The sequence below is a fragment of the Gastrolobium bilobum genome, unplaced genomic scaffold, assembly GCF_033153095.1.
Source record: "Gastrolobium bilobum isolate Gb01-03AN ecotype WA unplaced genomic scaffold, APGP_CSIRO_Gbil_v1 utg46394, whole genome shotgun sequence".
Classification (NCBI taxonomy): domain Eukaryota; kingdom Viridiplantae; phylum Streptophyta; class Magnoliopsida; order Fabales; family Fabaceae; genus Gastrolobium; species Gastrolobium bilobum.
This window is the reverse complement of record NW_026895545.1, coordinates 951-64,935: the sequence shown is the minus strand read 5'-3', so window position 1 is coordinate 64,935 and position 63,985 is coordinate 951. Positions and strand designations below refer to the sequence as shown.

At 33.1% G+C, this 63,985-nt stretch overlaps 5 protein-coding genes across 6 annotated transcripts; 4 read left to right on the top strand and 1 right to left on the bottom strand.

Annotated features, from left to right (window-relative positions):
- Nucleotides 1-6,123: 6,123 nt before the first annotated feature.
- LOC133315941 (mitogen-activated protein kinase kinase 3) lies at nt 6,124-10,918 on the top strand. Of its 2 annotated transcripts, none has more exons than XM_061517639.1 (9): nt 6,124-6,386; nt 6,545-6,799; nt 7,208-7,426; nt 7,515-7,652; nt 7,797-7,964; nt 8,798-8,911; nt 9,233-9,340; nt 9,757-9,848; nt 10,509-10,918. In XM_061517639.1, the coding sequence occupies exons 1-9, from the start codon at nt 6,273-6,275 to the stop codon at nt 10,867-10,869; spliced, it is 1,569 nt and encodes a 522-aa protein (XP_061373623.1). In that variant the 5' UTR covers nt 6,124-6,272; the 3' UTR covers nt 10,870-10,918. The 2 variants fall into 2 exon arrangements, with proteins under 2 accessions (XP_061373623.1, XP_061373616.1); XM_061517632.1 differs by having other exon boundaries at nt 6,542-6,799.
- Nucleotides 10,919-15,305: 4,387 nt separating this feature from the next.
- Nucleotides 15,306-18,916, bottom strand: LOC133315965 (uncharacterized). The gene is made up of 16 exons (XM_061517656.1): nt 18,850-18,916; nt 18,625-18,737; nt 18,398-18,506; nt 18,204-18,268; nt 18,034-18,072; nt 17,567-17,663; nt 17,378-17,474; nt 17,198-17,261; nt 17,046-17,122; nt 16,882-16,954; nt 16,473-16,549; nt 16,288-16,372; nt 16,129-16,197; nt 15,973-16,040; nt 15,850-15,898; nt 15,306-15,677 (listed from the first exon to the last, which is right to left on the bottom strand). Exons 1-16 carry the CDS (start codon nt 18,914-18,916, stop codon nt 15,306-15,308), a joined length of 1,521 nt encoding a protein of 506 aa, XP_061373640.1.
- Nucleotides 18,917-20,344: 1,428 nt separating this feature from the next.
- On the top strand, nt 20,345-21,520 carry LOC133315861 (uncharacterized). Its single transcript, XM_061517542.1, has 3 exons — nt 20,345-20,866; nt 20,959-21,078; nt 21,380-21,520. Exons 1-3 carry the CDS (start codon nt 20,345-20,347, stop codon nt 21,518-21,520), a joined length of 783 nt encoding a protein of 260 aa, XP_061373526.1.
- A 7,064-nt stretch (nt 21,521-28,584) lies between these two features.
- LOC133315852 (cyclin-dependent protein kinase inhibitor SMR6-like) lies at nt 28,585-28,914 on the top strand. The gene has a single exon (XM_061517532.1). The coding sequence runs from the start codon at nt 28,585-28,587 to the stop codon at nt 28,912-28,914; it is 330 nt and encodes a 109-aa protein (XP_061373516.1).
- Nucleotides 28,915-61,325: 32,411 nt separating this feature from the next.
- On the top strand, nt 61,326-62,543 carry LOC133315840 (uncharacterized). The gene has a single exon (XM_061517520.1). The coding sequence runs from the start codon at nt 61,326-61,328 to the stop codon at nt 62,541-62,543; it is 1,218 nt and encodes a 405-aa protein (XP_061373504.1).
- Nucleotides 62,544-63,985: the final 1,442 nt, after the last annotated feature.

The following is a 63,985-nucleotide window of genomic DNA, read 5'->3' as shown; positions in this document are numbered from 1 at the left end:
GTTGATTGGCGAAAATCAACGGTTATAATATATGGTTGTAAGAGGTTGTAAAAAAAAACTGTAAGTATAACCTTCCTCTTGTATTAATACCATATTAAATTTGGATATGGATTTAAATGCTATGACAATCGGACATTGAATTTAAATATTAATTTTTTTACATTAAAATTACATAACTATACTTAAATTGCATCTAAGGAAAAAGTAGATATGGGCGAATCTATAAATTTAAAAGTGTCACGTTTTTATTTTCACATTACATTATTACACCGTGTTTATATATACTTTTCTTTTCTGGAAGAAAATAAAAACACAGATTTTGTTAGAATCTAATTTGTATTTTTCTTGATTTATTATCCAAAAAGAAGTGGTGTAAAACTTTTATAATTAATGAAATTGGTGTAGAAATTAAATATCATTTTTAATTAAATTGAAAAAGTACTTTTTCTGAATTCATTTTCATTCCATTTTTTGTTTCTTTCTTTCTCATTTTATTTAATTAGCCTTATTTCTTTCCTCCAACATGTCTCAAGTTCAATGAACCTAAGCAAAAAAAGTTGCTAGAAAGTAGCTACCACATGTAAATGCAAATTAACCTTGGCTATATATACTTGTTCAGTGCTTGATATTATTATATATAAAGGTTGTGTTATAGTCATTGTTGTCCTGCAACTAACTAGGGTTCAGAGGAAAGTTTTGTCGTTCCAGCTTGTAGTTTTATTAACTCTTTTGGGGTATGTAATACTGCCCAAGTTCAAAGGTGTCCCGAGATTCCTTAACCTTCAATGAAACTGATGTCCTCAACGAGGATGATGCTCGCACTAACAACAGAAAGTCGAAAACAAAGGTGAAGATTATGTGATTAGAAGGATATGATAATTCCCTGTCAAATATGCTATATAATTAATTTGATTTTATTTTGTATAAAATTGATCTTGGTTATTATTGGTCTCAAAAAGTTGTGGAATTGAATCCTGCCTGCCCAGTTGACAATATCTTTGATTATTATTGATATGTCGTGAATATATATATATATATATATTTTTTTTTTCATGTTTCATTTTTCTGATTTAAAAGGGAGCGAACCGGAGAAGTGGTAAAACTGTTCTTTCTTTCATGACTGAAAGGTCACGGTTCGAATTCAGAAAACAGCATCTTTACAATTATGTAAGGGTAAGTCTACGTACAAGGATTTCCTCCGCCCTATACTCGCTATTCGGGTTTAACTGGAATTGATTTTTCGGTGGTTTCATTTTTCTGATTTGTAAATCTGATAGTAGATGGTTTTTCATTTACCATGTTTCTCAGGATGCTAATGATAGAAAAAAAAGATGGCACAATGTCAAGTTCTCAAAGGAAGCGTAGAAGATCTTCTAATGTTAATGAGGATTGAGGAGGATAAAAGTGGTAAAACCTCAAGGCAGCTGAGGAAACAAGCAGCTCGCAAATTAACCTGCCAACAATCAGTGCATATTCCTTGTTGTGATATGATGACACTGAAAATATAAGAGAGCAAGAGTTGTTCACATAATTTAATTTAGGATCTTAACATGTTATCTCCAATCATATCAACATATTAAGGTATGAAAGTCATACGTGACAATTTCCAGCAAAAGAAATAGAGAACATGCAATAGTGCATTATCACCCTCAACTCACACTTTGAACTTACATTTGAGGGTCATTAACCGCTTTGTGCGCACACATATGTCCTCCCAATGTTTGTCCCGTGGGGAAGGATTTGTGGCAAGGAGAAATATTGGTGAGCCCTATCGGCATGGTGCTTGCTCTTGTGTGCTTTGCCCTTGTGACCCCCAAGTGCTTGGTGAGATGAAAAAGTCTTTTGAAAAATAGGGCATTTGTACTGGGTAGTAGTTCTACATGAAAGGACGATTGAAGAAAAATGTTCGTGATCTTGTCTCAGAAGACTTATCCTTCCATGTAGAATCATCTTTCCATGTAGAATCGTCTTTCCATGTAAAACTGCTACTCAGTACAAATGCCCTATTTTGTATCTCACCAAGCACTCGGGGGACACAAGGGCAAAGCACACATGAGCAAGCACGATGTCGATAGGGCTCACCAATGTTCTCTTTGCTAAAAATCCTCCCCCACGGGACAAGCCTTGGGAGGACATATGCATGCACACAAGGCGGTCAATGACCCTCAAATGTAAGTTCAAAGTGTGAATTGAGGGTGATAATGCACTATTGCATGTTCTCTATTTCTTTGCTGGAAATTGTCATGTATGATTTTCATACCTTAATATGTTGATATGATTGGAGATAACATTAAGATCCTAAATTAAATGATGTGAACAGCTCTTTTTCTTTTTTATTTCAGTGTCATCATATGTATTTTGTAAAATCCGCTTAAATAACTTTTCTTGAGGATGTGTACTTATTTTGAAGGTGTTTATGACTTAATAGCAATGTAAGAAAAGCCTTGAATTTATTGTTTTATTGATAATTCTAATGTGTGAGTGATGTACATGGAATGGGACAATAAGGAATTAGGAATTTATTGTTTTATTGCAATATGTTGTGGCCATTTTGTTATCTAGGGTTGGTGTTAGGAATTTTCAGCAAATGAATTATTTGGAAGTGGGTGGTATATTAACTGATAGACTTGTGGATATCCTTCCCACATTGTGTTCTCTCGAGTAATTCCATGCTTGGGCATTACCTTTTCCAATCCATCATTTTAATCATATGAATTTTATTAAAGTCTTGAGCTCCATTTCAAATTGAATTCGTTGAAATAGAACTCTGGTTTTTAAAAATTGGAGAAGGTTATATTTACAACTTATTTTCGTTTACAACCTCTTACAACTCATATCTGAACTGTTGATTTCCGTCAATCAACGGTTAAAATTTTCGTAAATAAAATTTATTAATTTATTATTAATTCGCAATAAATGATAACCGTTGATTGACAGAAATTAACGGTTAAGATATGATTATTGTTGGAAAATTCGTTCCCTCAAACTCCAATGTCAAGCGGGTCCAGGGGAAGCCCGTGGCGGGGGCCACCACCAATGAGCTAAGGCTACACCAACCGTAGCAAGTGAATCCGACACCATGTCTCAACCCAAAACCTTAAGGCATTGGGTTCATGGGTCCTTTCACTTATATACTCTTCACTTAACTCATTACCAACCAATGTGGGACTCATCACACTTGAATATTTCAACAATACTGTTGGGAATGGTACGGGGAGCCCAAAACTCATTGCAAGGGATACATCCATGGGCCAAGCGATAAACCACAATAAGTGGGCCGACACCACATTTTAACCCAAAACCTTAAGGCTGTAGGTTTATGGGTCTTTTTGCACTTATATAGTCATCACTTGGTCTAGGTCTAGCCAATGTGGTACTTCATTACAACTCATACTTGAATACTTCCAACATCTTCCCCTCAAGTATGAGACCCAACATCATGCTCCCCCTTAAGGGCAACTTCTGCGGAAGTCTTTGTTCTTTAAGTATTGGAGTCTTCAAACATTGTGAGTTATATTTCTGCATCTTAATTTTTCCCAACAGTGGTATCAGAGCCGGATTGGGTTCGAGGCTAGCCTAGTGATTGGCTAGGAGGCGGGTCGAGTACTTTGCGCTTCGGGTACTCGGTTGAGGGGGAGCATACCAATGATGGGTTTCACACTTGAGGGGGAGATTGTTGAGATATTCAAGTGTGATGAGTCTCACATTGGTTGGTAATGAGTTAAGTGAAGAGTATATAAGTGAAAGGACCCATGAACCCAATGCCTTAAAGTTTTGGGTTGAGACATGGTGTCGGATCCACTTGCTACGGTTGGTGTAGCCTTAGCTCATTGGTGGTGACCCCCGCCACGGGCTTCCCCTGGACCCGCTTGACATTGGAGTTTGAGGGAACGAATTTCCCAACAATTATAAGAGGTTGTAAACGAAAATAGGTTGTAAATATAATCTCTCCTCAAAAAATTTAGTAAAATTCGCAATATTATAATTGTGAAGCTGTAATGGACTATGGCCGTTGAGGTATTCCGGGGATACGTTGGACTCCACCATCGCTTAATGTCATAGTCTTTCAAATTCATATTCTCAAGGTTGACTTAAGAATTTGTTACTTCCTTTCATGTAAGGAAGATGAAAAATTAGGTCACTTTTTTAAAGCATCAGCTAGTATATAGTTGTATCTTTTTATAATAAAAGAAGGGCTTTATACCTCTTTATGGAAGAAAAAAAATTCTCTCGCTCTCACTTTGATTTTTGAGCTTTTTTTTTTTTCCAAACAAATAAGGCTCACATGTTTTTTTTGTTTCAGTAATGTTTAAAAGAAAGGTGAAAATTGAGAAGTCAGTTTCCTTCAGGATTTATTATTACTAAAGCGGGCATATGGCCCGTTTGTATTTACTTTAAAAAAAAGTCTTTTTTATGATTTCTTTATTTTAAAAGTACTTTTTATAAAAGTTATAGTTATTTAAATTTTAAAAAAAATATTTGATTTTTGAAAAAAATATTTGACTTTTGACTTCTGTTTTTTTTATAAGCTAAAATTTTTAACTTCCGAAAAAAAGTAAGTTTTTGACTTTTTTTATAACTACTGCTTTTTTTAAAAACAGGCATCCAAACGGACTTTTTTCGAGAAGTACTTTTTTTTTTCTTAAAAAAAGTAATTTTTGAAGAAAAAAAGCTCATCCAAAAAAGCTCGTAGAGATTAAAAGCATGTTCGGTTATGCAGATTGACTCATCCTTCATAACTGAATTAAAAATATCGACTGTGTTGCGTTTTATAGTCGATTAATCTATTTAAATAATAAAAATAAATCTTATGCTAGCTAGAGATATTTTATATTTTTTTTCTCATCCCTAATATAAAAATTATGGATTTTATTAATCTCTTTTTACATAAGATAGGTATCTTATGTTGTAGAGAGAAACTAGGTAGGTCCCACCATTACAAGAAAAAAGAAAAAGAAAAAAAAGTGAGGTGCGAAAATCGAAGTGAGAGAAAATGAGATAAGCTACCTCATGTAAAAGGAGACTAATATTTTCCAAAAATTATTTATATGGAGAAAATAATAAAATAAAATTCTCAAACAAGATGTCAAAATGTAAATAAGGCAGAGATTTTTTTTTTTTGAAAAAGATAGAAAAGAAAGTACAGAGGAAAGCCAATAGATGTGGATGAGTAGTGGGGGCGTTTGGTAGAGGAGACATTTTTTTACTAGGGAAATATAATTACCGAAGAAATAGGAGGAAAGTCAGCTTGATAGAAGAATTTAAAAAAAGATGTTTGGTTGACCGAAATATTATCGGAAAAATTTATTTAAATTTGCAAAATCTATATTCGGGAGGAACTTCACACCTCTTTTTTCACTTCCCCAGTTATCTCAAAATACTACATCTCAAGTGATATTTTGTATCAGTGACTTCTACCCAAAAAAATCAACACATCTCAAGTTGCCTAGTATTTATTTTCAAAAACTTGAACCAAACGTGATATTTTTCAATATCTACCATCACTTTCCCATCAAATCCAAAATAAAATTTGTACCAAACTTGTGCGAAATTATTGGTTGGAAGTTGGAACTTCAATGTCACTTTTAAACAAAAAATAAAATAAAAAGAGGAAACAAAATAATAATAAAATAAGAGTAGATAAAAATAGGGGTTTGTATTTGTCATTTAACATAACACAACAAACTTTCCTACACACACGATATTTTGTGGGACACACATTTTTTAAAGAAAAAAGGAAAAAAAGAAATTACGGCACGTAATACAATTTTCTATAACATTACACAATCACTTTTCCTACGACATAACTCTTTTAAAATCGATAAAAATATCAATACACTTGGCCTTTGGTGATTGGCGACAAGAAGAACAGTAAATATGAATAACCGCAACGCAAGAAAGGGAAAAATTTACCTGCTTCAGGAGTAAGAAAAATTCTCACTCCTCGAATAATCCCATCCTTTGAGTTAATCCACAACTACCGTAACTTCTACTTTGCTTTTCATCCGAGGTTACGTCAGAACAAAACCTTGAATTTCACGAACTCAATCTTTTCCTTTTTTTTCCCCTTACCACCCAAATAACAAAACACAGTCACAAAAAACCTTAAATTGCACGTTGAAATTTGAAATTGAATCAGCTTATCTTCTTGTTCTTCTTCTCTTGCTTTTCACCTTAAACTTGAAGCGGAGAAAGGATCTCTGATCTCCTGGTTTCATAACGCATCTGGGTTTTGTTTCTTTTTGACACCCCATTTCAATTTTTTCATGTAAATGCTCATAGCAATGGCTGGGTTGGAGGAATTGAGAAAAAAGCTTGCACCTTTGTTTGATGCTGAGAAGGGCTTCTCAACAAGTTCAACCTTGGACCCTTGTGATTCTTACACAGTAAGCATCTATTTCTCTCTTTCTTTCTCCTCTTTTATGTTTGAATTTTGAACTTTTAGGCATTGAAGACTGAAGAGTGTAACAAAATTGAAATGAGTATAAATGGTTTGTCTAATATGATATTTTTTTTTTGGTTTTTGATTGATTCAATTGAGAAGCTATCGGATGGTGGGACTGTAAACTTGTTGAGTAGATCATATGGTGTGTACAATATCAACGAGCTTGGTTTGCAAAAGTCCACATCTCGGTCTGTACATGAAACTGATCACAGTGAGAAAACATATAGATGTGGTTCTCATGAAATGAGAATATTTGGAGCAATAGGTAGTGGGGCCAGTAGTGTTGTGCAGAGAGCTATACATATACCAGCACATAGGATTCTTGCATTAAAGAAGATCAATATCTTTGAGAAGGTATTTCCTGCTCTTAATTCTTCTGGCATTTCTCTATAATCGCCATTTACAATTTCAATTTGGATCTCATGTAGCATAGAACTGTGCTTTTTTTGTGTTGCTTTTTGTTCTGTATCATCTTATTTATGATTGCCGTTAAACCATGCTATGTAGTATGCACGAGATATGTTATCTGGCTTTCTAAAATGTGGTTTTTTCTTGATGCTGGGTGATACAATTTTGATCTGTTCTGTTTTTAAAGTTTTGGAGTTGCTAGACACTTTTTTTTTATGTGGCTCTGTTGGTAATGTCTGCTTCTAAATGGAGAAAAGAGCAATATGGCAATACTGAATGATACCAGCCTCCCTTACCCTCAATACTGAATCATCAACTATTTCCTAACAGTAGTACTTTTTTTGTGCCAATTAGGAGAAAAGGCAGCAGCTCCTAACTGAGATAAGGACATTATGTGAAGCACCTTGTTATCAGGGTCTTGTGGAATTTCATGGGGCATTTTACACTCCAGACTCGGGACAGATAAGCATAGCTTTGGAGTACATGGACGGAGGATCACTTGCAGATATCTTGAAAAAGCGTAGAAGGATACCTGAACCGATTCTATCATCCATGTTTCAGAAGCTCCTACATGTAAGGAAAATGCTCTTGTATTTTCATTTTGAACTTTTCATCACAGAAAACACTGAGATATGCTACTTGGCCTTTTATCTTTTGGAAGGGTCTAAGCTATCTGCATGGAGTCAGACATTTAGTTCACAGAGACATAAAGCCTGCTAACTTACTTGTAAATCTCAAGGGGGAACCAAAAATTACTGATTTTGGTATTAGTGCTGGCTTAGAGAATTCAGTGGCAATGGTTAGTATACTCTATCAGTTTTAGTTTATTGTTTCTTATTGCTTCTGTGAAATTGTTTGCAAATGTCAATTTTATTGTTTGGTCATGTTTACATTACCAAGCTGTGCAGTTCATGATCATTCATCAACAAATGTAACTTTGCAGTGTGCTACATTTGTTGGAACTGTTACATACATGTCACCTGAGAGAATTCGAAATGAAAGCTATTCATATCCAGCCGATATTTGGAGCCTTGGTCTTGCACTCCTTGAGTGCGGGACAGGAGAATTCCCATATACAGCTAATGAAGGTCCTGTCAATCTTATGTTGCAGGTGTGTGCTAATGCATATTGATATTACTTGTTTCCTTTTGTTTTATTGAATGCTACATGTTGTCTAAGAAGAACATCCTTGCAGACCAATTTTTGTTTTTTTAAGCATCTTTTTCTTGTCACTTGTAGAAAAACTTGTCATCTGAAATAATAGCATTAGTCACACAAAATAAAACAAAGGATTATCTAATTTGGTGTTGCAATAATGCCATAAATTGCATTTGCAGCTAAATGAGATAATTCATATGATATGTAGAAAGGCATGTAATGCACTAAAAATAACTTCTCCCGTGTTTTTTTGACAATTTCCATTGATTACTCAGCAACGTCTAGGCTGAGATGAATATCAAAGTATCAACACCACACTGGCAAGTGGCAACATTGTCAATTATATGTCATCTTCATATAATCATTGAACTCTGGCATTTTGATCTAACCATAGCTAGTTATATATTGTAAAGTGATTAAGGCATATCCCTCGATTGATATGGGAAACTTCTTCCTGTTATGCAGGAACTTATGCACAGACGCACATATATAAACATAGAAGTTTCCTTTAAAATTACCTACAGTCATTGCAAAAACTGAAATTAGGCTAAAAATACAGTGTTTACATTGCTGTCATCATGTGAGACTTTTCACATATAACGTTTGTGTTCTTTGCCAGTAAATGGTAAATTAATGGAATCGCCTACTAGCTAACAGCACTTACTTTGATCAGTGATAGAGAAATATGTGTAACCCCAGTTACGGATGAATGGCTATTCCATTCTAGTAATCTGATTGTTCACATGTACTTCTGTCTGCAAATAACTATACTTAGTTTTGTGGCAGATCCTGGATGATCCATCGCCATCACCATCAAAGCACAAGCTTTCACCTGAGTTCTGCTCCTTTGTTGATGCTTGCTTACAGAAGGATCCAGATATTAGGCCAACAGCAGATCAGGTGAGAGAAATGAGATAAAACTTTATATGAAATGAGCATGGTGTCTAGCATCTGTGGTTTGCAATTTGGTGGCTGTTGAATGCTTTGTCCACCATGCTACCTAAAGCATAAATGTGTTAGTGTCCATGCATTTTTTTCCTTTATTTACTCTCTGTTATTTGCATTCATGCTTGTTAGAAAGTAGAATGTTTTCTTTACAATGTGTTGTTTCTGACTTCCAACCACTACTCCTAACCTGCCATGTCAATCTTGTCTTTAGACATTCCATTGGATATAGACATGATAGTTTGAACTTGATTATTTGGTGTTGCCCTGCTGCAGCTGCTTTTGCACCCCTTTATCACCAAGCATGAAACTGCCAAGGTAGATTTAGCAGGATTTGTTCGTAGCGTTTTTGATCCTACACAAAGAATGAAGGACTTGGCAGATGTAAGTAGCTGCCAGTTTTTATCTCTATATTATTTGAGCAGACATGCTTATTTTCTTAAGTTGTTGTGTAAATACAATACATAAAAGTAACGAGTGATTGTTAGTTAAGAGTGTTAACTTGCACTTTTCATGGGTTGGTTCAATGAGAATATGAGATAAACTTTATCATGCCCCTTTTAGGTCTTAAGTCTGCATTATATATTTTAAGTAAACTATGTCTAAATAATATGATAAGCTCTTTTTTTTTTCCCCAAGCATTCATTTGTGATAACAATGAAAAAAATTCGAATTTCATTCATTTGTTTCACATGGAATATTGGTTTTGAGATGTGGTTAGCTGCTTTATGTCAAGAGTTTACAGAGGTTTCAATTTATACTAATCAGAAAATGTTTTTACTTTGTATTGTTCTCTTCAGATGTTGACAATACATTATTACTTACTATTTGATGGACCTGATGATTTGTGGCAACATACAAAGAGCTTATATAACGAAAGCTCAATTTTCAGGTGTGTACTGTTTTATATGTTTTAATTCTGGCATCAAGAAAATTTATCATTGGTAACAGCTTACTCTCTTTTTGCAATGATAAATACAATAGAAATGATTCACTTGCAAGAAACTTGCTGCTATAGGGGTAACAATTGTAGTTCTTAATTAGCTGTGCTATGTATCTGAAAAGGAACTTATAGAGTAAAATTGATTTCTAGAATTCCCATTGTATCAAAGAGCTGGGTCAAAATGAGTAGATTATGATAATCAGTTTAGAATATCAAGAATGGATGAGGACTTTTTGTGAACTTCTGAAGCCTCTAATACGAACCTTGGGAGAGTCTCTCCCCAGAAGCTAGCTTGTAAGAAAGGAGAGTCCAAAGTTAATATAAATCTCACACCTGAACCTAATGTTTCTGATGTGGGACTCCAAAACCACTCTCCGTTAAACCCGACTAGCAAGTGTGGGGTGGAGGAAATCTTTGTACGCAGCCTTACCCTTGCATAATTGCAAATAGGCTATTTCCTGGATTCGAACCCATGACCTTTTAGTCATGAAGGAACCTGCTCCGGTTCGCCCCCATGTTTCTGATGTGGGACTCTAAGTCTCATACCTTACAACTGGACATGTAACATCTTATAGATCACACTAACATTATTCCTTTTATATTTTGCAGTTTTTCTGGGAAACAACATGGTGGTCCAAACAATATATTTACAACTCTATCAAGTATTAGAAGTACATTAGTTGGTGAATGGCCTCCTGATAAGTTGGTGCATGTGGTTGAGAAGCTTCAATGCCGTGCTCATGGTGAAGATGGAGTTGCAATCAGGGTGTCAGGGTCCTTCATAGTTGGGAATCAGTTCCTGATATGTGGAGATGGCATTCAAGTAGAAGGTTTGCCAACCTTTAAGGATCTTGAAATTGATATTTCTAGCAAGAGAATGGGTACATTTCATGAACAATTCATAGTTGAACCAACCAGCCTTATTGGATGCTATGCCATTGTTAAACAAGAACTGTACATTAACCAGTAATTTTCTATAATGTTACGGTGTCTATTAGGATTCAAAACACCATTACAACAAGTCTCTCATGATATTGAGATTGTATATTTATTCTTAGATTTGAATAATTAAGATTACGATATATTTTTTTAAATTAAGTGAAATGTGAATATATTTTTACTTGTTTATTTTGGAGATTAACTTTGTTTTAGAATTATTTTATTTTATTTTATCTTTTTACAAGATGTAAATATTTTATGTAACTGTTAAAATATAATTACATATCATGTAAATCTTAAATGTCAAATGGTAGCTGACGTTGTAGTTCAAGCCAATTGAACTAATTGGGTAATTAATGAAAAGGTGGAGAAATCCAATATATGTATATAAAGTTTGTCGGATGTAGTGACTGTATTTAAGAATTGGTGTAGTTATACTATGTATTACATGGTGTATAGTTAAATTTCTGAAGATAGAGAAAATACACAATGTACTACCATATAGTATAACTGCACCAAATCTTAGCTGCAATTACATTATAAATTATTTTGTCATATATATATATATATATATATCATATTTTTGAAAATAAATATGTAAGTAAAGAAAATCATTAACTTTAAAAATATAAATAGAGCCAATTTATTTTTCAACGGTCCTTTCCTTTCAATTGTGGGAAAGTATACGGTTAGGATTACCTATTATTACTATTTTGTGAGTGATCGTTTCATATCTTATTTAATATGATATGATCATATAGAAGAATTATAATCATACAAATAAAAATCAATGATGAAAAAAGAAAGTTTTGAAATAAATAATTACAAAATTATTATAAAACGTGAGAGAATGCATTTTTTACCATCTTACTTTGGCCATGTTTGACTGATGTTCCTTCATCCTTACTGGTGCTGCGGGAAAATATAGTTGCATAAAGTGCCGTACATCTCAAAATGGAGAAAAGCTAAGTACTCCCCCATCTTTATCAAAAAGAGAAAGTTTTTGAGATATAGTATAAAAAAAAAGGAAAAATATTTTTTTATGTTGAATGAGAATTCAATTCTTATGTTGTGACATTTCCATTTGCGTGCAAAGTTTTTTTTTTTTTTTTGGTATTTTTTTTTTTTAATAAATGTGGAACTCACTACTAGTTGAGTCACAACATAAGAATTTAATTCTTATGCAACATGAGAAAATCAAACCAAAAAAAAAAAAATGTGTTAAAGTGGACAAACAATTTCCTTATTAAATAAAAGGGAGTACCGAGTTATACAAAAAAAATTCCCTTAAAATGAGTGGAATGCATCCTCTCTTATTTAAATAAATGAAAAATCATATTTATATCTATATTAAATAAAGAAAGCATTATCAATATTTATAAATACCTATAAAAAAAATAAACACAAATTTACATAGGAATTTATTATTCTCCTTCAAAAGGATACAAGGCTTTTTCCAGCAGACTTAAAAATGATGTGGATCTATTCAAATTTTTTTCTATTCTTTTTTTAATGGAATCCACTGCTGATTTGTGTCTATTGCTGGAGATAAATAATTTCATGCTAAATGAGACAAATAAAGCCCATTTACATATACCTTTCTGTATGAAACTACCCATTCCCTAAAACAACGATACCATGTTTTAAAAAAAATCTATTTCTCTCATTTTATAATCGGAAATAAAGTTCTAGCACTCACAAAATAAAAGTAGATCCTATTTTTATTTTTTTTCTCTTTTATTATCTGTAAATCTCACTTATAATTTTTTTTCTTACACAGGGGGGAGGGGAAGAGAATGAAAGAAGAAAAATGAGCCGTGACAATTTAATAACCTTGATGGAAATATCATGTTAAAATTCTCCATAACCTTGTCCGGATGAAAATTGTGTCTATCTACGTGACCTTAAAGAGGGTGTATTGGATTAGGATTTTAAAAGACTTTTTTGAGATAAAAAATCTTACAGATTTTAAATGACATTTTAGAATTAGAGAGACTTTATAGACTTTTTTTAAAAGACTTTTTTTACAATTAAGATTTCATAGGATTGAATTGTAAAGGATTTTAATAGAATTCATAAGATTTGAAAGGACAATATGGATTTAGAAGATTTTAAAAAACCATATGAATTTTTAAAACATTCAAAATTACAAGATTCAATACAAAAGGGAAAGGTTATACTTACAACCTATTTTTGTTTACAATATTTACAACCATATCTTAAATGTTGATTTCTGTCAATCAACGGTTATCATTTATTGCAAATTAAATATTAATTAATAAGATTGAATTGCGAAAATAATAACCATTGATTGACGGAAATCAACGGTTAAGATATGATTGTAAAATGTTGTAGACAAAAATAGGTTGTAAGTATAATCTTTTCCATAAAAAAATAACAAAGAAATAAATAAAAAAAGTAAAACCAAATATAATTTTCTCAATCAGTAAAACATAATGGGGAAGGATATACTTACCACAAAAAAGTTACAACATTTACAACTAACTTAATCACCATTGATTTCCGTCAATCTAACGATTATAATTTATTGAAAATTATTAGGTCATATTTATTAATTCTCAATAAATTATAACTGTTAGATTGAAGGAAATCAATGGTGATTAGGTTAGTTGTAAAGGTGGTAAAAAAATTTGGTGGTAAGTATATCCTGCCCCAAACATTAATATAATTTTTAACAAACATTCAAAATTACTAAACAACAGCTTTTCACATATCTAATGGATTGAAAATCATCATCTTCATTTGGTATCAAAGCTATGCATATAAAAATAATTCTAAATTTGCATATGGAACCTAAAGTTCATGATAAAATTTCGTTTGGAATTTTTTGCAATTGATTTTGAAAACATTGGGATTATTGAAATTTTCTAACCATATATCATATACATATTTTCATTGAATATTAAGAAAATTTTAAATCTGAAATTTTGGATTTAATTACATTAAAGTTTAGAAAATTTCTCAAATTTTTTCAATCGATACATTGAAACTTTAAATTGCTTTTGGGGCTTTTGAGAAACAAGCTTTTAGTTATCTATTGACACAAAAATTGTTTGAAATCATTTTTTATAGTGAAGGAATTTCATTCATGAATGTATTGTTACGAAATATAGGGTTCATATTATGAAAGTTTCAATCTTTCTTTAAATTGATATTGTTTCATTGATGTAAAACGAAAATAATACGAAAGTCCCCTGTTATTAATTCACTGTTTTATGTTATTTTTAATACAAAAAACACATTTTTGTGCCAAGAAAAACCGTGACCCATAGATTGAAAAATCACTTTTTAAACTTCTCAAAAATGGCTCAAAAATATGTTATTTTTGAAATAGATTATATTAAAATCTCGTTGGTTTGTTGTTTCTGAGTTATTTTGTGATGAAAATCGCTCAAAAATATACTATTTGTTTTTAGTTTTGACGAAACTCTCATGGCGAAACCCAATTTCGAATAGTCAACCTACCAAAGGAAGAAGAAAACACTACAATAAAAGAATCTCAAAAAATCCTAAAGGTTGGAGTGAGATTGTGAAAAAAACATCCTATTTACATTTTTCACTAAAAAGTCTCACAAAGTCCACACCAATAGAAAATCCATTAAAATCATTAGATTTTTGAATACCACGAGATTGTGATTTCATTGTTTAAAATCCTGATTGAATACGAACAGATTTGGACGGATTCTAAAATTATCCTTTAAAATCCTAATCGAATATCACGTGACTTTTTTTCAATCTATTAAAATTCTAATCGAATACTAACAAAAAAATTTGTCCAAAAACAATCCATTAAAATCCTTTAAAATCTCAATCTAATACACCCTTTAAGTAAAACTTGTCATTATATATCTTACTAAACATTAACATTACAAAATTCGAAACAGACACAATTTTTAAAAGACAAGTCGATATTTCAAAATAAGGATCGACTAGTTGTTGCTCTGATCGCTTTTATCTACTAAGAAAAATATGCAACTGCAGCATATAAAATGATACTATTCCTACTCATGAAATGATAAGTGCCAACCCGTGCATCCAAAACTTTTTCAAAATCATAATAGTTTCATCTCTCTGTACATTGCACCTAAAAAGCATTCGAGTTCTCTGTACATTGCAGATTAGTCCAAACTTTATATGTTTTCACCCTCCCCAGCTTGACCTGAATTTAGGAGTAAAAAACTCAACACATGAATTGTTACTATAATGAACCCTTTTATGCGCTTGACATTTCAAATAACCTGCAGAAACCATAACAAATGCCTTACCACAAGTTTACAATTACAAATAAACAAAGCTTTTGTAAACATCAGGAAAAAGAACCTTACCCAATAACATGGTTGAAGAAAATTCCGAGCCCTCATGTCATTACTATAACAAGAGCACAATGTCCAACAACTTGTTACTTGAACAAAAGAATTTAGTTGGGGTTTAATAAGCCTACAAGATTCATGAAGATGCTAAAAAGTAGTCCCGGATAGTTCTTTTTATGGAGGATGGAGGGTTCAAAACTGTTGAGGGGCTCTTCAAAGCAGACTCTGGAGTTTTTTCAGAAGATGTGGTTTGATCAAATCCTGAGGAAAGCTTGTTCTTATGGCCTTCATATGTATTCATTTTAGGTGGTGTGATTGGAGTGGCTGATTTAATTGGGTGGTTCAGTGATTCATTGGATAAAAAAACATTGTCTCCTGACTTGGGGCACATTTCTTCATGATTTAAAAGCATTTTGCATTCTGTACTAGGCATAGCCATTACTCTTCTTCGGATGGTAGATGGAGTTTTTGTTCTGCAGATATAACTGCTTTTATTCCAAGTCCGAACCTAGAAATGGCAAATTGGGAAGACAGTTACAATGCTGAAAGAAACAATTTTGAGGCATGTTTATAAGAATGAGTTGATAGACAGTATTGAACTGAAATACATTGAAAATACTATGCAAGAATATCTGGTTTTGAACTCAACTAAGGTCTCAAGTTAAGTTAGTTTTGCTTACTGTGAAATCATCAGAACAAGTTGCTAATTTGCCAACCTCAGAGCAGCACCTGTCAAATTAATAATGTTAGAAAACCATATATTTTGAAGAGAGATCTAAAACCACGCTAGATTTCCAATTTACCAGTCAACTGATGTAACTTCCCCATCATGACTTTTCAAAATAATAGGTTCCTCTTGAGGCTTGTTAACCTGATTTTTGAAAGTTCAGTTAAATAATATCCCAACTGCAACATAAGCAACAAAATAAAAATAGCTCATTAAAATTAAGAAATGTAACCTGCCAAACATAGGCATTTCCATCACTAGAACCACTGACTATGTGAGATGCATCAGGGCTAATTGCAGACTGCAATTGCACACATCAGAGAGCAAAAAATTCAGGAGTCAGGACGAAAAGTGAATGCAGAAAATTTGGGGATACAGGTTCGATTCTCACCTTTACAAAAAATGAATCTATTTGACATCCAGAGAAAGACCTTAAAGGCCCATTTTCGAGTTGAAGGATGTTATACAGATAAATTCTGCAATAAGGATGAAAAAGTATATATTACGTTTTCTTTTACATCCCCTAAACCTTTGTTTGATTCACAATAGAACATATGCGCTATCAAATGAGGATACCGGTTATCTATGCAAGAGGCTGAAAGAAAAAGTCCACTGTCATCTTGGGACAAGCTAGATATACCATGTACTCTTCCCTGAAATGACAATGGAAAATACTGTCAAGAGACTCAAAACTATATCATTTCAAGCTTTCCAATATCTAATAAAAATCAGTTAGAAAATCAACACTGTCCAAACATACTGGTTTCATGAAAAACATAATACGGCTGACATTTTCTACCACATTTACATTTTAACTTTAAGGATGCTATAATGATCATTTTGAGACCATAAGTACTGCATATAAATATAAATACCTTGTCTGATAATCATTGTTCAATTTATCCAAGACCCTTGATTAGTAACTTTCTGACTGTATAAAGAAACACAAATAGACACTACCACTTTAACGCACAGTTCAACCAACCTTATCTGTTGACTGAGGATATGTCATCGTGACAAAACTTTTCAGATGTCTAGTATCCCAAAACTTCAAAACACTGAAAGAAAAAAAAATTGCACAGTAAAATCAATTAATTCAGCTAAAAGCTTCAGAAAAATCATTTTTGACAGATAATACTTCGGACTAACCTATCCACCGCCCCAGCAGTGGCTATGGAAACCTGATCCTTGAGACAAAGAACAGATGTAATGCTCATGGAAGCAGCCTGCAAGATTAAAATTATTGTAAGAAAGGTTTAGTTTGCAAAATGAGAAGAAATGGTAGACTATCAGCAACTAACCTTGCCCTTCCTAACTCGTTTTGCTAGAGACGAAACATGTGCTCCTTTGACGACAGCTGTTGAACTAGAGAAGCAAACAGATGATAAATTTTTTAAATAAAACACCAATAGAAGCTAATGATTAGCCGATCAAGAAAATGATTATTACATGAGTCTTGCAAATAAAAAACTGCAACTTACCATATGTTAAGTTCTCCATGTCTACTCTTAGACGTGGAGCTGCATCTCAAGTCCCAAAGACGAAAGGATCCATCCCTTGAACCGGAGACAACAATATCTGTAAATTTGGAGATAAAAGGAATATTAATTGTTAATATATCACTTTGCAGTTGGAGAAAATCCAGAGTTGCAGATAAATTCAAATATTACCATTATTAGTTGGATGAGAACATATGGATTTCACACTTCCATGGTGCCCCGCCAACACTCCAAGACACTTCTTTTCTTGAACATCCCATACCTTCATCTGTAAATGTGCAGCATAAGAACATTTAAAATAAAATTAGCCTGTAGGAAACTACTAATAAGATATACTATAACTAGTTAAAAGATTATGAAAACTTATTCAACTCAGATTCAATGACATGAAATTGGTATCTATTGACTTGATTTCAGATAAATCAGGCCTGCACGTTCTGCAATTTAAAAGCAAATAACTACTGTTGGGTGCCATGTAAATCGTATGCTAATAATCAACCAATGTTGTGTGAATAAAAATGCAGTGCTTTTGACTCAAAATCTAGCAAGACAGCTTCAGAGGAACAATGTACTAAAATCATTCAAATTATTGTTTAAGCTAGCCATAGTAAATTGATATCCATCATATAATTACTTACTGTTTGATCACCAGAAGCTGTGAGAATCTGGGTATCTTCCTGCAAAGAATTATAAATCATATTTAAGACAAAAGGAAATAAATAATTCAAATCAATGACAATTCATCAAAGGAATAATTTCAACGATATTAAAAAAAAAATATTGAATATATTACAAAACTGTGGCTTACCTTAATCCAACAAACATCAAAAACAGCATTACAATGAGAAACCCAATCGCAAATCTTTGCTTTCTCTGAGATTGAAAGATGGAAAAACTCCACGTAAGTAAATAACAACCCATGAAATTATGTGATCTCTATTTATTTCATAATTAAATTTAAAAAAATAGAAAAAATAGAAAAATAGAAAAACAAAAACAAACCTCCGTTTTGTTCAAAGGTTGCGGAATCTGGGAAGTTGATGCGAGTATCGAACAAGCTCAGGTATCCACCTTCATCAGATAAAGCTAGAATGTGAGAGAATTTGGAGGTCTGCAAGAAAAAATTTAACCCAAAAAAAAAAAATCAGGGTTTGCCCATGTAATGTTTTTGCGAGGAAAACAAAGGGGTGTGCTCAAAATCGAAGCTTGAGCAGGTTTGGTTTGAGTACCTTACAGAAGGAGAGAGAGAGGGGAACAGTGTCTTCGGCATTGTGTTGTACGGCCATAGCTCCGATTTCGCTGAAGCCAGAGACCAATCCATCCATGTAAGGCCTTTTCCTAACTGTAACAACGAACCACACCAAAAAAAAAAAAAAAAAACAGAGAAACACAGTTAGAAAACGAAGTTGTTCAGTAAAGTAAAGAGAGAGAGAGAGAGAGAGAGAGAGAGAAACCTCGATAGGCATTGAGCTCCCTGGAGGCAATGTGGTTGAAGAGGGATTGGGGTTTGGGAATGTCCATTGAGAGTTGAGAGAAACAGAAGAAGAAGATGAATGGAAATTAGGGATTTGACTTTGATACTGAAAAAAATGAATTTATATTTTGGAACGAAACGTTTGGCGCCATGAAATAAGTGGCGGGAAAATAATATCAATAAATTCGTGTAAGAAAATATAAATATATATACTTTTTTATTTGCTGATAGCGTCCCTGGTTTAGATTAATTTTTATAAAAAATACAATTTTTTTTTTTTTGTAAACAATAGTTGAAAAAAAAAAACCCAAAGAACAAACTCAAGTCAGAACAACCCTACGCAAATTACAGACCAAAGAAAAATCTGTCAAATACAATGGCAAAATATAAGAGGAGGGGAACTAAAATTACACAGATTATTCTCTACGACATAATTAAGTGGATATTCAGATAACCAATCTGCAGAGCTCATTAATCTTTGGGAGTGGATTCTCTCATGTGCTAATTAACATGACCATGTCATGTGAGACAATCATAACCATACATGGGTGAGTTAACGGTGATAAAGAGGAGAGAAAAAAAATATAAGGATAGGAAATTACACAATCATCATCGTTGATTTAATTATTAATGATTTAGATCTTTCCACATGACATAATCATGTTAAATTACACATGAGATGATCCATTTTCTTAATCTATTAACTTTTAAAAAAGGCACCCAATGCAACATGAACAAATTTTTTAACAGCTCTCAGCTTATTAATCTATTAACTTTTTTTTTACAAAAAATTCAAAAATTTCCCCTCCTATATTCTTTTCTTATTATTTATTTTTCTTATATTTTTTTTCATCCAAAATCACTTTTAATACGGTTAGTAATAAATTAATTTATTCATTTTATCCCTATTTTTTTATACATAATTTATCCTAATTTACTTGTATAAAAAATTGCTAATCTGACATATAATTTGGTTACCGACAACAAATTGCCTTTGATGATTTTGTGATTTTGGCCAAAATTTGAATGATATATTAGTGCTTTTGATGTTGATAAAACAAAGATAAAATGGGTAAGTTAATTCAATTACTAATGATATTAAATGTGGATTTGGATAAAAAAAAAATAATAGAAAAAACAAGTAATACGAAAAAAAAAACATGGGGGGTATTTTTGAATTTTTTTTACTATTTTTAAATTATTTACATTGAATGTTACGTCATAATTTTATAATATACATTACAATTAAACTTTTTTTCATTTCAAAAGTTTACTAGCCTAAACAAATGTGCAAAACAAAACAGTTTCATGCTGTGAATCTTTTTCTTTTTTCTTTTTTTCATTCTGCCACATTATGTGCCATGCATTTGAACAACATATAAAGCATTCTTTTCACTTTCACGTAATCACATTCAATCATTCATTCTCATAGAAACCAATCAGAAAAAGAAAAAGCTCAAGAAAACCTTTCAAGAATGGAAAATCAGAATCAAGAACAACAAGAGGAGCAACAACTCCAACAACACTCAATGAACCCCGCCACCAACCTCCTCTACCAACCACCGTTCACCACCCCTGTATGTTCTTCTTGCTTTAACAACAACATGAAGCGAAGATCACCCTCATCCTCTGCCATTGCCACGCTTGAAGACCCTTCTTATGGTGGTGGTGGTGCTGCCACCACAGAACACCGAGCAACCAAGAAGGTTTTCCGTGAGCAACAAGACCTCACCACCAACCTCAATGGTTTCTCTACCATTTTGTTCCCTCAGAACACAAAGCCATTATGCCATGCAGCCACCACGTTTCATTCCCCTGAGGACCATGCAAACGCTGTTACTAGAGCTTCTAGTTTGAGTCCTCTGCCTCCTCATAGTGTTAAAGGTTATGTTTGTGATCCTAATCCTAATTCACCTGCTAGAACCTTTTCCCCTTCCTCTCAATGGGGAACTAATAAGGGAATGATTTTGACCAAGGAAGAAGCTTCTGATTCAATGGTATATAAAAAAAGGTTTCTTGAGTTTGTTTAGCATGTGGTTTTTTGAAAATATATATAAATGGCTTCTTGTTCTTGTTTTGGTGGTTGCAGAGAATGAGAAGAATGAAGGAATGTATGAGAGAGATGAGAAAATGGTGGGATGAAGGAATGAGGCATGAGGATGAAGAAGATGAACCTGAAGGAGCTGAAGGTGATAAAGTCCTATCTAAGGTGTGAATTTCATCTTGATAAGATTTCTTTTTTTTAGCTTCTTGTTTGGTTTTCAAGAAATGAAAGGTCATGGGTTCGAATCCAGAGACACTTTGCAATTATGCAAGATTAAGGCTGCATCTAAAGATTTCTTCCACCCACACTCGCTAATCGGGTTTAACTGGGAGTGATTTGGTTTGGTTTTCAAGAAAATTTTATTACCACTCTTTCTTTCTTTTTTATGGATTTGTAGTTTCACTAAAAATTAAGCAAATTTTGGTGTATTTGGGTTTGGTTTAATGCAAATGTTATAATGTTTCAGGATAAGTGTGGAGGAGGTGAAGAAGAAGCTGTGAGTCTAGAATGGGCTGATAAGTGCCTAAGCATATGTTTCAAGTGTCCTTGTAGCAAAGGCTATCAGATTCTTCTATCTGGAAACAACTGTTACTACAAGCTTGTTTAATCTACAATTTAGTTTCTTGCTTCAAATCTTTTTAGTCCCTTATGTCATTCCCATTTTAGTTCAGATGATATTACTGTCATTTATGTGAGTAAAACATTTTCTTTACTCATTAGGGTCATATATTTTCTGTCACTTTTCATTGTAACTAGGAAGTGCCAGTAATATGAACAAAACATCATGTACTATCTTTGTATCCTTGTAAGGCATTGTGCTCTGTGAATAAAAGCGTGTTGATCTTTAAATTTTTTGGTAAATGAAATTACTGTGTATTATAATTGGGTTCTATTTCTCTCATGTTATTAAAGATAAGTATCTCACATCATAGATACATGATGTGGTGGAATCCACCACTCATTAAAAAAATAAAAAAAATGACACAATATTTTATATAAAAGTAGCATGAGATAGTTATCTCATGTAAAATGAGACAATAATTTTACATTATAGTTTGACCTCTAAATTGGATATTCTTGTGAGATGGAAGAATAAGATTGGAACTGATTATTATTTCTGGGTGTCAATGTTGTTGGGCTATGAATATTCTGAGATATCCATTCATTGGCAATGTTACTAAGACCATATGACAACTTGGCCCAAAAGAACGATTTTATGGCTGAATGGGTACTCAAATTGAAGGTCTTAACTCCTGAGGTTAACGTTATTGAAATTGGATAGTGTAGGATTAAATAAAACTAAGTATCCTGTTTATCGAAATTCTAATAAAAATGAAAAGAAAAATCTACTCAAGTCGCTTCATAATCACTAATTTGCAGATTTTTTTTATTGATGTATAATACATTTGGATTAATTGTGTTATTTTTAATGTATGAAATTGATAATAATTAAGTTATTTAGGATATTATAACTTTTCTTATTTGTAGGGATTTTATCTTTGATAAAATATTTAATTTTACAAAATATATATATATATATATATATATATTATGGGATTAATATTTTTCACGTTGTAGAATATAATTTTATCTTCTACGCACACTTAAAGTATGTAGGGCCTATTTTTTTTCCTCTATTCTCTTCACATGATCTTAGTTGGATCCCGCATATATCTATGCGTAGAAGATAATTTTACTCCTATAACATGGAAAACACTAATCTCATATCTTATTTCTTCATTGATTTATCAATTACGTAATTAATCTAATTCGAGTTGGACATTACTACAAGAACAATAAAATTCTCCTAACTAAATTTTTAACATAATTACTGAGTTGTTCTTTGTATTAGAGGACCACATGTATATCCCTCAATGGGTGGGTGAAGTATATCACTTTAGGGGTATACCCTTAACAACAATGGTTTGGACTAAGGCTATACAAAAGTTTTCCAAGTGCTACAAAGAAAGGGGGATGGTGTATAATGGTTACGATGGCTCTCTATACTAATTAAGTAACAACTCATATAATAAGTGGATAGTATGTGTGCGTCAATAGATGAAAAATGAGGTATTTATAGGCTGGGTCAAGCTCCTTAAGCTTGAGAGAGAGATGTAAGTCAACGGAAACAGAGCTAAGCCACTGTAGCCTAGCCTTGTTGGGGCATGGCATCCTGTAGCCATTGTCAACATGTAATGCCTAATGTGGAAGGGTCGTGTAATAAGACGTTATGCATCTTACATTGGGATATTTGTCTTACGTTGAGATACCCTCTTACGTTGGGATATTCTCGTATGTTGGGATACCCTTAGTGACAACACAATTATGGGCCGACGATACTTGATTTTTTATTTTTTATTTATAAACCACATGTATTTTTTATTGGAGGCAATCCTGTTTGGAGTGAGTCTAGAATTAAGGCTTTAAACTCTCCAAAGATGATACTGAAAAAAATCAAACACATACTCTCACTCTCATTTGCTCAACTCTCATACGCCAACTAAATTATCAATTATTTGGTGCCACATACTATACTAAATCACTATTCTTGGGCCAACTAACTGGATTGGCCACAATAATTACATACTCAAAAATCAATACAATTGATTAAATTGGAATAGTCAAAGATTCGTTTTTTTTATTAAAGTCATGTATTGATTCCAGTGTTATTAAACCCGAACCGATTCGCCCGGGTCGACCTGTGAATCGGTAAATCGGTCATATAACCAGTTCGGTTCAAGCAACGGACCGGCCATGCTTCAAAACCGGTGCGACCCGGTCCGACTCGGTCGGTTTTCATGAAAATCGGTGACCCGGTCGGTTAACCGGTGACCCGGCTCGGTCTAAAAAAAAAATCATAATGGACATATTTAATATATTTTTTGCTTATTGACTTACATAGTTTATGTACCTACAAGGCTACAACACTACTGTTATCTCAATTATGCACTATGCAAAAAAATTTCATTTGATTTATAATTAGAGATGTCATTTTCTGAACCTAAAGCCCCATATCACGATCATTATATTTTTGTTTGATCATTTATTGTATAATAATATGTGATTTATCATTTTTTATATTAAAATATTTGAATTTTTTGTCATTTTTGCTTAGATATTTGAATATGTTTATAATTTTTTAATATAAATTATAAAATTACATATAATTACCAGGTCATGCGGTTGAACCAGTGATCCAATAACCCAGTACCTCGACCGAGTCAATAACCGAGCCGGTTTTAATAACATTAATTGATTCACTACTATAAATTGTTAAGTCGTGGTTAGCTAGAGATGAAGTGCCATTGAAACTAGAGTTAGATGCTCATCTTCGAAATGCTTTGAGGCGCGACAGCTGTTCCAAAATAACTTGGTTTATCCTACATCATTGATTCTATCATATTATATACGAGCATATTTTTTTGGCACAACGTGAGTAGGTACTTCTTTATTAAAAAAAATAAAATTAATTATGAAAGGAAATAACTACATAATAGATAAAGGTAGTGAAAGAATGTACTATTAGTATCGCACAAATAACAAGGAATACCATTGTGTTGTACTATTCTTGACACATGCGTGTATACATACGTCCAAGGTCACCGCCAATATATCGGTGCACCAAGTCTATGTCTTATTGGACTCCAGGTAGAGCACCTAATTAAACCAATTATGTGGATTGTGGGGGATAGTTTATCAAAATATCAAACAGAGAATAAGAACTTTCAATTCGATTCATACTTATTTCCAAAAAAAATTCGATTCATACTAAAACATGTGGGGCTATTCACTTAGAATATTGAATGCTTGATCTTTGACCCAAAACCATGAAGGGATGTTGTGGTATAGTATTTCATGTTTTCAACTTTAACATGGGGTGTCTTTTTGAGCCTTTAATCACGATATATAGTAATCAGTGGACTTATATTTCCGCATTCATCTCCTCCTTCATTGTCTTTGGCACTGTTTATTTGAGAGGTTCTGCATCTTGAATTTGTAATGATGTGGAAAAAAAATATGACATGGTTACGTGAACAGATTATAATTATACAAATTAAAAATGAATTAACGGTTATAATTTTGTAATTATTTATTTTCAGCGGCGGAATAGGCTCCAATTACAGTCTGAGCCAAAAAAATTATATGTGTATTTATTTTTCTTAATTTTAATTAGTTCATATCATAATAAATTATATTAAATACAAAACACCTGAACAGACAGTATAAAAAAGAGTTATAATTTTATTCAATATTTTTTAATTTTATTAAATATATTTAAATTTTTTTATATAAGTGAAAATGAAACATATAACTTAGAGTTTTATAAGAGTTATGTTGTAGGAAAAGTGATTGTGTAATGTTATAGAGATTCGTTTTGCGTGCCTTAATTTTTTATTTATTTTTTTGTTTTAAAAAGTGTGGGCCCACAAAATGTTGTGAGTGTAGGAAAGTTTGTTGTGTTATGTTAAATGATTAAATGAAAACCCTATAACTTAATACAATTTACCCAAATATCTCACCAAATATATATATATTTTTTTTGATAGGGCCAAATTACAATTTTAGACTGGATCAAATTATAATTAATTATATAATTATACATGATAAGTACAATTTGTTAAAATTTAGCCCAAGCTGAGGTCACCCCAGGTAACATGTGGCTCTGCCACTGTCTATTTTAATTTATTTTTTCTCTTTTATTTAATATCATTGATCCACCTTTGTATAGTTATGAATTATAATTCCCGACATGACCATTTTATATATTTTTTAACATGAGAGTATCTAGATTCGTCTATGGTAGACTCTGGCTTAATCTAAGCACTATATGAAGTTTGTTGAAACGTGACCTTTATGAAGTACTTCAATTTTGTTTTGATTGTAGTTGAATAATGAACAACATGCTAATCATCTATATATTTGAGCTATTATTATGTTTTATCCCCTTCGACCTAAGGACATTTGTACACGTACCTAAATATATACATTACATGAGATATAACAACTATAAAATAGATTTGGATTATTTCATGTTTCTTTTCTCAATTTTGTCTCTCATGTCCTCAGAGAGGAAGACGCAGATAAAAGTTTATTGTACCTTACATAAATAATGACATAGGTCCTACTATAATTGTTTTTATATGTTTATCCCTCATCAACATACAAAGAATACAAAAAAATTCAAATGCCATATAATATAGACAAATTTCACGAAAAAATATTCTTTGTTGAACTCAAAATGTCCAAATTAATAATTATATGATGAAACTGTAAAAAGAATCTGTGATATTTTTATTATATATTTATATTATTTTTACATTAATTAATATTTCTATATCCACAGCTGAAACTGTATTAGTTTGTGGCTTTTATCAGTATGCTGTGGGAAAAATTGGGTCATAATATTCCCAAAGCCGAAAATCGAACATATATTATTTGACTTAGGATAATGATTATCCGCTTAATTTTCCATATAAAAAAGATTAAAATAACGAGTTAGTTTCTACATAAATTTTATTTATGATTAAAATTAGTCAGGAGAACAATTAAATATGTATATATACATTATGTACATGCTATGATTTTTCAATAAATAATTCAACTAGTATGATTTGATCCTCTTTCAGTTGATATTCTTTAGAACCCAATCCTTTCTCATAATACCAAAGATCCCATCCATATAAATGGGTTTTTAATTATTTTTTGATCCGTTGCTTGTACCTCAATGATGATTTTTTTATGGGGTTTGATTTTCTCATGTTGAATGAGAATTCAATTCTCATGTTGTAGAGATAAAAAGCATGTGGGACCCATGTGTTAGAAAAAATTATATGTAGGACCCATATCAGCACGGAAATCGAAGGGTGTGTAGGAAAATTTTAATTCTCATGTTGAATGAGAATTATAAAACCCTTTCTTTATATGTCAATGAAATTTGCATTTATCATTTCACATGACACAAGTAAGTTTTCTACACACACAATATTTTGTGGGACCTATATTTTTTGAAGCAAAAGAAAAAAAAACTACGACATACAAAATAAATCTCTATAACATTACATAATCACTTTTCCTATAACCGTAATTGTTATAAAACTCTATGTTAATTATACTTTAGTTGATTATCTTGGTGGAAGCATGTCTTGCCTCCTACCTTTCCTTGTTTTAAAAATTTCACAACAGTAAATATTAACTCCATCAATCACATTATAATTTTTTTTTTTTTACAAACTCTAAAAGCAGTAAAACATTTATGAATTCAAAATGGATTTAATATTTCTATTTTTTTATTGCAGAAAAAATTTATCTAGAATATTCATATAAAAAGTAAATAAGTTTTATTATAAGGTAGTGTTTGGTTCGGGAGAAATTTTTTTTTACTAGGGAAATGTAATTGATAGGAAAATGGTTGGAAAATGAGTTTGATAGGAAAATGTAAAAAAAATTGTTTGGTTGACCCAAATATTATCAGGAAAATTTATTTAAATATGCAAAATCTATGTTCGGGAGAAACTTTGCACCTGTTTTTTCACTTCCCCATTCATCTCAAAATACCACATCTCAAGTGGTATTCTGTAACACTGAATTTCATCCAAAAATCATTTTCCCATCTATCCTATTTGTCTGGTATTTCTTGAAAAAACCTGAACCAAACGTAATATTTTCTAATATTCACCTACACTTTTCCATCAATCTTAAAATAAACCTTCAACCAAACACTACCTAAAGAAAAGAGAAAGAAAAAACTAGTAAGATTCATTTATTTTTATATGATTGTAGCAGAAAATTTTTATCTGTAATAAAAATAATTTTTTTTTCGTTCAAATTTATTTTTTATTTTTACATGAGATTTTTTTAGTTGAATTTTGTGATTGATGAATCCCCTCGTTGAAAGGCACGTGTGTACGTACATTTCACTATTCAGTGATATTATTCAATTATTAATAAAGGGGACCCACCAGGGTGATGTTCAGATTTAAAAGGACACGTCATCAATTACCGAAACGACGTCGCATCGCATGACTCTCTGTCACGCCGGTCATCGTGCCCACACTGTCTGCACCAACATCACTCCCTAGAAATTATTTAATTAATAAATGAAAAATCAACAAGAAAGGGTAAAATCGGAATTTCAATGAATAAACCAAAGGCGGGAAAAAGAGCCGTTGCTTCCCAAACCAATGAAATTTTGGCGCCAAAATTCGCCTTCAATCCCTTTGGGCTGCCCGTAAAATCACGGGCACCCCTTTCTCTCTCTCTCTGTTTTTTCTTTCCTTCTTTCTTTCTCGGAAAATTGATTTCTATTTTCCCACGAAAACTCAAACTCAAAACAACTCCTTTTTATTTTTTCTCCTTCGTTCATTCCTTCATTCCTTCAAAGTTCAAACCTTTCCCTCCTCTCTCTCTCTCTCTCTCTCTCTCTCTCTCTAAGATAACCCTTTTCTCTTATTCCTCCTCATTCCTCTGATTCTCTCGCATCCATTTTTTCTTTCTTCTCATTTGTTCTGATTCTCACCACCCCAAAAACAAAAAACCACTCTTTTCAACTTCCCTTTGTGTCCCTTCATTCAAAAACTCGATCTTTTTCAATTCTGATCCACACCCACTTTCCCTCTCCGCTGTTTTGATCAACCCAGGAGCAAAAGCTTAAACCTTTCACTCGATTCCATCATGGGGTTTTCGAAGAAGACGCAAGCAGAGACTGGTTTGGAATCAGAATCAAAGAAATGGGTAATTGCTGGAATCGCGGTTCGGTCTCTGAAGCCGATAAAGACAAGGGCGAAAGATAACAACGACGACGGTGACTACGATGAAGAAGCACGTTCAACGACGCCGACGGCGAAAGAGTCTAGGATACCGGAAAAGTTGTCGTGCCCGGCGGCGCCGAGGAAGCGCCGACCTTCAAGGTGTAGTAACAACATGGTGGTTGGTGTTAGAGAGTTCTTCACACCTCCTGATTTGGAAACCGTGTTCAAGTGCCATGTTGAAAAAGCTATTTGATTCAACTAACAAAGAAGAAGATTTTAGAGAGTGAGAGAGGTTTTAAGTTAAACACCGAGGAACACAAAATGGAAGAAGATGTTGAGTTTGAAGGGTTTTTCTTCTGGGGTTTATTTATGTATTTGTACTTGGTTCTGAATTCTGATGATTCCTCTCTCTTGTTTCTTTTCTAGGTGAAGAAATGAGGACTTGTGTATAAATGAAAAAAAAAAAAAAATGATAAGTAGGAAGTTAGAAGTTAGAACGCACTCTTGAGTAGTATTTTTTTTTTTTTTTGTTTATTTTGATTTAGAGGCTATGTAGTTTTTTTTTAGTTCTGTTTTTGATTAATGAGAAGCTTTAAAATATTTTGAGTATTTTAGTATACAGAATTTGTTGGTCGAATCATGAGCTTTCCAATGATAGTATTTCAATATGGAGAGTGAGAGTTTGCAGTTGAGCCAGCCAACGTGTTGTTTTGGGTTTGCGTGCTTCTTTGTGCAGCGTTAACACTTTGTATTGTGACGATTCTAGTGCAGTTTTTAACCTTTTGAAGAATGTGTAGTTCTGTGCAGTGTCTTCTAGTTTTCATTTTTGAGCTACGTTGCTTCAAATTTTTGTTACTTAACCAGCTGGATACCTAAATGTTCCGTTAATTTAGTATGATCAGAATAAAAGGGTTTAGTCTTACTACCTAATATATTTACGACTAATACCACATTTAGCAAGGACGTAATGATTAGATCAATCGTTTGTTCAAAAAATTGAAGTTTGTGAGAATATTTAAAAGAACCTACTCGTCTTAAAGAGATAATTATAATTGGTATCCAACAAAAAAAGGCTTAGTTTTACTACTTAATATATATACGACCATTGGACGGGTATAATATCTTAATTTTGGATTAATCGTGTATTTGGAATTAGTTTCATAATCGATTTAAAGAACCAAAGTTTGTGAGAAGTTTATTTGTTTCAAAGAAATAATTAGATTGATATTCAACAAAAAAATGGCTTAGTCTTACTATTTTTTTTTATAAACCATATGTATGTTTAACCTGAGACAATCATCTTCGAGCTGGAATAACCAGATAACTTAGTCTTACTACCTAATATATTTATGACCAAGTTTATTTTACTTAATCATTCACTTATATGAAACTGCTATTTCTGGGCACACTCACATGGCTGCTGAAATTAAATTTTTTGCAGCAAAATGTTTCTTCTAGAGTTAGTTGCCAAAGGTAACAAATTTTAATGAAATTGCGCATCCCCTCCCTATGTAGTGTACTTGAGTAACATTGCCGTGCACTGCTCTACACACAATCTTCCGAAGTCTTTTCTGATTCATTCTTTCATATGTCACAAATTATATTTGTTTCCTTACTTTGCCGTCTTACCCTTGTACCCCCAAAACAGTAAATCAAATGAGAAACAGTTTGCATGTTAGGATCCGTTTAATTTTTAAGGAAAAAAAAAAAAGTTAATCCAAGATTTAATTGGAAAAATGTCAAGGGCCTTCTTGCTCTTTTCTCAATCTGGTTTGCAACTTCTTACCCCTCTCTTTTCCTCAATGGGAATCATGTATCATGTTTCATTTAATATGATTATATTATATTATATGATTTTAACTGTCAATAAATAAATTAACTCTTACTTTTTTTTTCTATAGTCATTGTTAATAAACTTGCCTATGATATATAAGAGGATTCATTCTATTCCTTTCTTGAGGCTCTATGTTTTCACTCAATAGTTTTTCTCCACTAAGTCTGATACACAAAACACAAGCGCATAGAACCATACATGTTTCAAAATGTCTCGTAAAGTAGCCAAAAGCTGTACAACACAAAGGAAAATCTTTTTAACGGCTAATAAGATGCTGCACAAGTGTATTGACTGTGACAAATCCCTTCCAACCTTATTTTCCCCAAGAGCCTTTTCTTCATGCTTTAATCTTCTTCTATGCCCCACCTTTGCTTGAGCCTTGTACACTAGAGCCAAGGTCAAGTCCCTCATAATTCTCCTCAGATTATTAAAAGAGAAAATACTTAAGGGGCAGTATATCGGAATCCTATGTGATTGTGATTGTGATTGTACTGTTACAAAATAAATGGTTTAAGCAGAGCAATTAATGCCATTGACACACTCTTGTATATTTACTTCTTGATATTGAATATTTAGATTTGTGTACAAGTTCTTTTCATGTACCAGAATCTCAAAGTTTATAGATACGGTTCGCATGACCAAGGGATTTGTTTAAAAGGTGCTGATGATAGTGTTTACCTAATATCAGCCCTCAGGTACACTTTGGTATTGTATAATAAGAAAGGTTTCTAGGGATTAGGAGCCTTTAAAGAAAGCATACAGTAAAGTTGTAGTAAATGTTAAGGTCTTACTTTGTCACATTGTGTGGTTATTTTAGAATTGGATAAGCAATAGTGTGTGTTACTATTTTGATGGCCTAAATGGGTACCACATGAGGCAGTTCCTTGATACTTTCTTAGAAAAAAAAAAAAAAAAAAATTCTCTTCCATGTTACTTTAGACTTTGGCCCTTGCTTCCTTTCAGGAAGCATCACATTATATATTGTCTAATGAGATTTTCGTTTTTGTTATTTAGTTATAAAATCACATTCTGCGTAATAGGCCAAATTTGTTAGCATCATTAGTATATTAAACCTATTAACTTTAAAACATAAATCTGCTGCTTCCTGTCAAAATCATTTACCTTAATTTAAACCCTAATTTAGTCTAGAACAAATAAGCTAGCACCTACCTCAATAATGTGAGAATTTACTATATATCACTACAAAGGATAGACAAACCAATTATCTTTGATTCTTTCCCTGTTAAAGAAACCATAATTCTCAGCTTTGCTTCTTTCCATTGGGTTGATCTTGTCATTGTATATCATATCAAATAACGGGTAAATGCATTATTTGTGCAATGTTAATTTAGAAATAAAATAAAGATCATGCTCAACCCTTCACGTAACAACTTTAACTTTTTTTTTTTTTTAATTTTTAATCGGTTCATTGCTTCGCAATTAATCTGACATGGATTAAGACTTTGAATCTCTTCCAAAAATAATACTAAAAAAAATTGAACACTTGGTCATACTCATATATTCATACCCCTGTCGGAATTAAAACTTTAAATCTCTTCCAAAAATAATACTAAAGAGAATTAACTTTAGTTTAGGAGGAGTGAGTCTTTTTTTTTGGTATAATCTGAAGAGTATCCTCATTCAACCTCTTTCGGTCACCTTGTCCTCGGAGTACGGCTCGAAAGGCTCCCTCTCATTAGAAGTGCATTGAGCTTCGTTACAGAGGAAGAATGAGACTAATCCCCTTTCAAAGAGAGAGACATGTCCTTTGATCCCCAATTTTTTTTCAAAAATTTAGTTGAAATAAGATTTAAACCCTGATCCAATCAAATCTTTAAAAACTCAATTGCGAAATGAGGGGTTTGAGTGAGTGAGTCTTTCACATATAATGACATCGGCATCTGAATACACAAGCAAATTAACACACGTGCACATGCTTAGACACTAGTGATTTTCACCAGAGAAATTAACCAAGCAGTCCTTTTCATTAAAGATACAGTTCCGGAATTATAGTATTCATGCATGGTTGATTGAATTTTGTTTTTGAGTTAGCTACTATCCGAGAAATGGTGGAGTCAGTTTTTTTTTTTTGAGGGAGACATAATTACAATAATATGTTTCTTTGAAATTACCCCGATATTTATATGACTAAAAAAAATAAAAAAGATATTCACAACTAAGGATTTCCATAAATTTTGAAGGACAGTTACTAACTATATGAAAAATAAGTGTTCAAAATTAAAAATTTATATAAACCTAAGAAGGGATAATTGCCCATTTTAGGTGAAGACTCAGATTTTATATCTCTCAGTATAAGCAGTTGCAAGGACACACACATGAATGATTGGCTCATAATATTGCTCCTTGTGATCATTAAGATCATCCTATACATTATCAATCCTTGGCTCCTTGCTATTGCTTTGTTGGGATGGATATGATTGTGATCTTTTCTTGCTTTCCATATTCGAATGAGAGATGTCTATGATCTTCATCATTTATTAAATTTGCAAGAACCACATTGTTCTATCAGCTAAATGAAACAGGAAATTTATGAGGAGAGTAATTTTCTGGACTGGGATTTTTATCCCTGTACTTATCTGAAAAAAATAAAGGGTTTTATAATTTTCATTTAACACGAGAATTCAAATTTTCTTACACACCCTTCGATTTTCATGCTGACATGAGTCCTACATATAATTTTTTTAACACATGGGTCCCACATACTTTTTATCTTTACAACATAAAAATTGAATTCTCATTTAACATGAGAAAATCAAACCCAAAAAATAAATGCATTTGATTTGAGCTCACAGGCAAATTTACACCTTATTTTTCTCCAGCTACTTTATGCATCCCTTGTTGTCATTTATCAAGTTGAGGACTGCTGGCACCACAGGAAGTTCCTTTTTTTAAGGAGCAGATAAAAACGTTGACTCATGCGCATGTCATATATGAAATAATGACTCATGAGCCAATTAATTGGCCTATGATTAGAAAGTGTTAACGAGTCGAGTCAAAATTTCTTAAAAAATTAAAAAGTTAAGTATGTGTTTAAATATGTTAGTTTGACTAAATCTATTATCTGTTATGAATATAATTATTAGCCCGTGGCTTGATTTATTTATAAAAAATAAAAATCTATTTAGCCTATTTAAAAAAAATAAGACAACAAAAATTTGTCCAAACAGAATATACAATTAACAGTACTAGTAATTTCATAAATATTCATAAATTTAATGTTTAACCAATAAAATAAGGTGAAATAGATTGAGGAGAGAGAGAATTATTACAAGTAGTATAAAAAATATAAAATAAAAATTAATGTACTAGATCAGTCTGAGTATTTGAATTGAAACATATGACTTTTTCATTAAACGAATTTTTATACAAATTTAAATCTAATTTTAACAACCAATTTCAGATATATAAACTCAAACCTTGACTAGTCTAGCTAAAAGTTCGTGGTTCGTTTACCATTCTTCTTTGTGATTTTATCTTATTATTATTTTAGAATTTCAATTATTGATCCAAGTGGAGAAATCTTGAAATGTTGCAATTTGTTTGCAAATTACCTCTTCCATACACATACACTGACTGACCCAACTCCATACTGCAGTAGTAGCAGTATTTACTTATCAGGAATATGATGTCAAAAAAGAGAGATGTGAATGGTACGGTTGAAATTAATGAACAAGTACAGACTCCTGAAGAGTTTTGACACATAGTGGAGTCACTGCCAGGATTCTCAGCCCCAATCAAGTAACATATGCAATGATGTGACTTGTCACCACAAATTGTAGGGTGGTCACCTAGTCTAGGCTATAACAATTATTGGAATTAAGCTACCCTTCACTTCAAAAATTGCTTTTAAAAACATGTAACCCACAACAAACATTCCACAAAGCTAGAGATCTTTCCATTGAACGTTAAGACACATAAAAAGTGAGCCAAAGGGGTTGGTTTGTGGAAGGAAAAGGGACACATAAAATGTAATCCATTTTGTTTTTAAAAAATTTAGTTTGAATTTTGAACGAAAACTAGAAAAAAATAAAACTAAGTTCATGGTATTCAGTGGAATAATAAAGATAATAATAGGTAAGATATAGTAGTATAGAGCATTTAATTGGTAGATAGTTGGATTTGTATGCATATAGAGAAAAATGAAGAGAAAAAAAAAAAAAAGAAGAAGAAGGGTAGGTGTTGAGTAATAAATGAAAGGAAAGAGAAAAATGGATAAAGAAGAAGGAATCCAATGTATGAAAGAAAGGAGTAGAGACACGTACACATGGGCCTCTGAGGAATCCTAAGCATAATAAAGATTCCAAATTCGGAACCCAACGCTGAACAGTCATTCATGCTACTCACTATTACTCTCTCTCTCTCTCTCTCTCTCTCTCTCTCTCAGTTTTTGACTGATGATTTCCTTTTATTTGTTTTTAGCTAATATGGTTCTGACGCGGTTTTAGCCTCTTTCGGTCACATCCTTTCTGCCCGAACTGCCCGAGAGATTGGGAAAATTTTGGAACCAAAGTCGGTTGGCGCCAAAATTATGAAGACAGACACAAACGTTGTTTTGTAGCCCGCGAAATGCGGGGTGTGGCGGCTGCTGTCCTGTCTCACATAAACAAAATGACCATCGCATGACATCTCTATTTACGGAATTGCCCTTTATCTTCTGTCCTTTGGGCCCCCATGCCACTCATAATCATAAGAGCCTTTTATTTTATCTTGTTCTTTTCGGTTTCGGATACCCTCTAATTATTTTACCCTTCTCTACATTAAAAGTTAAGAATTTTCCAAGTCCGAACCACTTTCACTTTAATCCTCCAGTCTTCTTTGGCAAGATTGACATTTTTCAGAAAATCATATTTTAAAAACATATTGGTAAGATGATCAAAGAGAGAACGAAGAAGCTGATTCCTTGAGGCTGTATGTTTTAGCAGCTGATATGCGTCAGAGGCAAAAAAAAGAAAAAATGAACAGGAGCAACAAAATCGCCCCCAAGCAATCGCATAGAATAATGAGAAGCAGATGTATTTTTTAAAATGTTTAGCAATTCCAATGGAGAAAGTAGCTCAACATTAAATGAGTTGTCTGCCACTATTCATATTTAAAAAATCAAATTTAAATTCTCAACTCCAAAATTCAAATTTAAATGAGATGTCTGCCACCCACAATTTATAACAAATCTTGACTATTGATTTGAGTTATAAAATCTTGTCCATCGATTTTCATTGAAAATTAGATTTTCTTTTATATTTTTTTATTCACTGATTTACCAAAGAAGGAAAGTTTTTAAAATTTTGTAGTGTGAACGCAAAGCTGAAAGTGAAGGAGGAAGCGACACGTCAACAGACTTGCCAAAGAATGGGTTTGTCTTAGAATATAAGATTAAAGAGGTGTTTGGTATAAATTTTTTTGTTGAAATACTGAAAAAGTGGGGGCGAGAAATTTTTTTTTATCATGTTTGATACAAGTAAAAGTAAAAAAATCTCAGAATACTTTTTTTTCATCATTTTTATTTTTAACTACACATAAGAAAAAATAATCTCATCCCATCCATGGTATTATTTTTTCCCACAAAGTAGGAAACATATTTTCACATTTTGAGACAAAAATGATCTTATACAATATATCAGCAGATGTATAAAATTGGATAATTTTATTTTTTCGATTCAAATTCCCATCAATATTTTACAGTCAACCAAATATAGCATCAGTAAAATTAACCGAATTTACCGAAAAAATTCTGGCCCACCAAACACTTTTTCGTAACTTACCCGAGTAAAAAAGTTTCTCACTATATTTCTGAAAATATTTTTTTTTTCAATAAAAAAATAGCTCCTCTATCAAATATCACCTTAGAGATAAGAACCTTATTAGATTTATATATAAAGTATGTAACATTTTATAATAAATGATAGGAAAATAATTATCTCATTTTACATAAGATAATTATCTCATGCATTAGATACAAATTGAGTGTGGAATCCACTTTAAATTTTCTCTCTCCTCGTAATTCTCTCTCCTCTCTCTTCCATATGTATGTGTAGGAAATTGTTTTTCTCCCGTGTTAAATGAGAAAAACAATACCCTAAATGATAATGGGATGTTGTTTTATCATGGAGAGAAAAAAACTTCTCCCACAAGCACAAATGTGAAATGAGATTCACTTGATGCTTGTTCTCTCACCTCCATTTGTGTTTGAGAAGAAATTTTTTCACTTATGATACATGAGACATGTAATAAAAGAAAAAACATTTCTTCTGCAAACACACACGTGAGATTGGAATCCTTTATTCACTCTCCTCCATTTGTGTCTACTAGAGCAATTGTTTTTCTACTGTTTCATGAAAAAAATAATATCCCATAATAAATATAGGATTTGTTTTGTTTTTTTGCAATTGATACAAAAAGAAAAAGTTTGTAACAGACACACAGAAAAACGGTACCTACTAATTGTCATATCCTATTAAATTTGTATTTGTTACAGAAGAACTCTTTTTGCAGCAAAATGGGAAGTAAAATTGCCATAAATATATAAAAATAAATAAAACTGTACATTATATTTGGATTTAACTTGACCTACAACTTAGAGGAGCTTCAAAATTGGTACTGCAAATCATGACATATCAAATATAAGCTGGCGCCACTTACATTTTCTTTTCTTCTAGCTTGCTGCTTTTCTTTAGTATAGGAGAAATATTTTTTTTATCCAAAAATATTGATTTTCAAAAATATGGTAGTAAAATAAATTTATCAGGAATGTTACAAAAAGTTATTTGTTGGTCAAATTATTTTCGGAAATATTATATTAATTTTACTAATATTATATTTGATTGATTATAAAATATTATTGGCAATCTGTATTGAATTTACGAAACTAACATCCAAATCGATTTTCGGGTCTGCATTACATGGTATACAGTGGATTTGACTTTCAGTCTCTACATTTTTTGAGTTTCAGGGTTTGAAAAGTAAATATTTCAGAGCTTCAGTTTCTATTCCGTTTTTTATTTCGCTCGGATTCAGGTACTTTCGCCTTTTTGTTTTTTTGTATGTTGTAATCTTACAAAGAAAATATAGAAGAATCATGTTGAATTATTTATTTTGATACTCGACGAGATTAGTTTGCCTATTGTATGTGTTACAATTCTTGGTATAGAGCTACCAAGAATCACCTCAGAAAACCGACACACAGAAACGAAAAACATAAAGAACAATACCAGAAATTTATACTTGGTTCAGAAATTCTTGTAAAAGAATTTCCTACATCCAAGTTGGCCAGTGAGGGTCAAACGCCCTCTAGCATGCACTCTTATTCAGAAACAGATAATAGGTACAAAGAGTTCAAGATACTAAACTTGTAACTCTAACAATACAGCATATACAAGGCATATAACAGAGAAAGAAAAACAGAACTACAAAGATACATCACATGTACACTATCACAGTACATATAAAAACAAGAACTTGCAAACTAAAGACGTGTAAAGGAAAGGTTTCACCGATCATGCATCCAGCTCCACCAAAACCGTGGATTACTCCATGGGAGCTCACAACCTCTTCTGCAACCAAGAAAAGCTCCACGATGCAACACCTCCTCACCAACGTTTGCAAGAATCTCCAGAAAGTAAACCGATCAAACTATGTATCTTTGTAATAGGAACAACTTTCTCAACAGCCTTGTGATGAGATTCACAAGTTTTCACACTCAAATCGTCCTCACAGGTTTTTGACACAAACCCTAAGTTTCCCTTTCTTGTTCAGAGAAAAAGAAAGAACCGAGAGAGAGAGAGAGAGATCAAGGAATCACAAATTGAATGCCACGTTATGCCTGAAAAATCTGAGCCTCAGCGTTAAATGAAAGCATAGGTATTATAATATCAACCAATTTCAACTTAACCAAAAACGGCAGCGTATTTGCAATGCAGCTGATATAACAAATATCAATGTATGTGGGCCTTACCAATAAACACAGTAGGATATATTTTAGGCCCAATAGCAAACAAACAGGTACCACATGGTTTAGAAAATACAGTTTAACAAATCTCCACCTATTTACTAAACATACAGCAGAACACAGTGCACACCAGAGTTTTCTGACGTTTAACCCAAGGCCTATGCTATGCATGCAATTTAGGGAGGTTTTATTTTTAGCAAATTTAGAGCCTCCTTAAATTTACTAAGAGGAACAGTCTTAGTCAAAATATCCGCAGGATTAATTTCAGTTGGTATTTTATTTACACTAACCTGACCATTACTAATTATTTCCCTTATGAAATGCAACCTAACATCTATATGCTTGGTCCTTTCATGGTATGCACCATTTTTGGACAGGTGTATGGCAGATTGAGAATCAGAAAATACCTTAGGAGGGTCCTTACCTAGACCCAACTCAGAGACAATTCCATGTAGCCACATTGCCTCCTTGACAGCTTCTGTGAGAGCCACATACTCTGCTTCAGTTGTGGAGAGTGCCACAATGTGTTGCAAGCTTGCTTTCCAGCTCACCACATTTCCTCCCACACAGAAAACAAAACCAGTTAGAGATCTTCTTTTGTCAAGATCAGCAGCATAGTCAGAATCACAATAACCAGTAATATCACAATTAACTGAGTTTTGAGCAGTATAATGAATGCAGCAATCAACAGAGCCACTAAGGTATCTAAGCAACCATTTCACAGCATTCCAATGTTCCTTAGATGGTTTACTCATGTATCTACTTACTACACTAACACCATAAGCAATATCAAGCCTAGATCCTATCATGGCATACATTAGGCATCCAACAGCATTAGAATATGGAATGTTGCACATAAAAGTAGCCTCATCCGAGGCTAACTCACCATCTACAGCTTTTAACCTGAAGTGACCAGCAAGGGGAACACTTACAGGTTTTGCCAGGTACATGTCAAAGGTCTTTAAGACCTTTTTCACATACTCAGATTGAGAGAGAGTCAATATCCTCTCATCTCTTTTCCTTGTAATGTCCATGCCAAGTATCCTTTTGGCTGGACCAAGGAACTTCATCTCAAATTCCTTTTTCAACAATGATTTCAGATTATTAATTTCATTTATGTCCTTAGATGCAATTAACATGTCATCAACATAAATCAACAAGTAGATAAAACAATCATCATGCAGTTGTTTAAAGTACACACAATGATCAAAACTACTCCTATTAAAGCCTTTGGACAAAACAAAGTCATCGAATCTCTTATACCACTGCCTAGGGGCTTGTTTTAACCCATAAAGGGACCTTTTCAAAAGGCACACTTTGTTCTCAGCCCCCTTTTTTATAAACCCTTCGGGTTGCTCCATGAATATGAGCTCTTCAAGGCTGCCATGCAAGAAGGCAGTCTTGACATCCAATTGTTCCAATTCTAAATCATGAATTGCAACAACTGAAAGTATGAGCCTAATTGAAACATGTTTCACAACAGGGGAGAATATTTCATTGTAATCAACCCCCTCAACTTGTGAAAAACCCTTAGCAACAACCCTTGCCTTAAACCTGGCAGCTTCAACACCTGGGATTTCTGGCTTCCTTTTAAAAATCCATTTGCATCCAATCACCTTCTTGTTCTTTGGATGCTCCACCAAAACCCAAGTCTTATTTTTCTCAAGAGACTCCATCTCTTCCTTCATGGCTTTTAGCCAATGAATTTTAGAATCCAGCCTCATAGCCTCTTGGTATGAGCTGGGTTCATTAAACTCCAGCACATCTCCAACTTGGAGTGCAAATGCTATGACATCTGCATGTGCAAAACGACTTGGAGGTCTTATATTCCTCCTAGTCCTATCTCTGGATAGCAAATAATCCTCTAGATTATCTCTATCCAGTTCCACATCATGCTCCTCAATGGGAATGTCATTCCCATCATCTTGAACTTCAGCAACAGTGTGCTGTTGTTCATTTTCAGCCACATTAGGTTGCTGCCCAGTGTTGTTGGGCAGCTCCACCTCCAACTCAACAGTCCTAGGAGGATGCTCTTTGTCACTCAGTTTGGATATGTCTTTATAGAATGTGTTTTCTTCGAAAATCACATCTCTACTTATGACACACTTCCTTTCAGCTATGAGCCATAGCTTATATCCCTTAACACCTGAAGGATAACCAACAAAGACAGATTTAACAGCTCTAGGACTCAACTTATCTTGTTTTACATGCATGTATGCAAGACAACCAAATGGTTTTAAGTGTCCTAGACTTGGTGGCTTACTAGACCAAAGCTCCATAAGGGTTTTAAGACCTATAACTGTGGATGGGCTCCTATTTATAAGGTAACAGGCTGTGGAAACAGCCTCAGCCCAAAAAGATTTTGGGAGACCAGATTCAGCCAGCATACATCTGACCTTATTTAGGATGGTTCTATTCATCCTTTCAGCCACCCCATTTTGTTGGGGTGTTTCAGCACAGGTTCTGTGCCTCTTAATACCATGCTCATTGCAAAAATCAAAAAATTGATTATTGCAAAACTCAAGCCCATTATCAGTCCTTAGGACCTTGACTTTCTTATCAGTTTCATTCTCTACAAGGGTCTTCCAATTCTTGAAGCTATCAAAGGCTTGATCCTTTTGCTTCAAGAACATGGTCCATACTCTTCTAGAATATGAATCCACAATAGAAAGGAAGTAATGGCAACCAGAGAGAGAAGGGGGAACATTAGGAGATCCCCACAAATCAGAGTGTATGTAATCAAGGACTGATTTAGAAAAATTTGAAGAACTAGGAAAGGGTAACTTGTGTGTTTTCCCTAAAATGCAATTTTCACAGAAATCAACACAAGTTACTTTCTTAGGACTTAAAATACCTTGTTTACATAATTCAGACAGACCCTGGTTGCTGATATGACCCATTCTTTTATGCCAGAGAACAGATTCATCATCCTTGGCTGCTGTTATACAGCTTTCGGATGAAACAGCATGGCCCTGTAATATGTACAGGCCATTAATTAACCTTCCTTCCATTAGAATCTCACTACCCTTAAGAACAGTGAGTGAACCTTGCTCACTCTTGAATAACAGCCCACTTGAGTCAAGCATACCTAGAGAAATTAAATTTCTCCTCAAGTCAGGGACATACCTCACTTCTTTGAGGATTTTATGGCTGCCATCAGCCATTAGAAACTTGACAGCCCCAATCCCTTCTATTTGACAGATCTGGTCATTCCCCATAAGGACCTTTCCACCCTTTTGGAACCTTAAACCAGCAAGCCACTCCTTCCTAGGAGTCATGTGAAAAGTGCAACCTGAATCCATAACCCATTCAGCCTCAAAGCCCTTATTAGACACCATAAGGACTTCAGCACCCTCACACCCACTAAGTAAATTTGCATACTCAGTTTTAGTTGCTGCCTTTTCAGCTCCCTTATTATTTTCAGGGCAATTCTTCTTAATATGCCCTTCTTTATGACACAACCAGCAGGTAAGTTTACCTTTTGGCTGCTCCTTATTTTTATTACCTTGTGTGTTCTGGTTAGGTTGGGATACATTATTATTTCCCTTCCATTTATTTTTAAATTTCCCTTTCTTGTTCCCTTTTCCCTTCACAACCAGCCCCTCAGCATGAGACTTTTTATGGGAGAGTATTTCAACCTCCCTTGCTTTCAAAGCTTCAGTTATCTCATCTAAGTCCATTCCCCCTTTGCTATATTTTATAGCATCTTTTACACCCCTATAAGAATCTGGAACAGAATTCAAGAGGATCAAAATTTGATCCTCATTTGAGGCAGTTGCCCCAGCATTATCCAGATCTAAGGTGAGTTTGTTAAACTCATCAAGATTGTCCTCCAGGCACTTGGAAGGATCCATCTTGAAGGAAAAGAATTTCTCCTTCAAAAACATCTTGTTTGGGGCAGATTTAGTTTGATAGAGAGCCTTAAGCTTTTCCCAAAGCTCTCTAGGATTAGTTATCTTACAAACACGCCTAAGGACACTATCAGACAGATTTACAACAATTAGACTATGAGCTAAAGCCATTAAGTCTTTTAGTTCCTTAGGTGTCAGGGAATTAGGAAGATCCTTTTCAGGACCAACAGCATCCTCACACTTCTGTTGGACCAAGACAGCCATCATCTTGATCTTCCACATGTTAAAGTCACCCCTCCCATCAAACTTCTCTACCTCAACCTTGGTGATACCCATCCTCTTTAGCTTCCAACAGCAGATAGCACGAGGACCAGAGGGAAAAAGACAGAGAACACGAAACAGAAACAGATACTGACCAGAAGAAAAAAGGAACCAAGAACCTAAGCTCTTGATACCACTTGTTACAATTCTTGGTATAGAGCTACCAAGAATCACCCCAGAAAACTGACACACAGAAACGGAAAACATAAAGAACAACACCAAAAATTTATACTTGGTTCAGAAATTCTTGTAAAAGAATTTCCTACATCCAAGTTGGCCAGTGAGGGTCAAACGCCCTCTAGCATGCACTCTTATTCAGAAACAGATAATAGGTACAAAGAGTTCAAGATACTAAACTTGTAACTCTAACAATACAGCATATACAAGGCATATAACAGAGAAAGAAAAACAGAACTACAAAGATACATCACATGTACACTATCACAGTACATATAAAAACAAGAACTTGCAAACTAAAGACGTGTAAAGGAAAGGTTTCACCGATCATGCATCCAGCTCCACCAAAACCGTGGATTACTCCATGGGAGCTCACAACCTCTTCTGCAACCAAGAAAAGCTCCACGATGCAACACCTCCTCACCAACGTTTGCAAGAATCTCCAGAAAGTAAACCGATCAAACTATGTATCTTTGTAATAGGAACAACTTTCTCAACAGCCTTGTGATGAGATTCACAAGTTTTCACACTCAAATCGTCCTCACAGGTTTTTGACACAAACCCTAAGTTTCCCTTTCTTGTTCAGAGAAAAAGAAAGAACCGAGAGAGAGAGAGAGAGAGAGAGAGAGAGAGAGATCAAGGAATCACAAATTGAATGCCACGTTATGCCTGAAAAATCTGAGCCTCAGCGTTAAATGAAAGCATAGGTATTATAATATCAACCAATTTCAACTTAACCAAAAACGGCAGCGTATTTGCAATGCAGCTGATATAACAAATATCAATGTATGTGGGCCTTACCAATAAACACAGTAGGATATATTTTAGGCCCAATAGCAAACAAACAGGTACCACATGGTTTAGAAAATACAGTTTAACAGTATGTACACAACAAATTGTTGAATCCGAACGAACCTCTTGGTGGACGTGTGGTTCTTTGTACATAACATTACATGTACATTTCTTTAGTAAAATTTGCTTTAATTATTAGAACTATTTCATTTTAATTGTTTTATCTTATTTTAGGTTGATTTAATGCTGATTTTAATTAACTATCTTTATTTTAGGAAAAAAAAATCTTTAGAATTGTTTAATGTTGATTGTATTATAATTAGTCATCATTAAAAACCATCTTTATCCCTGATTATGTCTAATTTGTAATTGGCCTATCAAAATATGTACAATAATTAGAAGACATAATAGATGTTTACGGTTTAATTTTAGACTCATTTATAGTAATTTTTCTTGATTTTTGGATCGTTCAACCGGTTCACCAATTCACTCATCATCGCATATCCTACACACCAGTGATCTTATCAGTTCACCAGCTAGTCTGGCCTGATTTTTAAACGATTTGTAAAACATTAGTTGTACCAATCAATTGAAAAAAGAAAAAAGAAGAAGAGAAAAACTAAGTAAAGAAAGGCAAATTTATTTAATTTAAGGGTGATCTTGCAATTACAAGTCATTGAAATTCATAGGACATGAGAAAAATATAATTTGTTTATGTTCAAGGATCAGTGCAACTAGTAATAGGAGTTCCGTTTTCATCGTAAATGGTACATCCATTTGATGATGCCACCAAGCAGCAATTGCATGCTGGAGGGAGATGCTCATCACCTGTGGATGGACAAGTCATGTATGCTGCATCAAAGCATACTAGTGGGCAACCATCCACACTTTTCATATTACTGCCTCCCAACATAATTGCACCTGCATCCATCCATCAGAACCAAAATTAAACAATATCATATTATAAAAATTGTTAATTTCTTCATTTCATTCCTAGTTTTGCTAATGAAAAAAAAAAGTGAGTTGTTGGGCTCAAGATGAATACCGCAGAAGAAGACAAGAAGAATAACCCGAACCTTGTTGAATGCCATGTTTGTTTTGCAACCTTGGTGAATCTTATATCTCATATTTATAGATATGAAATGAACCACAATATGTTGATTGTTGAAATGAACTACAATAACTCTAAACTAATAAACCAGACAAAGGCAACTCATACGAGGCATGCATATAAGCGTGCTTATCAACATTTTATATACTTTCATTTAATTTTTTTAAAAACAAAGGCAAATCATACGAGGCATGCATATAGGCGCGCTATGTTGCACCGACACTGACACGGGACACGAGATACGACACGATACTCCGAAACGTTAATTCTAAAAAATATTAAATTTACACGTTAGGACACGTTTTGATATTATATAATATTTTTAATTTATGTAGTATATATTATATTTAGTATTCAATAATTTAACAAAAAATAAAGCTAAACTCATAATACCCATAAATTTTGCAAAGAAACATAATATATACCAAATCTTTATATTAAACTCAATAAAATCGTAATCTAACAAATCTAATAGTTAGAACTCAAAATGCAATACAACGTAACCTTTGATCATTTTTTGAAGTGTCGAGAAGTGTCAGAGGGTCGGTGAGTGTCGAGAAGTGTCGGACACGACATGTCAGAATTTTTGAAGTGTCGGTGCTTCATAGTAGGCGTGCTTATCAACATTTTTATATATTTTCATTTAATTTTTTTATTTTAATAAGAAACAATATATATATATATATATATATATATATATATATATATATATATATATATATAGTTTTGTTTAAAAAGGCTCTCATATAGATGAATTTCTTTTCCAACACTTCAAGAAATGAATAACTGCCTTCAAAAGTGAAGTGAGGAAGCTTAAAAAAAAAATATTTTATTTAAAAAAAAGTTATATTTATAAAGTTTTTATTTACAAACTCTTATAAACTTAATTATGTACTAAGGGTAGTATATAAATCAACTCATATACTATCCTTAGTATATAGTTAAGTTTGCAAACAAAAAAGTTTATAAATATAATCTGCCTCATTTTACTTGTGTTAATGGATGTGAAAAGGAAAAAGTGTGTGTCATTTTAAATGATGTAAAGTTGTGTCATTTTAAAAAAGAGAAAAAGATAGATAAAAGAGGAGAGAGAGTTGACAAAAAAAATAAAGGCAGTTACTGCAGATAAGTTATCTGCATTTACTCCCAAAACGACGTCGTTTTGAAATTAAAATATTAAAAAATTATAATTATAAAGATTATAATAACCCTGAAATAAATTAAAATTATAAAAATACCATGATTTTTGCCCCAAAATAATGTCGTATTGGGATTACTGCAGAAAAAGCGAACCCATAGTTAAATTATAAAAGTTTGTAAATATAATCTGTCGATTTTATTTATGTTAATAGATATGGAAAAGCATGAAAGAATTTTCCTTTGTCGACTTAAATACTACTAATTATGAACGAAAACTGGTAACCGTTCCCATAGTTCCTCATACGTGAATTTATGCGTTTACACAAAAGCCACTCTTTTAGAGTAACAATGTTCGAAAATTTTAGGCTCACATACTTTGATATAATTTTCTAAAAAATACCTTGATCTACATTGTACACACCCATAATATTTGGAATTAATGTGCATCATAAGTTCACAAGTATCTTTTTGTTTAATCTTTATGGAAATTATACTTCTTATGTTGCTGCAAAAAAAATTCTTCTGGAACACATATATATTTACCATAATACGACGTAGGATTTTGGTATTTTTTTTATAAAAAAAAAAATCAAGAAATCTCATTTTTTTGTGTCTGTTACAAAATTTTACTTTTTGCTGCAGAAAAAACAAACCCAAGCTTTATATGAGAAATAATTATCTCACATTGTATGAGATAATTATCTTATGCAACAGAAATAAGATAATAGAGTCCACTATCTTTTCTTTTTTCCCCTTTTTTTAAAAGTAATTGACCTCACTATCTTATCTCTGTTGCATGAGATAATTATCTCATGCAACATGAGATAAATAGATCCCTCTTTATATATATACAAAAACCAATAAAATGAAAGCTAATGTCATGTTGGTATAGTAACATGTTGCATATCCTACAACTTTTGTGTTAATATAATCACTTGTTGGTAGTGTTATTAAACCCGACGCGGGCATTGACCCGGTTAAGGTATTGGGTCACTTATCAGACCGGTTGACCTAAATATATATATAAATATATATAAATATGAACATATAAAGTTAATCATATTCTCCATATCTAAAATGAGTTAAACAAGGTTCACTAAATAAGCTCAAAAATTATCCAATCATATTTTTACAAGTTCATGAAGCACAAATAAATGAAAATGCATGTTATTACTATGTCAATTTAAATTACAACTTAAAATTCCCATAAGCATACCTCTCAATGTCATTAAACCCATAGTTTTCAAATTCATCTATATTGAAATGGTATATGTCACATTCTCTTAATTTATTGTTTCAGTATTGAAAGCTGAAATTTGAGGTACATAAACCAACTCATGTATTACCGTTAATATATAGTTAAACAGAAAAATATTTTTGCAGTTACTGCAGATAAGTTATTTGCATTTACTCCCAAAATGATGTCGTTTTGAAATTAAAATATTAAAAAATTATAATTATAAAGACTATAATAACCCTGAAATAAATTAAAATTACAAAAAACAGCATAATTTCCGTCTCAAAATGACGTCGTATTAGGCTTACTACAGATATCTTATCTATAGTAATTATAAAAAAAGCGAACGCATAGTTAAATTATAAAAGTTTGTAAATAATCTGCCTATTTTATTTATGTTAATAGATATGGGAAAGTAGGAAAGAATTTTCCTTTGTCGACTTAAATACTATTAATTAAGAACGAAAACACTGGTAAACGTTCCCATAGCTTCTCATACGTGAATTATGCATTTACACAAAAGCCACTCTTTAAGAGTAACAATATTAGAAAATTTTCTAAAAAATACTTTGATATACTCTGTACACACCCATAATGTTTTGAATTAATGTGCATCATAAGTTCACAGGTATCTTTTTGTTTAATCTTTATGGCAATTATACTTCTTATGTTGTTGTATTTTTTTTTTTTTTTTTTGCAATAGACACATATTTATTAAAATACGACGTAGGATTTTGGCATTTTTTTATGAAAAAAAATCAATAAATCCCATTTCAACCCAAAACAATATATTTATTTATATTCTCCGTAAAATCATTAAAGTCATATAAAGATTGAGTTTATTTATTCTGCAACTGCCGCAGAAAACAAAATTTTGGGATGAAAAACAAACCCTATATTCATTCTTAAAACGATGTTGTTTTGGGTTAAAAATAAAAAAATTAATATAATAAAATTATTATAACCCTGAAATAAAATATAATTATAAAAATTTCTTGATTTTTATTTTAAAATAATATCATTTTAGGCTCAATATAAATAATTTATCTATATTAAATGGAAAAACTAAAAACAAAACTAACCCTCTTTATATATAGAAAAACACAGCTAATGTCATGTTGGTACATTAGCATGTTGCATGTCCTATCAACTTTTGTGTTAAATTAATGACTTGTTGGTAACTTATCTTCTGCTCCACCGCTCAACTTTATCATTCATCATACTATATTGCATTTTTTATGAATTGGCCGATTCTCTAAACTTTTTTTGTTGTTGTTGGTAAGCTAAACATTACTCTACTTGTATCTTCATTCGATTTCTCATATTCAACCTTACGTCCTTATCTTATGATTGATGAGAAGAGAAAAACAAATTAAATGAAATAGTTAAGACAATTACTTTCAAATTCTCGATGGTACTTATCCATTTCTATTTGTTTTTTTTACTTATATCTCATATTTATAGATATGAAATGAACCACAATATGTTGATTGTTGAAATGAACAAAAAAGAATATTCGCATAGAGAGAAGCTCTTAAGTCTAAACTCATAAACCAGACAAAGGCAAGTCATACGAGGCATGCATATAGGCGTGCTTATCAACATTTTTATATCACTACCAGAAATTCGCTATTTAACCACATACATAGCCATGTTTGCTGTAAATGTCGCGAAATTATAGGGGTGTTAACGTCTTTCTCCCTATTTCTACTCTTTTCTATACATGTGCCCTTTTTCTCATTTCTGAAAATCCTTTTACTCTCTTTTTCTTCCCTTCGATATGCTCCAACCTACACAGGTTTGGCCTTTTATTTTTCCCTTTCATATCACCATGAGCATTTTCATTTCTTTTTAGGGCTTTGTTTGTGCAGTTTTTGATTGCAGACTGACCTTGAACTAAGATCTTCTTTGTTGGTTTCTCATTAGTCAATTTATATTTTTAAATTGAAGTTCAAACACTTAAATTTAAGTTAATTTTTGGTGTTCTAATTAATGAAATTATTGAAAAAATAATGGTTATGATGGTAAAAGAAACTGCAACTTGCAATAAAAAATAATGGTTTGTACATTATTTCAAATTTCTAATTTATCGTAGTCAATGTAGTCTAGGCAGTTGGAGTCTTGGGTGCACGGGACACGACACGACATGCCGACACGTTAATTCTAAAAAATATCATATTTCGACACATTGGGACACGTTTTGATATTAAGTATAATTTTTAATATATATAATATAATTTATATTTAATACATATAAGAGTCCATAATAAGTCATATAACTAATCCAATATTTAAATTTCATAACATAAATATAAATAATTTTTCGTACTTTGTTAATTTTTAATGTCAAATTTCATAACAGAAAAAAAAATTTATTTATAAATTATTTCTTTTATATTTAGTTAAAAAAAATAGAGAATAAATTACATGGAAGCTACCTTCCCCGGTTGTTTATTTTTTTTCTCACTTTTAGTGTTAATTACCGCATCAAAATTTGGAGAGGTGGCACTTGTCTTTCTCTCTTTTCTCTCTCTGTGACCTGACCCTTTCTTCTTCTACTTGTTCTTGTTCTTGTGTGGCAGTGCCTCACTCACTCACCCTCTTTTTTTCTTTCTCCGACAATGGGAAAAGTTGGATCTCTGAGCGATAGCGTCGTGAAGAAGATCATCCTCTCTTATTTAAAAAAAATTAATATTTAAAAAAAAAAAACGTGTCCGAACGTGTCCCCAAATGTTGACCGCGTGTCGAACGCGTGTCCGAGCGTGTCGGAACGTGTCCGTGTTGGACATGTGTCCGACACGCCAATTTTAAAAAATTTCGCGTGTCCGTGTTTTGCAGGTCTTGGTTACTTACTAAAGGTTGAAATGAAATGGTTTAACTTTCTTAACTGTGGAATTTTTTTTGACAAAATAAATATACTAAGCAACCTGATTTTTTCTTTTTTAATTTAACATAAGATGCCTAAATTATAATGGCTAGGTAGGATTTATTTAAAAAGGCTAAAATGTTCGTTGGTTTGATGCACTGTAAGTATCACATAATAGTTGTGTAGACAATTTTAAGCATTGTTTTGTTGGCAATTAGGTAATTGCTTTGTTGAAACTATTCTGTATCAAGTGGTTTCTCTTGGAATATGCAGAGTATCATATATAAATAAATTTGGTAACTAACCTTTGGTTATAGGCATGGCGTGATAGCTTGGTTTTTCTACCTATTTCTTAAAGCAGGGTGCCATTCGGAATGCCCTGCTGAAGCTGATCCAGATAAATTCTCCAATGATTCGCAGCAACAGCTTTGCCAACAACAGAGCACAACAGCTATGTCTCTTCAGCAACAAGAGATTTGTGGGAGTGTTTTTGATGAAGGTTACAAAGTAGATTTTCGCATAAATACTGTTAACGGTGGCATTGTTTATGCTCATTCTAACATTCTTGTAAGTTGTTTTATTCCACTTGATTTTGTATAATACTATTCTTTTTATTTGGTATGCACATGTATTACTGGTGAGCTACATTAAATTTAATTATTAAAATATGGCTGCAATGGACTGCACTCCTACTTATTTGAACGAATTAGTAGTAAATCTGTTGAGATACATAGTCCCACATTGATTGGATGGGCAACTAATATGGTCTTTATAAAGCCTTGGACACTCCCACCCCTTGAGCTAGCTTTTGGGGTGGTGTATCCCAAGGTTCTTTACATGGTATCAGAGCCTCACTGTCCCCCGCTTTAAAAAGTGGAATTAAAAATAAAAATAAAAAAGCACAAAAAGGTAAACCAAAAATGGGCCTGTGCAATTTCCACGCTTCTAGCCTAAATGGCTCTTGCGTGAGGGGGCGTATTGAGATATATAGTCCCACAAAAAAAAAAAAAAAAATTTGTACAAAAGGAAATTGTTTCCATTAATTCTCTATCGTATGAAGTGAACATGAATACAAATAAATAGGCCTGTGGCTGTTCCTGATGGGTGCAATTACTTCCTAAATATATGCAATAGCTAAGATGCTACTATCCTAGAATACATCGGATAACAAAATAAGCTAGGAAAAAGGTATCCTAACAAACTAAGATAACAACCAATCTACAACTAATAACAATCAGATCAGATCGAATCTTCTATTCCAACAAGATCCAAGATTTTCATAGGTTCAGCAGCCATAAATAAGTCATAAATAAAATTTTTGGGGCAGCTTTGCTAGTTATGACTGATATTTCAAATATTGGATGTAGATGTGGATTCTTAGTAATCCTATAAAGATTGAAGGTGCTGAGTACTCTAACGAGAGGGCAATTTACATCAGTAATCCTATAAATATTGTATATATACTTTCATTTAATTTTTTTATTTTAAAAAGAAACAATATATATATATATATATATATATATATATATATATATATATATATATATATATATATATATAGTTTTTTTAAAAAGGCTCTCGTATAGATGAATTTCTTTTCCAACTCTTCAAGAATTGAATAACTTCCTTCAAAATGGAGAAATAGTAGAGTGAGGAAGCTTAAGAAAAAATATATTTTATTTGAAGGAGATTATATTTATAATTTTTTTTTACAAACTTAACTATGTATTAAGGTAGTACATAAACCAACTCATGTATTACCGTAAGTATATAGTTAAACAGAAAAATATTTTTGCAGTTACTGCAGATAAGTTATCTGCATTTACTCCCAAAATGACGTCATTTTGGAATTAAAATATTAAAAAATTATAATTATAAAGACTATAATAACAAAATATATGCAATAGCTAAGATGCTACTATCCTAGAATACATCGGATAACAAAATAAGCTAGGAAAAAGGTATCCTAACAAACTAAGATAACAACCAATCTACAACTAATAACAATCAGATCAGATCGAATCTTCTATTCCAACAAGATCCAAGATTTTCATAGGTTCAGCAGCCATAAATAAGTCATAAATAAAATTTTTGGGGCAGCTTTGCTAGTTATGACTGATATTTCAAATATTGGATGTAGATGTGGATTCTTAGTAATCCTATAAAGATTGAAGGTGCTGAGTACTCTAACGAGAGGGCAATTTACATCAGTAATCCTATAAATATTGTATATATACTTTCATTTAATTTTTTTATTTTAAAAAGAAACAATATATATATATATATATATATATATATATATATATATATATGTATATATCAGTTTTTTTAAGAAGGCTCTCGTATAGATGAATTTCTTTTCCAACTCTTCAAGAATTGAATAACTTCCTTCAAAATGGAGAAATAGTGGAGTGAGGAAGCTTAAGAAAAAATATATTTTATTTGAAGGAGATTATATTTATAATTTTTTTTTACAAACTTAACTATGTATTAAGGTAGTACATAAACCAACTCATGTATTACCGTAAGTATATAGTTAAACAGAAAAATATTTTTGCAGTTACTGCAGATAAGTTATCTGCATTTACTCCCAAAATGACGTCATTTTGGAATTAAAATATTAAAAAATTATAATTATAAAGACTATAATAACCCTGAAATAAATTAAAATTACAAAAACAACATGATTTTCGTTCCAAAATGACGTCGTGTTAGGTTTACTGCAGATATCTTATTTATAGTAATTATAAAAAAAGCGAATTGTAATGAGGGATCCTCGAATATAGTTCATATATAACAAGCTTGGCGAATATGATTTATACGCTCCAGCGTGAGGGGGACTGTTAGAAAGAATATATCTTCTGTATATCTGTAAATATTTATTTTCTTATTTCTTTAGAATTTATATTAGGTCTGGGCTAAGCCCATTAGTATGTCTATATATTGTATATCTTGCATCAGTTCAATACACACAATTTTATTTCAATGTTCCTCTCTTCTCTCTTGTTATTTAACAAGGTACTTTCGTATTTATTGCTGTTGCTATAAAATGATGCACAAACTTAGTATTCTGACCTTGGTTTTTGTTTTTTTGTATGTTGTAAGCTTATAAAGAAAATATAGAAGAATCATGTTGAATTATTTATTTTGATACTCGACGAGATTAGTTTGGCTATTGTATGTACATAACAAATTGTTGAATCCGAACGAACGTCTTGGTGGACGTGTGGTTCTTTGTACAGAACATTACATGTACATTTCTTTAGTAAGCTTTGCTTTAATTATTAGAACTATTTCATTTTAATTGTTTTATCTTATTTTAGGTTGATTTAATTAACTATCTTTATCTTAACAAAAAAAAATTATTTAGAATTGTTTACTGTTGATTGTATTATAATTAGTCATATTAAAAACCATCTTTTTCCCTCATCATGTCTAATTTGTAATTGGCCTATCAAAATATGTACAATAATTAGAAGACATAGTAAATGATGTTTAGGGTTTAAGTTTAGACTCATTTATAATAATTTTCCTTGATTTTTGGATCGTTCAACCAATTCACTGATCATGGAATATCCTACACACCAGTGACCTTATCAGTTCACTGATATGCCTCCAACATATGTATAAATCTAAGCCAAAAAGAGAAAGAATCTTGATTAATCTTGGTAAAAGGGCTAGAATTACTGATAATTTGATAAATCTCAATCAGAGATCACACAACTTATTTCCTTATAATTTTGTAGGAAAACAGGACAAAAAGAAGCCCAATTGGAAGTTACCAAGCTGAAGCCCCACGCTATTAGCGTGGAACTCGCGCTAGTAGCACTAGAATTAAATTCCATCCAAAGACATCCACGCTAGTAGTGCCAGCCAAATATTGCCACCCACGCTGATAGCGTGGGAACCTCACTAGTTGCGTGAACTTCCAGTGATGTGAATAAAACTCCCACGCTAGCAGCGTAGGAGGTGCGGACAATCAACAGTGAGTCCTATTCTAAATCAGAGAAAGATCGGATTGAGATTCACGGAGAAGAATAAAACATCTTTGGCTGGAGAGAATTGTGAGGACCAGAGAATTGAGAGAATTCTTGGAGACTCGCGTTGGAGATTAGGATTCCACTGGAGTTGAAGGCTGAAGACCATTGAGTTTTTATTCTTCTTCTTCTTTTCTTCTTAGTTTATGAACAATCTTTATTCTTTTAATTTGTTTAAGTCAGACATGAATATGTCTGGCTAATTTTTTTTTGTAGTTGAGATCACGGACCCGATGTGAATCCTTTATATTTTTTTGTATTGTTTTTATAATTTAATTAGTTAGTTTATTTTATTCTGCCTGTGTTAATTTTCCCATATCCTGATTGGAATTGGCCACTCTAATTATAGCACTTTATGAGGATTCTCCTGCATTCCGTGTCATGCAGTGACAGATCCAGAGGTTGACAATTCACGAAAACTATTCGATGCTGATGCTAGAGAGGCTTTGCAGTGACAGAGGGATTGACACAGCCGGTTTCCGGCCACAGTTTCCACCACCTTCACCACCTCAGAGCAGGAAGAGCCCCCCATTCCAGCTGATGATGATGCAGATGCCGCCATAGATGACTCATGATTTGATTGCATCCCATTTCACACACTCCACCATTTATTTTCACTCAGCATTTTATTTTTATGTTTTGAGTATTTTGTTATGATAATTGGGGTTTAATTATGTCTCCTTTATTTATACATGAAGCGTTATGATTATCTGATGATGTTTAACAAGTGTGTGTGTTCCACCTGCGCAGAATTAGCTTCACTTGACTAGTTTAGTTTGTTGCTGAGGACAACAACGTTCTAAATCTGAGAATTGGTCGCATACAATATGTGATACCTGCTAACTGCGGAACTACACAACAGAGAGGACGTCTCACATAAATATTTTCTGTAAAAAGGGGAGATATTTTAACCTTCATTTTTTTATTTTATTTGAATTTTTTCTTTTTTAATTCAATTAGTTTTATTCAATTTTTTTAGAAAAATTAAAAAAAATACAGAAATAATGAATTCCTGAACAAGCGTTCCTAGATTTTGCAAAGCTTACTCAGTAAGTGATTAGATTGAATTATAAGAAGCATGATATCTGTGGAGCATTTAATTGTTTTTATAATCTGAGAATGAGGACTGCTCGTTTGTATAACTGTTTTGCTTAAAATTCTTAGATAATGCTTGATGTGAAATTTTGAAATTAGATTGTAATTTGAATTATAACTGTGAGGATTTGAGCCTAAACATAATTTTTTTTTCCAGAGAAGCCTCACTGTAGTAGTTTTCTAGAACTTGAACTGTTTCTCTGGCTTGCATTTATTACTGACATGATAAAGACATGTTTATTCTTGTTAACTTAGAGCCAAATAGCCTACCTAAAAGAATTTTCCATTGTTAGCCCTTTTGAGCCTTAGACCAATTTATTCAAAAACTTGATGAAATTACTTAACCATTTCTCCATTGACACACCTTGAAAGAGATTGAAATGCTGATCAACGGAAAAAGTCAAGGTACTTCTCAAAAGAAAAGTTAAGTAAGTTGAAAAAGGAAGCAAAAGAATGGTTTGCAAAACTAATGCAAAAAAAATAATTCTGGAAAAAAAAAATGCTGCTCAAAAGAGAAAAGAAAGAAAACATCTGCAAACAAGGAAAGAAAAGAAAAAGGTAGTGAAAAAGGGAAAAGAATCCCAAATTGATGAAATGTGGTAGAATTAAAAGACTGAGAAGGAAGTAATGTCCAAAATCTCAGGATTCCAGTCTCTCAAATTAATCGACCTCTAAACAAAAGTTTCTTACCCCCAAACTAGGCCAAGTTATAACCTATCAAAGACCTTTTGATAAGTCTTTGCATGTCAAATGAGTTCTTCAATCTTAGGAATTGAGAATATGTTCAAGCTTATGGAATTACTGCTACAATGATGGAATGAGTGTGAAACCCTCAAACACTAGAGTGATGAGAGTATATTTATCTGGTGAGGAATATTCAAGTTAGGATATGAATTCTTGATACAACTGAAAAACATTGTTTGAAGTTTTTAACAATAAGTTAAACATGCATAGAAGTCTAATTTATTAAGATGTTCATGTTCCATGTTTTCACAGAGTTAATCTTTGCTTCTGACTTTAATCTATTACATTGCTGAGGACAACAACGTTCAAATCTGAGAATTGTTTGATATGCCTCCAACATATGTATAAATCTAAGCCAAAAAGAGAAAGAATTTTGATTAATCTTGGATAAAAGGGCTAGAACTACTGATAATTTGATAAAACTCAATCAGAGATCACGCAGCTTATTTCATTAGAATTTGTATTAGGTATGGGTTAAGCCCTTTAGTATGTCTATATATTGTATATCTTGCATCAGTTCAATACACATAATTTTATTTCAATGTTCCTCTCTTCTCTCTTGTTATTTAACAAGGTACTTTCGTCTTTATTGCTGTTGCTATAAAATGATGCACAAACTTAGTATTCCGACCTTAGTTTTTTGTTTTTTTGTATGTTGTAAGCTTATAAAGAAAATGGGTTTTATAAGAGTTATGTTGGAGGAAAAGTGATTGCGTAATATTATAGAGATTAGTTATGCGTGCCATAATTTTTTTTTTTTTTTTTGCTTTAAAATGTGTGGGTTCCACAAAATGTTGTGTGTGTAGGAAACTTTGTTGTGTCATGTGACATGATTGATGCAAATCCCAAAGAAAATATAGAAGAATCATGTTGAATTATTTATTTTGATACTCAACGAGATTAGTTTGGCTATTGTATGTACATAACAAATGGTTGATCCGAACGAACCTCTTGGTGGACGTGTGGTTCTTTGTAAAATTTGCTTTAATTATTAGAACTATTTCATTTTAATTGTTTTATCTTATTTTAGGTTGATTTAATTAACTATCTTTATTTTAAGAAGAAACAAATTATTTAGAATTGTTTAATGTTGATTGTGTTATAATTAGTCATCATTAAAAACCATCTTTTTCCCTTATCATGTCTAATTTGTAATTGACCTATCGAAATATGTACAATAATTAAAAGACATAGTAAATGATGTTTAGGGTTTAAGTTTAGACTCATTTATAATAATTTTCCTTGATTTTTGGATAGTTCAACCAATTCACTAAACATCGGATATCCTACACACCAGTGACCTTATCAGTTCACCAACTTTTATTTAAATCAGCTAGTCTGGCCTGATTTTTAAACGATTTGTAAAACATTAGTTGTACAAATCAATTGAAAAAAGAAAAAAGAAGAAGCGAAAAACTAAGTAAAGATAGGCAAATTTATTTAATTTAAGGGAGATCTTGCTATTACAAGTTATTGAAATTCATAGGACATGAGACAAATATAATTTGTTCATGTTCAAGGAGCGAGGCAAACATCATTAGGATTTCCGTTTTCATCGTAAAAGCTACATCCAGCTCCTTCTATCCACTGGCAGCAGTTGCATGCTGGAGGGAGATGCTGATCACCTGTGGATGGACAAGTCATGTATGCTACATTTTCACAGCATTTGAGACCATCCACACTTTTCATATTATTGCCTCCCAACATAATTGCAGCTGCATCCATCCATCATAACCAAAATTAAACAATATCATATTATAAAAATTGTTAATTTCTTCATTTCATCTCTAGTTTTGCTAAAGAAAAAAAAAGAGTGAGTTACTGGGCTCAAGATGAATACCGCAGAAGAAGACAAGAAGAATAACCCGAACCTTGTTGAAAGCCATGTTTGTTTTGCAACCATGGTGAATCTTAATATCTCATATTTATAGATATGAAATGAATCACAATATATTGATTGTTGAAATGAACTACAATAAGTCTAAACTAATAAACCAGACAAAGGAAAGTCATACGAGGCATGCATATAAGCGTGCTTATCAACATTTTATATACTTTCATTTAATTTTTTTAAAAACAAAGGCAAATCATACGAGGCATGCATATAGGCGCGCTTATCAACATTTTTATATGTTTTCATTTAATTTTTTTATTTTAATAAGAAAATATATATATATATATATATATATATATATATATATATATATATATATATATATATATATATATCAGTTTTGTTTAAAAAGGCTCTCATATAGATGAATTTCTTTTCCAACTCTTCAAGAATTGAATAACTGCCTTCAAAAGTGGAGTGAGGAAGCTTAATAAAAAATATATTTTATTTAAAAAATAGTTATATTTATAAATTTTTTATTTACAAACTCTTATAAACTTAATTATGTACTAAGAGTAGTATATAAATCAACTCATATACTATACTTAGTATATAGTTAAGTTTGTCAACAAAAAAGTTTATAAATATAATCTGCCTCATTTTATTTGTGTTAATGGATGTGAAAAGGAAAAAAGTGTGTCATCTTAAAGGACGTAAAGTTGTGTCATTTTAAAAAAGAGAAAGAGATAGATAAAATAGGAGAGAGAGAGTTGACAAAAAAAAATAAAGGCAGTTATTGTAGATAAGTTATCTGCATTTACTCCGAAAACGACGTCGTTTTGGAATTAAAAAATTATAATTATAAAGATTATAATAACCCTGAAATAAATTAAAATTACAAAAATACCATGATTTTCGCCCCAAAATGATGTCGTATTGGGCTTACTGCAGATAACTTATCTGCAGTAATTGCAGAAAAAGCGAACCCATAGTTAAATTATAAAAGATTGTAAATATAATCTGCCCATTTTATTTATGTTAATTGTAACGCCCAGCCGCTTTAAGAATCAATGACTATCCCCGTATACTATTACAAGACTTTTCAGTGTGCTTTTTCCTCACTCGCACACTTCCTGGGAAAACTTTCCAGCAGGTCACCCATCCCAAAATTGCCCCAAGTCAAGCACGCTTAACTATGGAGTTCTTCCGCTCCGAGCTACCGAAAAGTAGATGCATCTTGTCAGTATAGGTAGTACCAATTAATTCTTATAAGCTATCCTAAACACTGCAGTCTCATACCTGCACATTCTTTGGAATCCCTCTCTTTCGGGTGTCGATTCGATTCATTCGTTCATGTAACCCCCGCTGGAAGCCTGTCAGGAGCTGCTCCTTGTCCATGCCCTTTCGCACCGGCAATCACTCCTCGCCCTCGTCAGCGCTCGGGATGTTACATGAATAGATATGGAAAAGCATGAAAGAATTTTCCTTTGTTGACTTAAATACTACTAATTAAGAACAAAAACTGGTAACCGTTCCATAGTTTCTCATACGTGAATTTATGCATTTACACAAAAGCCACTTTTTTTGAGTAACAATGTTCGAAAATTTTAGGTTCACTTACTTTGATGTTACTTTCTAAAAAATACCTTGATCTACATTGTACACACCCATAATATTTTTAATTAATGTGCATCATAAGTTCACAAGTATCTTTTTGTTTAATCTTTATGGCAATTATACTTCTTATGTTGCTGCAAAAAAAATTCTTCTGGAACACATATATATTCACTACTAAAAAATTCTTCTGGGGTTAAATAGTGTTTGTAAAAAATGGAGAAAACTTTGAGAGAACCACCAGAGCGATCATCGGAGGAGGAAGACATACTAAAGCGAAGTAATAAACGTAATAAAGATTGTGGAGAAAAATTCTCACATGATGTATCAATGGTTCCTAGGGAGGAATCCTGGATGAAGGACCAAGAGGAGGGTCGAATTTCATGGAAGGAGATGCTGCAACGTCATAATGGAGAGAAGAATGATGGGGAGGGTGCTGATACTCTTGAAGGTGAGAATTTGCAGGGTGAACCAGCTGAGGAAGAAGACGTTAATTTTGGGGGCATAAAGATGTGGGTGGAAGAGGATGGAAAGACTCATTTTGGTTGCACTAAGAGAGGAAGAAGACGCTTTCATAAAGTGTGGGAAAAAGCTTTGATTGTTAAGCTGCTGGGCAGATCTACGGGTGTCTCGTTCATGAAGAAAAAGATTGAGGAGCTATGGGGAAGGAAAGGAAAAGTGAACGTCACAGATATTGGGAATGAGTTTTATGTGGTTCAATTTAGTGATGATGAAGACATGGAATTTGCTCTAAGTGGAGGCCATTGGGTTGTCCTAGGTCATTATCTGTCCTTACGTAAGTGGGAACCTGGCTTCAGGCCTAATGCTGAGGGCATATCAAAGATAACAGCTTGGATCCGCCTTCCTAATATTCCATTGGAATTTTATGATGAAGTTTTCTTTCGTAGGGTGGGTAACTGGATAGGGAAGTTAATAAAGATTGATAGGACTACAAACCTTCATGCTAGGGGTCGCTTTGCAAGGATCTGTGTTGAACTGGATTTGGCTAAACCTTTAAAAGGAGAGTATGTTCTTGAGGGAGTTTTGAAGCATATAGAATATGAAGGTCTAGGGCTCATTTGTTTCAATTGTGGAAAGTATGGCCATAGCAAGGATTGTTGTTCTGAGATTGTTCAAGAACAGATCGTGGTGAATGAATCTCATCCTTCTGGGGATGGTGAAGCTGATAAAGTTGAAGAAAACCGGAACGGTCTTGGCCCTTGGATGGTGGTTAATCGCCAACGCCGCCCTAGAAGCCAAGCTGCTACCCAAGATGGCAGAACGCCGATGACTTCGAGAAGAATCACTCAACGTGATTTCGGGGAGAATACTGCGCAATCAAAGCAGTTATCAGTGCAATCATATCAGCATGTTTTAAATGCAGTAAATACAAAATCACGTTATGACATTTTAATGGTGATTGAGGATTTGAATCAAGCTGAGCTGGAAGTGATTAATGAGGAGCCTAATCATGGGCATAATCCTAGCGTAATTAATGACCAAAAATCAAGGGGAAATAAGGGAGCCATCAGCGTAGAAAATAATGGCATCATTAATAGTGGTTTAAAAGGTTTTAATCGAAAAGATGCCTCAAGTCATTCTAGCATTGAATTGGAAGAACATACAGATAGGTACATCCTTGTTGGGGGACCCTCAAATGATAGGGTAGCCTCTAAAAATGTTCCTATGCCTTCAAAAAAAGAGGATTTGGCCAATAATATAGGGCTACGTCAGAAAGCTATTGCTAAAATTCAGAACCAGCATTTGACTACCCCTATGTTACTTGTAGATAGGCAAGTTGTGTTGCCTCCTGTTCAAAATACAGCAATGGAAGTGGATCAGAACGTGGGGGACCGAAGTGGGAGTGATAATGGTTTAAAATATCCTAAAGCTCCGGATCCTAATAGGACTTTGGTCACTACCCATTCGGATGCGTCTATTTTATCGCATCATATGGAGGTTGATAAAGGAGGTATAATTGAAGATAGTGTTGAGATTGTTAAGGGGTCAGCAGGGTACCAGGAACCTGCAACCCTTATGGTTGATTGATGTCTTTGCTGGCTTGGAATTGTCGTGGGGCGGCAAAGAAAAGGTTTTTGGGAACCTTAACTAGTATGATCCGAAAACACATAATAGATTTGACTGCTATTTTTGAACCTAGAATAAGTGGTGCGAAAGCTCAAAAGATTATTAAAAGAACAGGGTATAATAGCTGTATTGTGGAAGAAGCTCAAGGTTTCATGGGAGGGATATGGGTTTTGTGGAACAAGGAGTTCTGTAATGTTACGATTTTGGAAAAGAACATGCAAATGGTTCATTTGAAAGTTTGTTTCTCCGATAATGTTGCGTTCTTATGCACATTTATTTACGCCAATCCTAGAGAAGAGGTGAGACGTAGCGTTTGGCAGGATCTTCGTCGGATTGCTGATTCTATGAATGAGCCCTGGCTTATCACCGGTGATTTTAATGAAATCGCGTTCCCTTTTGAGAAACGTGGAAGTGCCCCGGTAGACTTATATAAATGTAACAGATTTGCTTCCTTGCTTACGGATCTGAAGATGATTGATTTGAATAGTTCTGGTTCGAGATTTACTTGGCGTGGTCCTCGTTTCCTGAATATGGATAGAGTTTTCAAACGGTTAGATCGTGCTTGCAGTAACGATTTATGGAGGGTTACATTTGAGGAGGGTCATGTTAGAGCCCTTCCTAGGTTAAACAGTGACCATAACCCCCTTCTTATATCCTTGTCTTCTTCAAAAGATGAGTGGAAGGATCGTCCTTTCCGTTTCCATTCCTTTTGGCAGGACCATATCCTGTTCAATCAATTTTTAAAGGACAATTGGCACGTGCATGGGAACATTGCTGATTGTTTGAAGGTTCTTACCCCTTGCATTAAGGAGTGGAATGAGAAGGTGTTTGGGAATATTAAGCATAGGAAGAATAAGTTGATGAGAAGACTTGAAGGTATTCAAAGAGCCATTTCTGAGCACAATAAAGATTATCTGGAGAAAGTGGAGTGCAAGATCAAAGCTGAACTTGAGGAGGTCCTTGATCAAGAGGAGTTATTATGGTATGAAAAGTCTCGAACTCAGTGGATTAATCAAGGTGACAGAAACACGAGATACTATCATACAAAGACTATTGTCAGAAGGAAAAGAGGTAGAATCGTGGAACTCAAGGATGATAATGGAAGTTGGATTCGTGAAGAGGAAGGCCTGGTTAAGATGATCCGCGATTTTTATATTAATCTTTTCAAAGATGGATAAATTAAGGGTGAGTGTTACTAAGGAGGAAGTTAAAAAAGCTTTTTTCACAATGAAAGGCTCAAAAGCCCCAGGGGAGGATGGGTACATAGCTGCTTTTTATCAAAAGAACTGGAATCTGGTAGGTGATCAAGTTTGGAATGCTTTCCTAGCTTATTTGGAAAACTCACCGGTGATAAGCCAGGGCTCATTCATAGAATCAGCAATCCGACGAAGATCCTGCCAAAGGCTGTGCTCACCTCTTCTCAGCCACTCTCTAGGATTGGCGTAAATAAATGTGCATAGAACGCAACATTATCGGAGAAACAAACTTTCAAATGAACCATTTGCATGTTCTTTCCAAAATCGTAACATTACAAAACTCCTTGTTCCACAAAACCCAGGAAGCAAATCCCTCCCATGAAACCTTGAGCTTCTTCCACAATACAACTGTTATACCATGTTCTTTTAATAATCTTTTGAGCTTTCTCACCACTTATTCTAGGTTCAAAAATAGCAGTCAAATTTATTCTGTGTTTTCGGATCATACTAGTTAAGGTTCCCAAAAACCTTTTCTTTGCCGCCCCGCGACAATTCCAAGCCAGCAAAGACATCAATCAACCATAAGGGTTGCAGGTTCCTGGTACCCTGCTGACCCCTTAACAATCTCAACACTATCTTCATTTATACCTCCTTTTTATCAACCTCCATGTGATGCGATAAAATAGACGCATCCGAATGGGTAGTGACCAAAGTCCTATTAGGATCCGGAGCTTTAGGATATTTTAAACCATTATCACTCCCACTTTGGTCCCCCACGTTTCTGATCCACTTCCATTTTTGTATTTTGAACAGGAGGCAACACAACTTGCTTATCTACAAGTAACATAGGGGTAGTCAAATGCTGGTTCTGAATTTTAGCAATAGCTTTCTGACGTAGCCCTATATTATTGGCCAAATCCTCTTTTTTTGAAGGCATAGGAACATTTTTAGAGGCTACCCTATCATTTGAGGGTCCCCCAACAAGGATGTACCTATCTGCATGTTCTTCCAATTCAATGCTAGAATGACTCGAGGCATCTTTTCGATTAAAACCTTTTAAACCACTATTAATGATGCCATTATTTTCTACGCTGATAGCTCCCTCAATTCCCCTTGATTTTTGGTCATTAATTACGCTAGGATTATGCCCATGATTAGGCTCCTCATTAATCACTTCCAGCTCAGCTTGATTCAAATCCCCAATCACCATTAAACTGCATAACGTGATTTTGTATTTACTGCATTTAAAATAGGCTGATATGATTGCACTGATAACTGTTTTGATTGCGCAGTATTCTCCCCAAAATCACGTTGAGTGATTCTTCTCGAAGTCATCGGCGTTCTGCCATCTTGGGTAGCAGCTTGGCTTCTAGGGCGGCGTTGGCGATTAACCACCATCCAAGGGCCAAGCCGTTCCGGTTTTC

What these genes read in the sequence shown, in the direction of transcription:
- LOC133315941 (XM_061517632.1), top strand. Translation starts at nt 6,273, where the DNA reads ATGCTCATAGCAATGGCTGGGTTGGAGGAATTGAGAAAAAAGCTTGCA. An exon ending in CTGTCAATCTTATGTTGCAG is followed by an intron (nt 7,965 to 8,797) that starts GTGTGTGCTAAT and finishes GTTTTGTGGCAG; the next exon opens with ATCCTGGATGATCCATCGCC. An exon ending in TTAGGCCAACAGCAGATCAG is followed by an intron (nt 8,912 to 9,232) that starts GTGAGAGAAATG and finishes GCCCTGCTGCAG; the next exon opens with CTGCTTTTGCACCCCTTTAT.
- LOC133315965 (XM_061517656.1), bottom strand. Translation starts at nt 18,916, where the DNA reads ATGGACATTCCCAAACCCCAATCCCTCTTCAACCACATTGCCTCCAGG. An exon ending in GCCTCTTGCATAGATAACCG is followed by an intron (nt 16,373 to 16,472) that starts GTATCCTCATTT and finishes TCCTTATTGCAG; the next exon opens with AATTTATCTGTATAACATCC. An exon ending in CTTGTTCTGATGATTTCACA is followed by an intron (nt 15,678 to 15,849) that starts GTAAGCAAAACT and finishes TGCCATTTCTAG; the next exon opens with GTTCGGACTTGGAATAAAAG.
- LOC133315861 (XM_061517542.1), top strand. Translation starts at nt 20,345, where the DNA reads ATGGAAAATCAGAATCAAGAACAACAAGAGGAGCAACAACTCCAACAA. An exon ending in AAGAAGCTTCTGATTCAATG is followed by an intron (nt 20,867 to 20,958) that starts GTATATAAAAAA and finishes TGGTGGTTGCAG; the next exon opens with AGAATGAGAAGAATGAAGGA. An exon ending in GTGATAAAGTCCTATCTAAG is followed by an intron (nt 21,079 to 21,379) that starts GTGTGAATTTCA and finishes ATAATGTTTCAG; the next exon opens with GATAAGTGTGGAGGAGGTGA.
- LOC133315852 (XM_061517532.1), top strand. Translation starts at nt 28,585, where the DNA reads ATGGGGTTTTCGAAGAAGACGCAAGCAGAGACTGGTTTGGAATCAGAA.
- LOC133315840 (XM_061517520.1), top strand. Translation starts at nt 61,326, where the DNA reads ATGTCTTTGCTGGCTTGGAATTGTCGTGGGGCGGCAAAGAAAAGGTTT.